General features: G+C 38.0%; 4 protein-coding genes across 4 annotated transcripts; 3 read left to right on the top strand and 1 right to left on the bottom strand.

The window, feature by feature from the left end:
• Positions 1-3326: 3326 nt before the first annotated feature.
• LOC115432583 (olfactory receptor-like protein DTMT) lies at positions 3327-5939 on the top strand. The gene is made up of 4 exons (XM_030153495.1): positions 3327-3549; positions 4926-5103; positions 5187-5490; positions 5637-5939. Exons 1-4 carry the CDS (start codon positions 3327-3329, stop codon positions 5937-5939), a joined length of 1008 nt encoding a protein of 335 aa, XP_030009355.1.
• A 4444-nt stretch (positions 5940-10383) lies between these two features.
• Positions 10384-12952, top strand: LOC115432582 (olfactory receptor-like protein DTMT). Its single transcript, XM_030153493.1, has 4 exons — positions 10384-10606; positions 11972-12149; positions 12233-12536; positions 12665-12952. Exons 1-4 carry the CDS (start codon positions 10384-10386, stop codon positions 12950-12952), a joined length of 993 nt encoding a protein of 330 aa, XP_030009353.1.
• Positions 12953-17309: 4357 nt separating this feature from the next.
• On the top strand, positions 17310-20034 carry or30bu1 (odorant receptor, family 30, subfamily BU, member 1). The gene is made up of 4 exons (XM_030153492.1): positions 17310-17532; positions 19054-19231; positions 19315-19618; positions 19747-20034. Exons 1-4 carry the CDS (start codon positions 17310-17312, stop codon positions 20032-20034), a joined length of 993 nt encoding a protein of 330 aa, XP_030009352.1.
• An 11189-nt stretch (positions 20035-31223) lies between these two features.
• On the bottom strand, positions 31224-71466 carry ubl3a (ubiquitin-like 3a). The gene is made up of 5 exons (XM_030154307.1): positions 70863-71466; positions 38994-39102; positions 36611-36697; positions 34976-35053; positions 31224-33084 (listed from the first exon to the last, which is right to left on the bottom strand). Exons 1-5 carry the CDS (start codon positions 70887-70889, stop codon positions 33032-33034), a joined length of 354 nt encoding a protein of 117 aa, XP_030010167.1. The 5' UTR covers positions 70890-71466; the 3' UTR covers positions 31224-33031.
• Positions 71467-72089: the final 623 nt, after the last annotated feature.

Here is a 72089-nt window from a genome sequence, read left to right as displayed (position 1 = left end):
CACAGCTGAATATGAATGAAAATAATACCTATTCATCTTATTTAAGACATTTTAAAGTACTGACACATATTCTAGTTACCACCTATGTATACTGTAAAGGTAACTAAATACGTCTGTATACATGTACACTACAACTGCACAATATTAGACACAGCACAATAGTACTGGTAGTACCACAAGTACAACCAGTATTACATGCTGTGTCCTACTAGTAGTACTGACAACAGGTGCTATAAATAGTAATAGCAGCAGTGGTTGATACGATAATACAAAACTAAGAATTTACTATTATTTTTGTTATCTTTTCAGTTTTTTTCTTCGTATTTTTTATGGTAGTTTACTCTACCCTACTTGCCATTAATATATTCTATTTTACATTTTATACTGTATTTTCTTATGCTAAAACCGAGACCTGGGTAATTACATTTCATTCTATTATGTACCATTGATCGAATAATAATAAAACTGAATCTGAGTCTGAGACAAGTAGTAATAGCAGCAGTGTTTGATACAATAATAGCAGTAGTAGAGGCAGCAGTAGTCATTGCAGTGACAGGCTTTACACTTTATTGAGATCATGAAAATTCATAAAGTTAGTGAACAGTGAGTTGGAAGAATAGTTTGAGAAGTCAAAACAGCCTGGAAGTCCATCATAGATTATTGCGTCAACATGATCTTACTTTTTCCAACATGACAAACAGGTTTGTCAACCTTCCCTCCAGGCAGACCCAGGGGACCCCAACCATTATCCCACTGTGCCCTTCCACTGGCCCTCAGGGGACACCCACTCTGTTTTTCCACACAGGTCCCACAGGATGCCAGTCTTGCACCGACCTGTTATGACTAAACTGAATAATTGTTCCTGCGAGAGTTCAGCTTCCCTTTGCCCTGAACACATACAAACACACAAATATTTACCACACATGTGGTGCAACTTACTGTAAAAGTACACTTGTGTTATTTTAACTTTAACACATAAAGAAGTTTCACTATTTTCAGTTCACTATGAGCTCAACATTTCTGCATTTAAATGAAATGTACATTAATTATTGATCTTGCTTAATTATATTAGGTTACTATAAAGTGGAAACAGAATAACCACCAGCTGAATTGGTCATACAAGCAATGGATTTTTTTTTTTTTTTTTTTTTTTTTACAGTATTAAGGATAAACATACATTTCAACCTCAATAATTTTTTTATGAGAACATCTTAAAACTTAATTATCTAGGATGGACTAGTATCATAACTCATCTATCATAACATATCTATCTATCTATCTATCTATCTAGCTATCTAGCTAGCTAGCTAGCTATCTAATGCTGCCTGTCTGCTGGCAAAAAATTAATTTTAGCCAAAAAAAACAAAAAGAGGGTAATACGAATCCTTTATTTACTTCAGTTTTATTTCGACAGGGCAGTGTAAATTGACATCAAAATACAACAAGACAGAAAAAAACAGTTAAAATGAGGCTTACACTGTCAGGGGTTGACAGCAAGGGTATATCCCCGAAATCCCCCCAATCCTCTGCTATAAAATAAAGAAAAAAAATGACACAATGTACAAAAGATACCAACTTAATTTTGGACGATTGATATGAACCAAATTTGAGCTTGCTGATGTCAGCATATCAATTGCCTCTATATATGTGCCAAGTTTGAAGTAAATTGAAACAAAATTGATGTTTTTATACACATGCAAAATTTTGTCGATTATCAGTAAATGGGAAAAGATTGTAAAAGTTCATTAAAAATTTGAACTTTGACCTACTTTTCCCAAAATGCAATAACATCTATTCTGGGTTACTGGTAATCTATAAATCAAATTTGGTATTTATTCAGTAGTTTTGCTGCTACACACATTTGAAATTCCTCCCATTATATGTGAATGGGGGGATGTTAAAAATTCATTAAAAAAAAAAAGAGAGAAGTTTGACCTACTTTTCCAAAAATTTAATGAGATCTACTCTGGGTCACTGACAATCTATAAACCCAATTTGGTATGAATTCAATCAAAAGTTTTGCTGCTACACACATTTGAAATTTTGCTCATTGTAAGTAAATAGGGGGAAAAAAAATATTTTCAAAATTCATAAAAATGTGAACTTTGACTGCGCTGTTCCCAAAATGTACTGAAATCTATTCTGGGTCACTGACAATCTAAAAATCCAATTTGGTATGAATTCAGCCAATAGTTTTGCTGCTACAGACATGTGAAATTTTGCCCATTATAGGTAAATGGGGAAAAAAAAGATTTTAAAAATTCACAAAAAATGTGAACTTTGACCTACTTTTCCCCAACATGTAACCACATCTATTCTGGATCACTGGAAATCTATAAACCCAATTTGGTATGAATTCAACCAATAGTTTTGCTGGTAGAACGTTAACAAAGAAACAAATCGAACAAAGAACAGTACCCCTTGCCTCCCCTTCGGGGGGACAGGGTAATACTGTTGGTGACAAATGGATTTAAAAAAAATAAATAAATACAATCAATCATTTCCTTTCCAGGCTAGCTTTACTGTACCATAACATAATTTTGCCTAAACATCTAATGCAGGGGTGTCAAACTCATTTTAGTGCAGGGACCACATTCAGCTAAATTTGATGTGAAGTGGGCCGAACCAGTAAAATAATGACATAATAATATATAAATAATGTCAACTCTGAACTTTTCTCTATGTTTAAGAGTGAAAAAAGTTCATTTACACTATGAAAAGGTTTACATCTAACAACTATCCTTTCAAACAACGTGAATAACATTAACAAACTGAAAAAATAAGTGTCATTTTGCCTCAGTTTATCATTTACGCATTTACATTGTAATATAAAAAATACACAAAACGTTTAGTAAGTAACAGGCAGAATATTGTTAAAATTGCACTTACTTCTCTTAAGACATTTCAGGTTGTTCATGTTTGTTCAGGTTATTTACATATTTTGTGAAATTATACTTTGTTTTAGTGTACATACATGAAAATATTTACATTTACAAAGGGAAAAATTTGGAGTTGTCATTATTTTTATGTTATTAGGATAGTATTTACTGGGCCTGCCCACTGGAGATTGAATTGGTCTGAATGTGGAACCTGAAATAAAAGGATAGTTAATATCTTAGTGTAATTTTTACATTTCTCAACTTCATCCTAAGGGCCGGACTGGACCCTTTGGCGGGCCAGATTTGGTCCCCGGGCCACATGTTTGACACCTGTGATCTAATGCATCTACTGGGGCATTTGCTTGAGCCTTGTTTATAAAACTGACACTCTGCAGGTTGTCTTTCTCACACTGTCCCAGCATTCAACTCAGCATCTCAGCCTTTAGTATGATTCAGGCGGACGACAACTACACTCAAGTGTCAGCATTTGTTATTGTGGGCTTCCCGAGTCTCCAGCCGGAGTATTTTGACATCGTGGGATGGTTCTTCTTCTTCCTGTACGTGACCATAGTGTTGGGAAACCTGCTGCTAGTGGTGGTGTTCGCTCTGGAGCACAGCATCCAGAAACCCATGTACATCATCATGCTCAGCCTGGCCCTCTCAGACATAGGTAAATATGGGGTTGGTCATGAAAATCAAAATGCACACTTCATTTTTAATTTTCACTGAAGGACTCCCTCAGACTAACCAGTACCTGATCACAGACTAGACATGGAAAGTGTGTCTGTTTTCTGTTGTTGTCTGTTTCATACTGTTATCCTTTGAAGTGTCAACACTGCTTTTACAAACTGAATTCCTTCCAGAAATCATCAAATTGCATATCAGTGATTTTTATCCATAAAGCTGAAGTCGCATTAACCCATAAAGACCCAAACAGCCACTGATGACCAAAACCATCTACTGATGTAAAATGTTTAGTACCTGTTTAATCCTATCAATCCGTGTAAATAACTGGTGTAAAATACAGTTTGTTGTCTTTTCATGGTCATCAGATCCATTTGGACGTTCAGAGGCTCTGTAGTGAATGTGCAAAACACTGTCATCTTCTACAACATTGATTCACCAGTAAAACACATAGAATTTGATTATTGCAAGTGGATGGTTATGCTTATTTTATGCTCAGTTATCGATATATTTGTTGAAAATGTCACTTTTTCTTCAGTTTTCTTTGTTTCTGATTTAATAACCTCTGGATTTACTCTGAGCTTTAATGAACATCAACATGATCAGCAGATTAAATGTAAGAAAACACCTCATTTACACTGAAAAAACAATAAATACAGAAAGTAATATTAGAACAAATGGTGATAAATCACTTAAGATAGGTTAAATAGAGAGAAATATGTATTTGGAAATTGCCACCAAAGTAGCGTTGGGTCTTTATGGGTTAAGACTGGAGCGTGACAACAGAAAACAACACATACACACTTATATGCATTATGCTAGGCTTATATAATTGCTATGTATTTAAAAAAGGTACCTGTTAGTTTGCATTTCGACCAGTGAATTTTACAATGACAGGCCTATAGAAATTCATGTAACACTGTGTTTACATTGTAGAAAATTAATTAGCATGGGAACAGTTTTCTGCTGTTTTCTTTTCACCTTCTGATTTTTTTTTTTTTTTTCACTTCAACTTTTATGGGTTTTTCAACTAACAAACAAACAAACAAAAAAAAAAAGAGGCCAATGCTTTGACTTGCATATCAGTTTAGAAACCTGTACAAAGTGCATAGTAGATAAATAAATAAATTGATAAATAAATAAATAAATAGGGGGGGGGGGGGGTCAATAAATAAATAAAGAGAAAAAGAAAAATTACAACGAGAGAGGGATTCATGTTGCTCCGTGAGGTGAGGGTACAAAGGATAAAATCAACAAAATCAAGGCCACTTCCACTATCTATCCAACATGGGCCAAAGGAAACATAGACCATTCATGTTGTTGCAGTTCCAGTTTTCTTTTCACTTTTTGTTATTTTCTTAGGGTTTCCAACTGTGGCTTTACCAAAACTAATTGCTCGATACTGGTGGAATGATGGGAGACTCAGCTTTCAAACATGTCTGTTCCAGAGGCACATGATCCATTATTTTGGCTCCTTAAACTCTCTTATTTTATTAACCATGGCCCTGGACCGTTACTTTGCCATCTGTTTTCCTCTTAGGTGAGTCTTCTATGTCCATTTATTCTTCTCACATTACTCTTCTTCGATTAGAGGCCCTTTGTAACTCCTTCCTCTCCTCTCAGATACCCGACGGTGATGACAAACCAAACCATGACAGGCCTTACCGTCCTCACCTGGGTGGTCGCACACATCTTCCCAAGTGTTAGCTCCTACCACATCCCCACCATGTTGTTTTGTGGGCTCAACAAAATCATGAATGTGTTCTGTGACACCAGATCTGTAGTAGCTCTAGTGTGTGGAGACATCAGCCGCAAACATATGCAGTCCTTCGCTACGGCTCTGTTTATTCTTTATGCTCCTCTGTCGCTCATCGTCATCTCTTACATTGCTCTAATTGTCACAGTGCTGCACGTGGACAGTGGAAAGGTGAGCTCAGAACTTTTAGACACTGGTCCATCTATTAAAACTTAATCTCTTATTTACTAATAAGAGATAATAATTAATCTGATTAGTTAATTTGATGTGATTGTTAATAATTGTATAGTTTTTAACCTTTTACCCATTTTCCTCAGGGCCTAGTGAAGACGTTCTCTACCTTTGCCACCCAGGGTTGCATCATTTCAATCTACTACATCCCACGTTTCTTTGTCTACGCAGCACCTTTCTTTCCCAGCCTAACAATGACCCCTGACAAGCGTATAGCAGCCACTCTCTTCTACAGTCTTTTCCCGCCATTGATCAATCCATTTATTTACTGTTTGAGAACCAAGGAGATCAAGCAGATATTGAGACGCTGGATTCAGAAACGAAAAAGCGTTTTTCCTAAAAGCATAAAAGCATTTCCTAAAAGCATGGTGAAAATAGAAGAAAAGTAGATACAAAATGATTGAATCCACATGGTAATAAACAGTTAAAATAACTGATCATTGATTTTTTTTGTTTTGTTTTGCTTTTTTTCATTAAATCTGATTAAACAACAGCCACAATCTCCTACTGTATGCAGTTTGAATGCCGTTTCAAAACTGTAACCAGTTCGAATCAAAATGTAGTTTGTTCTAGCAGCTAAAAAAGATAAAGAGTTTTTTTTTCTTTTTTGTCAGACAAGTGGAAAAAAAAGTAGATTTTTTTTTTACCTTGACATGTTTTGGCTACAACCTGTAGCCCTTCTGACCCTTCTGAAGGGTCACCTGATGTTACTGTGACGTGTCATTGTCAGCCTTCTGAGGAAGGCTACAGGTCGTAGCCGAAACACGTCAAGGTAAAAAATCTACTTTTTTTCCACCTGTCTGAAAAAAAAGAAAAAGAAATCTTTATAAGTTCAGTAGACAGTATAAACCTAATCGGACAGCTAAAAAAGATCATACGTCAAAGGCCCTGTACAGTTGTAACTCATAAACACAGGTGGATCTGATTATTTTCCGGATTATTAGGTTATAACTGATGACTTCTATTTATGTACTTATTAATTTATTCAAACCATAAATCACATTTATCTGTAATCTATCATTTCTTCTTTCACTGCAGCAAATTTTGTGTACACTCTCAAGTTATTTTGATTTTATAGGGTATTTAGTTGAAACTTAGGCAAGGAAAGGCAGATTTATTTGTATAGCACAATTCATACACAGGGCAATTCACAGTGCTTTACAAAAATGGAAAAGAGACAGGTTAAAAACGCACAATTACAATTAAATCATAATCAATAAAACACAAATAATAATCAATTAAAACAAAGTAAAAGAGAAGAGCGCAGATAGAACCCTTTCAGTTGTCCTATGCACAGTTGAACAGAGCCGTTTTCAGCCTGGACTGAAACACTGTCACAGCAGAGGTCTGTCTCACTCTTTCAGAGTTTAGCTGCATAGAACTGAAACACAGCTTCACCCTGTTTAGTCCTGACTCTGGGCACCAGCAAAAGACCAGTCCATGAGGTTCTCAGGGTCTGAGATGGTTCGTATGGGACCAACATGTCACAGATGTACTTTGGTGCTAGACCATAGAGAGACTTATAAACGAGCAGAACTGCTTTAAAGTCTATTCTCTGAGCCACAGGAAGCCAGTGCACAGATCTGAGCACAGGACTAATATGGTCGTACTTCCATATTAGCTTATCTACATGCTTCCAGACCTCTCCCTTAAAGTTAAGGTTAACATGTGGCAGGATAAGTGAGAGGCGTGTCCTCTAATGTCCATAAGTGTTTCATTGAACACAGGAACACAAAATAATATTCAAACCAAGGCAAGAAGACTAGTTTGATTAGTCAGGATGTGACAATTATCGACTCTAGAGGCGCCGTCACTTGGCCACATTGTTCTGTGTTATATACATTTCACCACAGGTTTCTGGGTTGAGCTGTACTCTGACTGCTGCTTTTCCACTGTGTTGATTCCATTGCCTGGTTCTTCATGTTCAGTTCAACACACCAGTTTAAGAAGGGAAATCAACCTGCTCATCCCACATGTGCAACAACCACCAGCCTCATTCACCACGTAGACAGGAGGAGAGGGTTGGTGATTAGCTGGTAAACAGGAGAAAGGAAGGAGAAACCAACCTGCACACACACACATACACAGTTTCTTATACCCTATACCAGAGCAAGAGAGAGACAGAGCTGTGACACACTTTGATGTCGCCACTATGGTGATCATGTGGTTCATGTAAGCCTCAATAGTTCCAAAACAAATCATGCACTGTCATGTTTTTCTATGGGACAGACAGCAGCAAGTGCATTATTGCATGGTAAATATCAAAATTAACCACACACAAGTATATTTTCAACCATTGTTGGTCTACTGTATGTATGTTTGTGTCAGTTATGCTTTTGAGTAGTGGTGCTGACCACTGAAAGGACTGCATTTATTACTTAGATTTATTACCCTTGACATGCTCTGAACACAAGCTCACTGCTTCTTGACATAGTTAGCCATCTAGCGTCATAACTACAGCAAGTAGGCTTACAAAACGAGCGCAGGACAAATGAAACTACTTACAGGCATCACATGTCCTTATGGAAGAAGAAGAAGAAGAAGAAGAAGAAGAAGAAGAAGAAGAAGAAGAAGAAGAAGAAGAAGATTCACCTGGGCAAGGAAAGATGGCTGCAAACGACGAGACGGGTCAGACGTTTGGGGCTACAAATAATGGCCCCATGGGGCCATTATTCGTAGCCCCAAACGTCTGACCCGTCTCGTCGTTTGCAGCCATCTTTCCTTGCCCAGGTGAATCTTCTTCTTCTTCTTCTTCTTCTTCTTCTTCTGCGATTTTTAGTTGCAGTTGGTGAACCTTGCAAGCACAACTTACGTAAAGTCACGTCAGGTACAAGAACAAGCAAAGCCGAACGCAGCCGGAATGAGGGAGCCTGTGAACCTGAGCCCAGGGCAGCCTGAGCCCAGGCACACAAACCCTGGTTTTACAGACAAATCCTGCTACGCATTTGTGGATCTGTCACGGCAGAAGTGTAGCAAAATTCACGTGTGTAAAGAGAGCCAATTGAGAAGCCGCTTGACTTGTAACCAATGATTTGTCTGTATTTCTGGGTCTTGCAGTGAAAATACTTTGACTTTTCAAATCTGATTACACACACACAAGTTGTTTTACACATTTGCAGATTGTTGTACAGACACACAAATCTCATCACGCATTTACAGATTCATTTACACATTTGCAAATCCGACTGCGCACAGACAGATTGATATACGGACACTCAACTCTCCACACGCATAAACGACACAATGTACAAAAGATACCAACTTAATTTTGGATGATTGATATGAACCAAATTTGAGCTTGCTGATGTCAGCATATCAATTGCCTCTATATATGTGCCAAGTTGGAAGTAAATTGAAACAAAATTGTTGTTTTTATAGACATACAAAATTTTGTCGATTATCAGTAAATGGGAAAAGATTGTAAAAGTTCATTAAAAATTTGAACTTTGACCTACTTTTCCCAAAATGCAATAACATCTATTCTGGGTTACTGGTAATCTATGAATCAAATTTGGTATTTATTCAATAGTTTTGCTGCTACACACATTTGAAATTCCTCCCATTATATGTGAATGGGAGGGGGGATGTTAAAAATTCATTTAAAAAAAAAAAAGAGAGAAGTTTGACCTACTGTTCCAAAAATTTAATGAGATCTACTGTGGGTCACTGACAATCTATAAACCCAATTTGGTATGAATTCAATCAAAAGTTTTGCTGCTACAGACATGTGAAATTTTGCCCATTATAAGTAAAGGGGAAAAAAAAAAAGATTTTAAAAATTCACAAAAAATGTGAACTTTGACCTACTTTTCCCCAACATGTAACCACATCTATTCTGGATCACTGGAAACCCAATTTGGTATGAATTCAACCAATAATTTTGCTGGTAGAACATTAACAAAGAAACAAATCGAACAAAGAACAGTACCCCTTGCCTCCCCTTCGGGGGGCCAGGGTAATACTGTTGGTGACAATCGGATTTAAAAAAAAAAAAAATCAAATCACCCATTTCCTTTCCAGGCTAGCTTTACTGTACCATAACATAATTTTGCCTAAACATCTAATGCAGGGGTGTCAAACTCATTTTAGTGCAGGGACCACATTCAGCTAAATTTGATCTGAAGTGGGCCGAACCAGTAAAATAATGACATAATGATATATAAATAATGTCAACTCTGAACTTTTCTCTATGTTTAAGAGTGAAAACAGTTCATTTACACTATGAAAAGGTTTACATCTAACAACTATCCTTTCAAACAATGTGAATAACATTAACAAACTGAAAAAATAAGTGTCATTTTGCCTCAGTTTATCATTTACGCATTTACATTATAATATAAAAAATACACAAAACGTTTAGTAAGTAACAGGCAGAATATTGTTAAAATTGCACTTACTTCTCTTAAGACATTTCAGGTTGTTCATGTTTGTTCAGGTTATTTACATATTTTGTGAAATTATACTTTGTTTTAGTGTACATACATGAAAATATTTACATTTACAAAGGGAAAAATTTGGAGTTGTCATTATTTTTATGTTATGAGGATAGTATTTACTGGGCCTGCCCACTGGAGATTGAATTGGTCTGAATGTGGAACCTGAAATAAAAGGATAGTTAATATCTTAGTGTAATTTTTGCGTTTCTCAACTTCATCCTAAGGGCCGGACTGGACCCTTTGGCGGGCCAGATTTGGTCCCGGGCCACATGTTTGACACCTGTGATCTAATGCGTCTACTGGGACATTTGCTTGAGCCTTGTTTATAAAACTGACACTCTGCAGGTTGTCTTTCTCACTCTGTCCCAGCATTCAACTCAGCATCTCAGCCTTTAGTATGATTCAGGCGGACGACAACTACACTCAAGTGTCAGCATTTGTTATTGTGGGCTTCCCGAGTCTCCAGCCGGAGTATTTTGACATCGTGGGATGGTTCTTCTTCTTCCTGTACGTGACCATAGTGTTGGGAAACCTGCTGCTAGTGGTGGTGTTCGCTCTGGAGCACAGCGTCCAGAAACCCATGTACATCATCATGCTCAGCCTGGCCCTCTCAGACATAGGTAAATATGGGGTCGGTCATGAAAATCAAAATGCACACTTCATTTTTAATTTTCACTGAAGGACTCCCTCAGACTAACCAGTACCTGATCACAGACTAGACATGGAAAGTGTGTCTGTTTTCTGTTGTTGTCTGTTTCATACTGTTATCCTTTGAAGTGTCAACACTGCTTTTACAAACTGAATTCCTTCCAGAAATCATCAAATTGCATATCAGTGATTTTTATCCATAAAGCTGAAGTCGCATTAACCCATAAAGACCCAAACAGCCACTGATGACCAATGTAAAATGTTTAGTACCTGTTTAATCCTATCAATCCGTGTAAATAACTGGTGTAAAATACAGTTTGTTGTCTTTTCATGGTCATCAGATCCATTTGGACGTTCAGAGGCTCTGTAGTGAATGTGCAAAACACTGTCATCTTCTACAACATTGATTCACCAGTAAAACACATAGAATTTGATCAATGCAAGTGGATGGTTATGCTTATTTTATGCTCAGTTATCGATATATTTGTTGAAAATGTCACTTTTTCTTCAGTTTTCTTTGTTTCTGATTTAATAACCTCTGGATTTACTCTGAGCTTTAATGAACATCAACATGATCAGCAGATTAAATGTAAGAAAACACCTCATTTACACTGAAAAAACAATAAATACAGAAAGTAATATTAGAACAAATGGTGATAAATCACTTAAGATAGGTTAAATAGAGAGAAATATGTATTTGGAAATTGCCACCAAAGTAGCGTTGGGTCTTTATGGGTTAAGACTGGAGCATGACAACAGAAAACAACACATACACACTTATATGCATTATGCTAGGCTTATATAATTGCTATGTATTTAAAAAAGGTACCTGTTAGTTTGCATTTCGACCAGTGAATTTTACAATGACAGGCCTATAGAAATTCATGTAACACTGTGTTTACATTGTAGAAAATTAATTAGCATGGGAACAGTTTTCTGCTGTTTTCTTTTCACCTTCTGATTTTTTTTTTTTTTTCACTTCAACTTTTATGGGTTTTTCAACTAACAAACAAACAAACAAACAAAAAAAGAGGCCAATGCTTTGACTTGCATATCAGTTTAGAAACCTGTACAAAGTGCATAGTAGATAAATAAATAAATTGATAAATAAATAAATAAATGGGGGGGGGGGGGGGGTGTCAATAAATAAATAAAGAGAAAAAGAAAATTTACAACGAGAGAGGGATTCATGTTGCTCCGTGAGGTGAGGGTACAAAGGATAAAATCAACAAAATCAAGGCCACTTCCACTATCTATCCAACATGGGCTGAAGGAAACATAGACCATTCATGTTGTTGCAGTTCCAGTTTTCTTTTCACTTTTTGTTATTTTCTTAGGGTTTCCAACTGTGGCTTTACCAAAACTAATTGCTCGATACTGGTGGAATGATGGGAGACTCAGCTTTCAAACATGTCTGTTCCAGAGGCACATGATCCATTATTTTGGCTCCTTAAACTCTCTTATTTTATTAACCATGGCCCTGGACCGTTACTTTGCCATCTGTTTTCCTCTTAGGTGAGTCTTCTATGTCCATTTATTCTTCTCACATTACTCTTCTTCGATTAGAGGCCCTTTGTAACTCCTTCCTCTCCTCTCAGATACCCGACGGTGATGACAAACCAAACCATGACAGGCCTTACCGTCCTCACCTGGGTGGTCGCACACATCTTCCCAAGTGTTAGCTCCTACCACATCCCCACCATGTTGTTTTGTGGGCTCAACAAAATCATGAATGTGTTCTGTGACACCAGATCTGTAGTAGCTCTAGTGTGTGGAGACATCAGCCGCAAACATATGCAGTCCTTCGCTACGGCTCTGTTTATTCTTTATGCTCCTCTGTCGCTCATCGTCATCTCTTACATTGCTCTAATTGTCACAGTGCTGCACGTGGACAGTGGAAAGGTGAGCTCAGAACTTTTAGACACTGGTCCATCTATTAAAACTTAATCTCTTATTAGTAATCTGATTAGTTAATTTGATGTGATTGTTAATAATTGTATAGTTTTTAACCTTTTACCCGTTTTCCTCAGGGCCTAGTGAAGACGTTCTCTACCTTTGCCACCCAGGGTTGCATCATTTCAATCTACTACATCCCACGTTTCTTTGTCTACGCAGCACCTTTCTTTCCCAGCCTAACAATGACCCCTGACAAGCGTATAGCAGCCACTCTCTTCTACAGTCTTTTCCCGCCATTGATCAATCCATTTATTTACTGTTTGAGAACCAAGGAGATCAAGCAGATATTGAGACGCTGGATTCAGAAACGAAAAAGCATTTTTCCTAAAAGCATGACCTTGGTGAAAATAGAGGAAAAGTAGATACAAAATGATTGAATCCACATGGTAATAAACAGTTAAAATAATTGATCATTGATTTTTTTTGTTTTTTTTTGTTTTTTTTTCATTAAATCTGATTAAACAACAGCCACAATCTCCTACTGTATGCAGTTTGAATGCCGTTTCAAAACTGTAACCAGTTCGAATCAAAATGTAGTTTGTTCTAGCAGCTAAAAAAGATAAAGAGTTTTTTTTTCTTTTTTGTCAGACAAGTGGAAAAAAAGTAGATTTTTTTTTACCTTGACATGTTTCGGCTACAACCTGTAGCCCTTCTGACCCTTCTGAAGGGTCACCTGATGTTACTGTGACGTGTCATTGTCAGCCTTCTGAGGAAGGCTACAGGTCGTAGCCGAAACACGTCAAGGTAAAAAATCTACTTTTTTTCCACCTGTCTGACAAAAAAGAAAAAGAAATCTTTATAAGTTCAGTAGACAGTATAAACCTAATCGGACAGCTAAAAAAGATCATACGTCAAAGGCCCTGTACAGTTGTAACTCATAAACACAGGTGGATCTGATTATTTTCCGGATTATTAGGTTATAACTGATGACTTCTATTTATGTACTTATTAATTTATTCAAACCATAAATCACATTTATCTGTAATCTATCATTTCTTCTTTCACTGCAGCAAATTTTGTGTACACTCTCAAGTTATTTTGATTTTATAGGGTATTTAGTTGAAACTTAGGCAAGGCAAGGCAGATTTATTTGTATAGCACAATTCATACACAGGGCAATTCACAGTGCTTTACAAAAATGGAAAAGAGACAGGTTAAAAACGCACAATTACAATTAAATCATAATCAATAAAACACAAATAATAATCAATTAAAACAAAGTAAAAGAGAAGAGCGCAGATAGAACCCTTTCAGTTGTCCTATGCACAGATGAACAGAGCTGTTTTCAGCCTGGACTGAAACACTGTCACAGCAGAGGTCTGTCTCACTCTTTCAGAGTTTAGCTGCATAGAACTGAAACACAGCTTCACCCTGTTTAGTCCTGACTCTGGGCACCAGCAAAAGACCAGTCCATGAGGTTCTCAGGGTCTGAGATGGTTCGTATGGGACCAACATGTCACAGATGTACTTTGGTGCTAGACCATACAGAGACTTATAAACGAGCAGAGCTGCTTTAAAGTCTATTCTCTGAGCCACAGGAAGCCAGTGCACAGATCTGAGCACAGGACTAATATGGTCGTACTTCCATATTAGCTTATCTACATGCTTCCAGACCTCTCCCTTAAAGTTAAGGTTAACATGTGGCAGGATAAGTGAGAGGCGTGTCCTCTAATGTCCATAAGTGTTTCATTGAACACAGGAACACAAAATAATATTCAAACCAAGGCAAGAAGACTAGTTTGATTAGTCAGGATGTGACAATTATCGACTCTAGAGGCGCCGTCACTTGGCCACATTGTTCTGTGTTATATACATTTCACCACAGGTTTCTGGGTTGAGCTGTACTCTGACTGCTGCTTTTCCACTGTGTTGATTCCATTGCCTGGTTCTTCATGTTCAGTTCAACACACCAGTTTAAGAAGGGAAATCAACCTGCTCATCCCACATGTGCAACAACCACCAGCCTCATTCACCACGTAGACAGGAGGAGTGGGTTGGTGATTAGCTGGTAAACAGGAGAAAGGAAGGAGAAACCAACCTGCACACACACACATACACAGTTTCTTATACCCTATACCAGAGCAAGAGAGAGACAGAGCTGTGACACACTTTGATGTCGCCACTATGGTGATCATGTGGTTCATGTAAGCCTCAATAGTTCCAAAACAAATCATGAACTGTCATGTTTTTCTATGGGACAGACAGCAGCAAGTGCATTATTGCATGGTAAATATCAAAATGAACCACACACAAGTGTATTTTCAACCATTGTTGATCTACTGTATGTATGTTTGTGTCAGTTATGCTTTTGAGTAGTGGTGCTGACCACTGAAAGGACTGCATTTATTACTTAGATTTATTACCCTTGACATGCTCTGATCACAAGCTCACTGCTTCTTGACATAGTTAGCCATCTAGCGTCATAACTACAGCAAGTAGGCTTACGAAACGAGCGCAGGACAAATGAAACTACTTACAGGCATCACATGTCATTATGGAAGAAGAAGAAGAAGAAGAAGAAGAAGAAGAAGAAGAAGAAGAAGAAGAAGAAGAAGAAGAAGAAGAAGAAGAAGAAGATTCACCTGGGCAAGGAAAGATGGCTGCAAATGACGAGACGGGTCAGACGTTTGGGGCTACAAATAATGGCCCCATGGATTATTCGTAGCCCCAAACGTCTGACCCGTCTCGTCGTTTGCAGCCATCTTTCCTTGCCCATGTGAATCTTCTTCTTCTTCTTCTTCTTCTTCTTCTTCTTCTTCTTCTTCTTCTTCTTCTTCTTCTTCTTCTTCTTCTTCTTCTTCTTCTTCTTCTTCTTCTTCTTCTTCTCCGATTTTTAGTTGCAGTTGGTGAACCTTGCAAGCACAACTTACGTAAAGTCACGTCAGGTACAAGAACAAGCAAAGCCGAATGCAGCCGGAATGAGGGAGCCTGTGAACCTTAGCCCAGGGCAGCCTGAGCCCAGGCACACAAACCCTGGTTTTACAGACAAATCCTGCTACGCATTTGTGGATCTGTCACGGCAGAAGTGTAGCAAAATTCACGTGTGTAAAGAGAGCCAATTGAGAAGCCGCTTGACTTGTAACCAATGATTTGTCTGTATTTCTGGGTCTTGCAGTGAAAATACTTTGACTTTTCAAATCTGATTACACACACACAAGTTGTTTTACACATTTGCAGATTGTTGTACAGACACACAAATCTCATCACGCATTTACAGATTCATTTACACATTTGCAAATCCGACTGCGCACAGACAGATTGATATACGGACACTCAACTCTCCACACGCATAAACGACACAATGTACAAAAGATACCAACTTAATTTTGGATGATTGATATGAACCAAATTTGAGCTTGCTGATGTCAGCATATCAATTGCCTCTATATATGTGCCAAGTTGGAAGTAAATTGAAACAAAATTGTTGTTTTTATAGACATACAAAATTTTGTCGATTATCAGTAAATGGGAAAAGATTGTAAAAGTTCATTAAAAATTTGAACTTTGACCTACTTTTCCCAAAATGCAATAACATCTATTCTGGGTTACTGGTAATCTATAAATCAAATTAGGTATTTATTCAATAGTTTTGCTGCTACACACATTTGAAATTCCTCCCATTATATTTGAATGGGAGGGGGGGATGTTAAAAATTCATTTAAAAAAAAAAGAGAGAAGTTTGACCTACTGTTCCAAAAATTTAATGAGATCTACTGTGGGTCACTGACAATCTATAAACCCAATTTGGTATGAATTCAACCAATAGTTTTGCTGGTAGAACATTAACAGAAACAAATCGAACAAAGAACAGTACCCCTTGCCTCCCCTTCGGGGGGCCGGGGTAATACTGTTGGTGACAATCGGATTTAAAAAAAATAAAAAATCAAATCACCCATTTCCTTTCCAGGCTAGCTTTACTGTACCATAACATAATTTTGCCTAAACATCTAATGCAGGGGTGTCAAACTCATTTTAGTGCAGGGACCACATTCAGCTAAATTTGATGTGAAGTGGGCCGAACCAGTAAAATAATAACATAATAATATTTAAATAATGTCAACTCTGAACTTTTCTCTATGTTTAAGAGTGAAAACAGTTCATTTACACTATGAAAAGGTGTACATCTAACAACTATCCTTTCAAACAATGTGAATAACATTAACAAACTGAAAAAATAAGTGTCATTTTGCCTCAGTTTATCATGTACGCATTTACATTATAATATAAAAAATACACAAAACGTTTAGTAAGTAACAGGCAGAATATTGTTAAAATTGCACTTACTTCTCTTAAGACATTTCAGGTTGTTCATGTTTGTTCAGGTTATTTACATATTTTGTGAAATTATACTTTGTTTTAGTGTACATACATGAAAATATTTACATTTACAAAGAGAAAAATTTGGAGTTGTCATTATTTATGTTATTAGGATAGTATTTACTGGGCCTGCCCACTGGAGATTGAATTGGTCTGAATGTGGAACCTGAAATAAAAGGATAGTTAATATCTTAGTGTAATTTTTGCATTTCTCAACTTCATCCTGAGGGCCGGACTGGACCCTTTGGCGGGCCAGATTTGGTCCCCGGGCCACATGTTTGACACCTGTGATCTAATGCATCTACTGGGGCATTTGCTTGAGCCTTGTTTATAAAACTGACACTCTGCAGGTTGTCTTTCTCACACTGTCCCAGCATTCAACTCAGCATCTCAGCCTTTAGTATGATTCAGGCGGACGACAACTACACTCAAGTGTCAGCATTTGTTATTGTGGGCTTCCCGAGTCTCCAGCCGGAGTATTTTGACATCGTGGGATGGTTCTTCTTCTTCCTGTACGTGACCATAGTGTTGGGAAACCTGCTGCTAGTGGTGGTGTTCGCTCTGGAGCACAGCATCCAGAAACCCATGTACATCATCATGCTCAGCCTGGCCCTCTCAGACATAGGTAAATATGGGGTCGGTCATGAAAATCAAAATGCACACTTCATTTTTAATTTTTACTGAAGGACTCCCTCAGACTAACCAGTACCTGATCACAGACTAGACATGGAAAGTGTGTCTGTTTTCTGTTGTTGTCTGTTTCATACTGTTATCCTTTGAAGTGTCAACACTGCTTTTACAAACTGAATTCCTTCCAGAAATCATCAAATTGCATATCAGTGATTTTTATCCATAAAGCTGAAGTCGCATTAACCCATAAAGACCTAAACAGCCACTGATGACCAAAACCATCTACTGATGTAAAATGTTTAGTACCTGTTTAATCCTATCAATACATATAACTAACAGGTGTAAAATACAATTTGTTGTCTTTTCATGGTCATCAGATCCATTTGGACGTTCAGAGGCTCTGTAGTGAATGTGCAAAACACCGTCATCTTCTACAACATTGATTCACCAGTAAAACACATAGAATTTGATCAATGCAAGTTAATGGTTATGCTTATTTTATGCTCAGTTTTTGATATATTTGTTGAAAATTTCACTTTTTCTTCAGTTGTCTCTTTTTCTGATTTAATAACCTCTGGATTTACTCTGAGCTTTAATGAACATCAACATGATCAGCAGATTAAATGTAAGAAAACACCTCATTTACACTGAAAAAACACTAAATACAGAGGATGATATTATAACAAATGGTGATAAATCACTTAAGATAGGTTAAATAGAGAGAAATATATATTTGGGAATTGCCACCAAAGTAGCGTTGGGTCTTTATGGGTTAAGACTGGAGCGTGACAACAGAAAACAACACATACACACTTATATGCATTATGCTATGTTTAAATGACACTCATGTTTCATTTTGCAGTGTGTTCTACATTGTTTTTTTCATTCTTCTTATATCTTTCACATCATTTTATCTTTGTTGAAGGCTAAATTTACAAACTGTTCCTTAAAATACTCTTATTTTAGTTAGGAAAATCAATTCACATTCGGCTTATATAATTGCTATGTACTTAAAAAAGGTACCTGTTAGTTTGCATTTCGACCAGTGAATTTTACAATGACAGGCCTATAGAAATTCATGTAACAGTCTTTATATTGTAGAAAATTAATTAGCATGGGAACAGTTTTCTGCTGTATTCTTTTCACTTTTTGTTTTTGTTTTTTTTCACTTAAACTTTTATGGGTTTCTCAACAAACAAAAAAACAAAAAAAAGAGGCCAATGCTTTGACTTGCATATCGATTTTAGAAACCTTTACAAAGTGCATAGTAAATAAATAAATAAATAAATAAATAAATGAATGAGAGAGGGGGTAAAAAATAGTAAATAAATAAAGAGAAAAAGAAAAATTACAACGACAGAGGGATTCATGTTGCTCCGTGAGGTGAGGGTACAAAAGTTTAAATCAACAAAATCAAGGCCACTTCCACTATCTATCCAACATGGGCTGAAGGAAACATAGACCATTCATGTTGTTGCAGTTCCAGTTTTCTTTTCACTTTTTGTTATTTTCTTAGGGTTTCCCACTGTGGCTTTACCAAAACTAATTGCTCGATACTGGTGGAATGATGGGAGACTCAGCTTTCAAACATGTCTGTTCCAGAGGCACATGATCCATTATTTTGGCTCCTTAAACTCTCTTATTTTATTAACCATGGCCCTGGACCGTTACTTTGCCATCTGTTTTCCTCTTAGGTGAGTCTTCTATGTCCATTTATTCTTCTCACATTACTCTTCTTCAATTAGAGGCCCTTTGTAACTCCTTCCTCTCCTCTCAGATACCCGACGGTGATGACAAACCAAACCATGACAGGCCTTACCGTCCTCACCTGGGTGGTCGCACACATCTTCCCAAGTGTTAGCTCCTACCACATCCCCACCATGTCGTTTTGTGGGCTCAACAAAATCATGAATGTGTTCTGTGACACCAGATCTGTAGTAGCTCTAGTGTGTGGAGACATCAGCCGCAAATATATGCAGTCCTTCGCTACGGCTCTGTTTATTCTTTATGTTCCTCTGTCGCTCATCGTCATCTCTTACATTGCTCTAATTGTCACAGTGCTGCACGTGGACAGTGGAAAGGTGAGCTCAGAACTTTTAGACACTGGTCCATCTATTAAAACTTAATCTCTTATTAGTAATCTGATTAGTTAATTTGATGTGATTGTTAATAATTGTATAGTTTTTAACCTTTTACCCATTTTCCTCAGGGCCTAGTGAAGACGTTCTCTACCTTTGCCACCCAGGGTTGCATCATTTCAATCTACTACATCCCACGTTTCTTTGTCTACGCCGCACCTCTCTTTCCCAGCCTAACAATGACCCATGACAAGCGTATAGCAGCCACTCTCTTCTACAGTCTTTTCCCGCCATTGATCAATCCATTTATTTACTGTTTGAGAACCAAGGAGATCAAGCAGATATTGAGACGCTGGATTCAGAAACGAAAAAGCATTTTTCCTAAAAACATGACCTTGGTGAAAATAGAGGAAAAGTAGATACAAAATGACTGAATCCACATGGTAATAAACAGTTAAAATAATTGATCATTGATTTTTTTTTTTTTTTTTTTTCATTAAATCTGATTAAACAACAGCCACAATCTCCTACTGTATGCAGTTTGAATGCCGTTTCAAAACTGTAACCAGTTCGAATCAAAATGTAGTTTGTTCTAGCAGCTAAAAAAGATAGTTTTTTTTCTTTCTTGTCAGACAAGTGGTAAAATAGTAGATTTTTTTTTACCTTGACATGTTTCGGCTACAACCTGTAGCCCTTCTGACCCTTCTGAAGGGTCACCTGATGTTACTGTGACGTGTCATTGTCAGCCTTCTGAGGAAGGCTACAGGTCGTAGCCGAAACACGTCAAGGTAAAAAATCTACTTTTTTTCCACCTGTCTGAAAAAAAAGAAAAAGAAATCTTTATAAGTTCAGTAGACAGTATAAACCTAATCGGACAGCTAAAAAAGATCATACGTCAAAGGCCCTGTACAGTTGTAACTCATAAACACAGGTGGATCTGATTATTTTCCGGATTATTAGGTTATAACTGATGACTTCTATTTATGTACTTATTAATTTATTCAAACCATAAATCACATTTATCTGTAATCTATCATTTCTTCTTTCACTGCAGCAAATTTTGTGTACACTCTCAAGTTATTTTGATTTTATAGGGTATTTAGTTGAAACTTAGGCAAGGCAAGGCAGATTTATTTGTATAGCACAATTCATACACAGGGCAATTCACAGTGCTTTACAAAAATGGAAAAGAGACAGGTTAAAAACGCACAATTACAATTAAATCATAATCAATAAAACACAAATAATAATCAATTAAAACAAAGTAAAAGAGAAGAGCGCAGATAGAACCCTTTCAGTTGTCCTATGCACAGTTGAACAGAGCCGTTTTCAGCCTGGACTGAAACACTGTCACAGCAGAGGTCTGTCTCACTCTTTCAGAGTTTAGCTGCATAGAACTGAAACACAGCTTCACCCTGTTTAGTCCTGACTCTGGGCACCAGCAAAAGACCAGTCCATGAGGTTCTCAGGGTCTGAGATGGTTCGTATGGGACCAACATGTCACAGATGTACTTTGGTGCTAGACCATACAGAGACTTATAAACGAGCAGAGCTGCTTTAAAGTCTATTCTCTGAGCCACAGGAAGCCAGTGCACAGATCTGAGCACAGGACTAATATGGTCGTACTTCCATATTAGCTTATCTACATGCTTCCAGACCTCTCCCTTAAAGTTAAGGTTAACATGTGGCAGGATAAGTGAGAGGCGTGTCCTCTAATGTCCATAAGTGTTTCATTGAACACAGGAACACAAAATAATATTCAAACCAAGGCAAGAAGACTAGTTTGATTAGTCAGGATGTGACAATTATCGACTCTAGAGGCGCCGTCACTTGGCCACATTGTTCTGTGTTATATACATTTCACCACAGGTTTCTGGGTTGAGCTGTACTCTGACTGCTGCTTTTCCACTGTGTTGATTCCATTGCCTGGTTCTTCATGTTCAGTTCAACACACCAGTTTAAGAAGGGAAATCAACCTGCTCATCCCACATGTGCAACAACCACCAGCCTCATTCACCACGTAGACAGGAGGAGAGGGTTGGTGATTAGCTGGTAAACAGGAGAAAGGAAGGAGAAACCAACCTGCACACACACACATACACAGTTTCTTATACCCTATACCAGAGCAGGAGAGAGACAGAGCTGTGACACACTTTGATGTCGCCACTATGGTGATCATGTGGTTCATGTAAGCCTCAATAGTTCCAAAACAAATCATGCACTGTCATGTTTTTCTATGGGACAGACAGCAGCGAGTGCATTATTGCATGGTAAATATCAAAATGAACCACACACAAGTATATTTTCAACCATTGTTGCAGTACACTGTAAGACCGGATAGTTGAGTTTACTTAAAAAGTTTCAGGTAACTCATTGCCTTAAAAAATGTAAGTAATGAGCAATGAAACCTTGAGTGTATTAAACTTAAATGCTTGATTTGAATGGAATTGCTATTTTAAGTACAACACACTAAATGCCAAGTTAATTTCACTTAAAATGTGTTCCAATGTCAATTGCTTTGTGTAATCATTAGACTTAATATCATAAGGTCATTTTACTCAATCACAAGTTCATTTAAACTGAAACCTTTTGCAATATAAAGTGCTTGTCTAATTTTTCAATTTAATATATTGTAACATGGCTAGAAGTTAACTAAGTGTCATTCACCAGTACAGGACGTGCATTTAAGTCAACAAGTCATAAAGATTTCTGTTGTTCAGAAACAATTTTAGATGAACATTAAAGCCATTGTTTGGCCTATGGCTCTCACTCATGGTGCAGCCCTACAAAAAGACAAAAACAAACACAAAAAGGCCAATAAACATTGCCATACAGACATTAAGTCAAAATTAACACTAACACCACTACCCCACTGAACCCCTGCACAGAAAAGTAACACATTTTCAACAACATGTCCAATATCCACAATGCAACGCAGAGATAAAAAGGTGTGGTCATGACTAAAACTTAAATCCATTCAACTTCAACTGTTTTATACTTTCAACTATGTCTACAAATTAGTAGAATATACTTAACATTTTATGGAAATGTCATAAAACTTAAATTATTTAAGTACATTGTAATTAAAGCATTTTAGTAAATACAACTTCTGAGCAAATAGTGTACTGTATGTATGTTTGTGTCAGTTATGCTTTTGAGTAGCGGTGTTGACGACTGAAAGGACTGCATTTATTACTTTGATTTATTACCCTTGACATGCTCTGAACACCAGCTCACTGCTTCTTGACATAGTTAGCCATCTTGCTTCATAACTACAGCAAGTAGGCTTACGAAACAAGCGCAGGACAAATGAAACTACTTACAGGCATCACATGTCATTATGGAATGTTAATATGTTACAAATAGAATAAAATAACTGGCAAAGTGGGCCCATATTTTTACCCGCAGTAAATGACACTAATTCACAAGAGACCTCAGCTGACAAACTTAACGGAACACCACCAGGTTCAGCAAAACAACTCAAATAAAACCCACTGAGAATGAAATTTGTACTAACGTTATCTTACCTTGTAACTTCATCATTTGTAGTTGTAGTGGTTAAATCTCAACAGCTGACCAAGTCAAGCTAGCTAACTATTGGCTACAACTGAAAATCCAACTTAACGGTTGTATAAGATATAAATTTATACAAACGCTAACACATACTAAAGAAAACAGAATTTACTATATAAATGTCCGCTAGTACAGGAAATGCACTTGATAATCTGAAAGATGATATCTTATTAACGTACCACTGGAGTTGCTAAATCAGCTGCAATAGAAATTAATGTGTTCTGACGCTGTGATCCTCAATGTTTGGAACTATCGGCGCCTCCATAACCCAGAAGTAGGTCCATATTTTGTCCGCCATTTTTCACAATAGGAGTCTATGGAATTGTCGTAACTCTGTTTTCTCTACCGCTCTGCCCTACACTTACAGCTCCTTTAATGTGCACTACCACTGGATAACAGAGGGCTTTAATGTCTGTTCTGTTTGTGTTTCATTAAAAACCTCAAGTGACAGGTCAGTGGAAAAGTCAGACTTTCACAGCTTCAGTTTATTGACACGTTCTGTTTGTTAATGTTTTTCCCATACGGTTTAGGTTAACAAGTTCTGCTAACCAGAGCATTATATATGTTTTTTCTGTAAATACCTGATAAATTTAACTTTATTTTCACACTGAGGGAAAAAAAAACATCAACGTGAGAAATACTTGTTCACAAATTTTTTACATCAAAACCTTTCGAATACAGTTACACATTTTTGTGGGAGGCCGTTCAACACTGGCACAAATATTAAAACACAAATATTACACAATGAGTTGCACCAAAAAAGTTGGTTGGATATTTGTGTCAAAATATTTACATTTACAAAGTATCCAAACAAAAAAGAAGTGAATAACTAGAAAAAAATGGGAATAATTAAGAAAAATAAGTGCTATTTTAACAATATTATGCCTCCACTTTTCATTTATACATGTCGGCTAAAATTAACTTAGGGGGTCAAATGAGTTGGCATTTTTGTCAAAAAAAAAAGTTGTCATAAATGCATAGAAGTGTGTTGAAATAATGCTAATACATTTGTGCACAGACTACTGATATTATTTGACAGTGGAAGCTCTAGTTTCAGAAATATTGGATTTTGAATAGCACGTGTATGTGAAAACTTTTGCTGGTGGACGGACGTGACATTACCCATGATGCTCTGGTCAGTACCAGTACTTTATTAGTAATAAATTTATATACTTACTATTGCTAATTCTCCTCTTATTCATAAATGTTAGTATTGTGGATCTGAAACAATAACAGCTGACACAAAAACACAAAATGTGGCAGTGGGCGGATGTGACATGGTTGTTACAGATCCCATCATACTGATGCTCAGCAGCCATGTCACCATTTACATTAATGATCCCTGTGCAAAAACTAGTATCAGAATTATTTATTGTATAGTTTCTCATCATACTAAAGAGTAAATAACAATATAGAATTGTTATTTCTTTATAAAAATGCTTATTATTAGAAAACTGTTGATTTAAAAAGTGACATGTGACATTCTTAATGTATGTATTGGCGTAACATAAGCAGGATGGATCAGCATCATACTCCATATTGAACCTGTAAAAATAAAACATGTGATATGTAGTACATAATCTTGTTAGAAAAATTGGGGAAACTGTAAGAATAGAATATTTGTTTTTCAGGTAAATTCAGTTAAAATATAACTTGGCCATTTATGACATGAAAATATAGCATTAATTGTGATGAAATGTGACATTTTTGAGCTGAAAACATAGTTCATATGACCATCAACATGTTGAACAGAACTGAAATCATGTAAATTTGCAGAACTTGCATTTACCAACACTAAGTTCCTTTGGGGATTCACTTAGATTGATTTCTTATGCACAAAGACAGAAATAAGACCTCTAAGCAAACTTTAGTTGATGTACATTACGGATCAGCTCTACAAAGGCACAAAACATTTAGTAACAGGCATTAAATTGTTAAAATTACACGTAATTTTCTTTAGACTTTTCAGGTTGTTCATGTTTGTTCAGGTTGTTCTCATAGTTAACTAGAAGCACTCGGAGAGCGCAGACCTCCACCAAGGCTGATCAGTGGCCCCCCCCGTGGGCCCCCCCACCCCCGATAACCACCAAAATTTAATCATTTCTTCCTTATCCCATTTCCAACAAACCCTGAAAATTTCATCCAAATCTGTCCAGAACTTTTTGAGTTATGTTGCACACCAACCATCAGTGCCCCCACCCCACCCCCGATCACCACCAAAATTTAATCATTTCTTCCTTATCCCATTTCCAACAAACCCTGAAAATTTCATCCAAATCTGTCCTTAACTTTTTGAGTTATGTTGCACACTAACGGACAGACAAACAAACAGACAGACAAACAAACAAACAAACAAACAAACCCTGGCAAAAACATAACCTCCTTGGCGGAGGTAATTAATGTAGATATTTTCATAACTCAGCATCATTTTTTGTACTAAAACAAAGAAAAATTTGGAGTTGTCATTATTTTTAGGCATAATGTTATATGATTTTTTTCACATTAAACCAAATAGAAAATTTGGAGTCATTATCTACAGGTTATTGTGTTATTATTTCACTAGAAATCTTTGTTTGTTTGTATGTGGCTCTTGAACTAAAATGAGTTCAACATCCTGGACTGTTAATATCTTCAGTGTCATTTTTGCATTTCACAGATTCCTCCCACAGGCCAGATTTGAACCTTTGGTGGGCTGCTTTTGACCCACAGGCCACATGTTTGACACCCCTGTTAGACTGTAACTCAGTGGTTGTACATTTGTTTCTAATGGATACTGGAACTTCCTTCATTGTATCTATTAGTCTCCAGAGCTCAGCCTCTGGAAAGGTCTTCTTGGATTTTTCAGAGTTTTGAATCCACTTCAACAAACATAAGGACATTTTGGATAGGTGAAGAAGAGCCGTAGATTCAGTCAGATGAGACTAAAATCCTAGATCACATTAAACTGTTTGTAGAGTTCTGTCAGTTATGCGGAAGCCACAAACAGCGACAGACTTAAATTTAGTTCAGCAGCCCTCATCATTTGTGCATCTTGACCAGTAGAGACAGTGATACTACACCTGCTGAAGATGAGAGCTGTAGTTTAGTTGCTTTGTCTCCATCTAGTGGTCATTTATTCTTATTAGTTCAGACTCACTGTGGGTTTAATTGCCATATCTTTCATGGTAAATCCTGCAGTCTGCAAATAACCCCACCAGAGGGCAAACTCATCACATTATCGAAATAAAGTCATGTTCATTCTCCCTTCTAAATACAATATTGTTGATCATCTTCATATGTTCAAAATCAGTGCACTGTAACGGCCTCCTGCCTCCAGTCCATGTCCTGCTTTGCATGTTACTGAGATCTGGAGGTGTGGTCCTATCAGGGAGATTGGTATGGGGCCACACCTGCGTTATGTATAAAGGGGTCAGTGCAGGTAGTCACTCTCTCTTGTTTGGTTGGTGGTTTGAATAACTGTTTATTTGGCTTTTCACTTTCATACAGGTTCGACATCCACACAATACACTCACTACTGATGAACTAAGAAACTAACAAGCTAATTTAGTATTCTTAAATCAACGTGGTTATACGTTAAATTTGGTTATACATGATAACATATAAAAGGGGGAAATAACACATAATTCAGTAATGTTTTACACACAACTTTACAAACCACTTTTTTGATTGAATTTTCTTTCTTTCTTTCTTTCTTTCTTTCTTTCTTTCTTTCTTTTTCTTTTCTTTCTGGACATTCTTTGTTTTTAATCAAAGAAAATCCAAAGTACATCAAAGAACAGAGAAATCAGCATGTCAGTTTTTTTGACCTAGTGTATAAAAATGATAACTCACTATAAGCTGACACTTACAAAGACACTGTGTGAAGCATCAGTTAGATACGTACACACACATTACAATGAAATGAGCACTTTCAGTGAAAGACACAGCAGGATGCAAGATAAGTACATGAAAGATTATATGTCATTGCATTCAGTGAGAGACTATCCTTTAAAAAAAAAAAAAAAAAAAATCATGCTTCCTTTACAAACAGCAGACTCAAGAAAAAAACTGAAAAAAAAAAAAAAACAGTAAGAAATATATTGTGCATTTGAAGTCTTGTGTTTTTTGGGCATAATGATAATAATGTATGATGATTGAAGGAGTTTATGACATAACATTTTTAAGTCACTTTTTGATTGTGTTAATGTGAGGTCATTACTTAATTGACCACAATGGTCAAAAAAATGTGCATGACATGTTGAAACTGACAAGAATTTAGTTTTCTTATCTTTTGTTAAAAATAAACAGAAACAGAAAATATTTGCATTCGTTTGTGTCCGTCTAGTGCACCCACACCTTTTGAAACACATACAGATTTTTCCACAAATATTTTGTGACAATAATTGACATTGTGTAAAATTTCAAGGGATTTTTAAAGTTTTTTTTTTGTTTTGTTTTGTTTTGTTTTTTTACACTATTTTTATCCACTACTGTATACTATTCATCTCTTTTGGCTTTTAACCTGAGAAGAGAAACAGTATAATCTTTGCCAACACTTGTACCTTTAAAACACACCACACTTATGAAACAGGAAAAATAGCAAACTGATCCTCAAGTAAAGGCAGAAAACCATGAAAAGACTACAAAGAAACATGAAATATGGATGAAGAAAACCTTGTATATTAACTCAGTCATCATGTTCATGTTGGTATAGACAGTAATCTACATGATTTTACTCACAGAATACTAAAAGTTTCATTCTTTTTCACCTTCTGTTACTGGTGGTGCTAATGTTGCTATACAGGTATATTTCCAGAAGATGGCAGCATTTACAAAGCTTATGTGCAGCCTGTAATGGGTCACACTTGAACAGACTCTGCTCTTCTGTGCTGTTTGGCTACCTGCTAATGTCTGGTAGATGTTACCCCATAATTAGTTCTGCTTATATAATCCATCCAAACACGAGTAATAAGGGTGTAGATGTGTCTGGATGCCAGGGGTTCCCCCAACACGTTAAAATATACAAACACACTCTGCCAGTCCTGCTCATTTTGAGGCCCACTGTCGTAGTCTGCAGCCAGACACATAAAATCATTTTATTAATGTTTACAGATGTAGTCTAGCCATACGTGGTACTTAAACATCACATGCATATTCACTCATGTAAACAGTAATGGATCCAAAGACTGAGCTGTTCAGGATCAGGCTGCAGAAACACTGAGAGGTTTAATGTCCCACAAACAACTAAATGTCATCCTGAGTGGTTCTACTGTAACTATAATCCACCAGTGTGTGTGTGTGTGTGTGTGTGTGTGTGTGTGTGTGTGTGTGTGTGTGTGTGTGTGTGTGTGTTTGTGTAAATAACAGAAGAATAGCTGTATTCATGCTGAACATCCAGCCCACATTACAGTCACAGCATGATGGGAGGGAGGAGGAAAGGAAAAACTAATGAGGACTTCTCTGTAGGACACTGAACTACACTCATTATCGTTCAATAAAATGGGTTATTATATTCCGACAGCAGCATCACATGTTTGGATATGTTGTTCATATAAAACTGTCATCGCAGTATTATTGACATGTCCTGTTAGTTCCACATTTATCTGCGGTCATGTCCGTCCCACATTGTTCTTCCTGCTGTACTTTGGTGGACAGTCTGCACAACAAACTGGACCGCTGACTCAGGAGCATCAGATGGCCATCACACACCGATGATGCAACACTACTGTTATTCTGTTATGGGTTAAAACTCAGAGTTACTTAGAGCTTCAAAGACAAGCACATGACAGCGAGCAATCTCTCCTCCAGACATGTTTTGCAAACTCCTACTTACTAACTCCTACTTACTTACTGTCCAAATGTTGGCTTCTTTACATATGAATGGACTGTCAGTAAGATTAATCTGAGCTGACAAGTGTCATGTTTAACCACGAGCTGATTTTAAGGAGGATGACAAGGGCTAATCAGCAGACTTCATACAGACTGTACACAACGTACAGTGGTGTGAAGTAGCTGCAGGTACAGACATTTAAATGTCCTGCTACTTTGTACTGTCACTTCACTGCATTTGTATGTGGACAACTGAACATCAGTCAAAACATGCGCACAACTAAACAAAAATGCTCCTTTTTTTTTAATCCATCAAATCTTTGCTTTTGTGTTTTAAAAGTACCATCAATCCCCTCATAGAGACTAAAAAATAGCTAAAGAAGGAGATGGTGTAGAATTATTAGATATGATAAAAAATAAAGTAATATTTCACAATATTACAAGAATAAGATTATATTTGGAGTAAAAAATAAAAATTTTTATTATGACAAAAAAAAATACATCTGACCCTCAAACATTTGAATCTGCCAGTATCATTCCAACTTGCCCCACTGTTTTGTTATTTGTGAAACCAGTACTTCAGTGTTATTTTAAGAGACGCCATATAGTTCTGTTCTCATAAAATGACATCTTTTTGGGAAATATTGTCTTTCCTGTTGTAATACTCACATTTTATCTTATAACATCACAGCTTTGTTCAGGTAATATTTTGACTTTTTTTTTTTTGACAAAAACATACAATTTTATTCTTGGGAAAGGACTTTTCTCTTCTTATTTAGTATTTTTGTCCAAAAATCCTGACTTTACTCCTGTAATACTTGATTTTTTTTCTCTCATGAATTTATCTTGAAGTATTAGGAATTGATTCTTGAAATGGTATATTTACTCCTCAACTCTTTCTACTGTATTGAATAAAAGTATCTAGAGAAAAAAAAAAATCAACAAATTTTCAAGGCCTGACCGTTCAAAACACATTTAAATACATGACCAGAGGTGGATGCAGGTAACTGTATAAACAATAAACAGCAAACTTCTTCATTCTCAAGTTGACAGTTGTTTTTATATTAACCAATAGAGACCCAAACATCCACTGGTGACCAAAACCATTTACTGATCTAAAATGTTTAATAACTGTTAATGAATTAATCCGATCACTACATGTAAATAATTGGTGTAAAATACAGTTTATCATGTTTTCATTATCATCAGATATGACCCATTTGGACGTTCAGAGGCTCTTTAGTGAACATGGAAACACTGTCATCTTTTACAACAATGATTCACCAGTAAAACTCAGGGAGTTTTACTGTCAATGACAGTGGATAGAGACAGTGGATTTTATGTTCAGTTATTGACATATTTTCTTCAGTTTTCTCTGTTTCTGATATAACCCTCAACTTTAATCTGAGCTGTTATGAGGATCTACATGATCAGTGAATGAAACACAGGAAAATACCTGATTTCCACTGAAAAATGCAAAATTACAGAAGATAATATGATAATAATAATAATAAATGGTGATAAATCACTTAATAAAGGTCAAATAGAGAAAAAAAGTCATTTAGGGGCTGCCACAGAAGTACCACTGGGTCTTTATGGGTTAAATGTGCCAAATCTTACGTACTTTACTAAGATTACTTGGAAAGATAAATGACAGAAAAGCTGATGTTTTCAATGTATATGATAAAGATAGTAAAGTGTTATTACACATATACGTTGGTTTATGTACATTTATTCAGCAATTTATCAATCTTCTGCTGGAAAGAACCTGAAAAGTGACTGTATTTTAATGTGCAGTAGATCTTGTAGCTCTGAGACATATAATCCTTTTGAGTAAAAACCCATTAACTCTCATTAATTCTCATAAATTTACAATTTGACCCAAGACTGTATCTTGGAAACTACAGCCAACCAGCATATCGGATTTAAAATTTCTTTATTAGTGGCTCAATCTTGGTAAAAATTGTACTTGCAGACCAGTGTGATATCTTCTGACGTTAAACTTTACCAAAAAGTGCAGAGTTTGCATCACCTCTGCACCTTTTCAGGTCCACAAGGAGCGTGTAACGGCGCAATAACGTCCACACTCAGGCAGTAATCCACAGTTAAACATTAGCTGTAATAGCCTTCAGATTTAACAGTCTACTGGAAGTCCTGCTGACTGTCAGGTGTCAACAGGAGAACAGGTTCAGGCGACTGTCAAAGGAAAGTCAGAGGAAACACCAGCGCACTTCAATAACCTTTATTTAGTTTACAGATGTATTCCATTTTGAAGTTTGGAAGGGGAAGGGGAGCATTAGTGCTATTTACAATCGGTTTGAAAATGTTTATCTCTGTACAGATTTGAACCCTGATCAATATAAACAATATTCTTTTAAGACCTAGTGCTGTTACAAAGCGATTCTCTTAAAGCAAAAAAAAAAAAAAAAACACAAAGAAGGATTACATTAATTTATAAACAAATGAAAACAATATTAAAAGAGCACAAAAGAAAGAAAACAAAAATACAGTTTGTCGATGATTAGGGAGGTTTTTGCTGCTCTTAAGCACAAGACATTGTCAGCGAGTGACTGTGAACTGGCTAGAAGCTAACCGTAAACACAATCATAGACTAAACACCAATATACTGTATATCAACAAGATCTAGAGTCATCATTTTCTATATAAGATTCATATTAAATATATTCTACACATGTTACCTTAGTTTGGAACATTACTTCCATTGGAAAAATATAAAATAAAACGTTTTATACATTTTTAATAATCTGATGGAGCACATGCTTCTGTTGTGCAAAATGGACTTATTAATGCAGAGAGAGAATTAAGGAGAGAGTAAGAAGCGAATTAAGACAAATCAGGAATATCATCATTCCAAGTTAATTTCCCTGCTTGGACAGTATCTGAGATCCTTCACAACACTGTTAAAAAAACCAGTCTTTCCTCCTGTTTGAGAGGAGAGAGGATACAGGAAACTGAGAAGTGGAGCATCAGGGAGGGAGGGAAACTAACGTCGTTTTATTAAATCACAACACTGGTTGGTCAGTAATATGCGTGGACTGTCAAAACACAGTCACAAATATCATGGACAAACAAATGAGCCAAACGACACCACCGTCCACGGCTGTTTGTCTATTTGTTTGTTTGTTAGGCTTTGTTTGGCTGAAGTATGATGACTGAAAAGAGTAGGTGGCGTCTGTCTCAGCAGCACACCTTCCGACAAAGAGGAGTAATTTCTCTATTGTGCACTTTAAGGGCACATGCAGAGGAGGGCAGTAAAAAGGACACAGGTGTGTAGGTGTGTGTTTGTGTTTGTGTGTCCATGTACAGTATGTGTCCTGGTTTGAGTTCTCTGATCAGGCACGTCTAAGCTTCGTCTGCTGCACCGAGGGAGATCACACAAGCACATATGGTTGGATGTGCAGACGGGGTGTCATATAGTGTGTCTGTGTGTATGTGTATATATATATATGTGTGTGTGTGTGTATGTGTGTGTGTGTGAGTTGTTAGTGGTTAAAATTCTCAGCGGTCTGCATGAAAAAAAACAAGGCCACACACAAACTTGGGCACTGCATTACTATGACAACCAGCTAAAAACTGACTGTTAACAGACCGACTGAGGATGGCTAGACAAGGTGTGTGTCGACTGCATGAGTGTGTATGTGTGTGGCAGAAGGCTTAACAAGGTGTGCATTAAGTAATAAAAATAAAACATGCAAATCCAGTTCCTTCCTCTAATTTTCAGTTATGACACAGAATCAAGTACAACAAAGGAATCAACTCTATTGTTAATCAATATTCAGCTCCCAAATATGGGTCCTGGATCAGCATGAGCCTGCAGTCTTCCTATGTATGTTTGAGTGTGTCAGAGAGGGGGAAAACACAGGAAGAAAAGGGTGTGTGTGTGTATGTAAGTGTGTGTTTTTGTGTATCCGCATCGTGGACAGGCTCCAGGACAGAGGACAAGCTCATCAGGTCCAGGACGTTGAGGGTGAGAAAGGATGAAAAGGATGGAGGGCCGACAGCGGAGGTGTGTATTTACAGAATGACACAGCAGTTACTCTCCCCGGTCTTCTCTCTGTTCCTCTGACCTGCAACACACACACACACACACGCACACGCACACGCACACACACACACACACACACATTATCAGCATCACAAAAGCAAATGTTAATCTGAGGCTGATCTTACACTTCGAGTGTCTTTATTCTGGTCCACATTAGTTTGTCTTCTCAAAGTAAAAAAAAAAAAAAAAAAAATGAGGAGCATCACTATATGCTGCTCCTGTTTAAATGCGGTCACATCCTGGATAAAACACACCTTTCTACAGGAGACGTTCAGCTCAGACCTACAGATTACACCTGATGCATGTCTTTGATCCAGGCTGGATCACATTCACACCTCAAACAAACTACCCCAGAGTTAGTTTAAGACTGTACCAAGACCATAAGCAGAATATAATTAGTGGACAGAGGAACTGAAACGTCACCCAATGGTTTATAATCTGCTGGTTGGAAGCCAGAAACGTGCAATTTGGTTGTCGTCATGATGGGTTTTCGGTGCCGGATGTGACCATATTTGGACAAAAAGAGCGGCACTACAAGATGAGCTAATGCTAAACGCTAGCTTGCTGACTGAACAACTATAAACTTAATCAATAACTGTGTGGCATACATGGTTTTACAGTAGTTTTGGCGAAACCTAGCAGTCTGTCAGGAAAATGTGTTTTATTAAATAAACAGACTTCAAAAATCGGACTCAGCAGGCGAGTGAGCTGTAACACAGACCTGTCAATCAAAGCCTAGCACAGCAGATGTGAAAGTCTTCTATAGGAGCTGAGAACTTATCAGTTTTAGAAATAATTTAAAGATGGACCAGATCATGGAGGCGCCAATTAAAAAAAAAAAAAGTGACTTTTTGAGAGAAGTTTAAGGGAGCAGGTTTCTGGAGCCAAACCCAGTGGCCGTTGGCGGTATTACAACTTTAACAGACTTCCATGATGGTTCATATTGGAGCTGAGGTCCCTGCTCTTTGACCAACACGTACCATTTCCATACAGCCTCAGTGTTTGTTTTTTTTCCCCATCAGCAATAACAAATCACACCAAAGGAGAAAATAACAATACAAGTGAATTCAGTTTTAGGTACGTAAGCACGCACCATTCAACTGACCAAGCCGAACCAGTGCAGAGCCAACTGGTCTTTACTGTTTAAGTTGCAATATTCAGTATTTGTTTTATCATTTAAAAAAAAATGGAAAGACCAAAACCCTGATGGAGCCTGTGTAGTATGCCTTATTCTATGTGTTTTTACAGGATTTACAATAAATACATACAGTATTTTCATGTACCACAGTGTGTGTTTTGAGTCAGGCCAGTACTCCAGAGTAAATCCAAGAATTCCATTCAACATTTCTACTGTTCCACCCTTTTTGATACATAAAAGGGAAAAAAAAAAAACACTAACGGCAATTAGAGCTTAAACACAAGTGATAGAGGAAGAAAACATGGCTCTGTTTGTTTGGAAAGGTGTTATTGTCACAATGCTAGTTGGAGTAAAGAGAGGTTAACAGCTTGAAGCTGTAGCTCAGTCTGTCTCTGATTAGCGTGAAACAAGTCGACTTCTACCCAAAATGAAAAGCAGATTAAATTGGTTTTTGGAACTGATAAATCTGAGAAAGTCAAAGAAATAAAATGTATCTGGGTGAAATCATCACATGCTTAGATGCACTCTCCTTCTGCCACATATTCACGTAAAGGAGAACGGTCACAGAATATGATTTATATGAGCTGCGTTTTCTTCCAAAACTGCTCTGTGTCCAGGGGTTTCACTTAAGGGAGCCAAGTATTTGCACCAGTGACTGTTTCTAAAACAGAAGCCATGTGTAAAGATAAATAATGGCTGTGAGCAGAACATTTTAAGTTGTTTAGTGTGTGAAAGGCTGCCTGAAAGGAAAGAAGGGAGACAGAGAGCTGGTTACCTTGGGAATTTGGCTCAGGCAAAGTCTCTCTGGCAACTAAATGCATCACTGTGGTCTTCCCCAAGGGCAGTTTGAGAGCTGGCGGGGGAGAAATTGAGAGAAGATGTAAGGGTGAGTCAGTGCGCTACAGTATTTCTGACTTTACAAAGTCATACACTGGTACTTTATGACTCTCGGTAGCTTTCAGAAAATTAACCAAGCTACTGCACCAAAGAAATACACTGTACAGGAAACCATTACATCAACTAAAGGCAGAGAAGCCGCGGAGTTGATTCAAATCAATATAATAACTCCAGCTTCAAGGATGTCTTCACCGATAACACATTTTAATCACATTTACTTTAAATAAAAAAAAAAAAAACATAAATAAAAACTTGAATACATATACATATATATGTGTGTATGTGTATATGAATATATACACACACATTTATACATATATCCATTCTCCATGGTTATATGGATATTATGTGCAACTCACACCTTTGCCAGTTAATGTTTGATACAGTGAACATACCTGAACTGGTAATTAGGGGACTGGCATGCAAAAGCCTCAAACTGGTTGTAACTGGTTTAGTTCATATACTGTTCGAAAGACTTCATTCAATTTACTGCAGTTTTTTACATGTTGTATTAATTCACATGCTCTGTGATTATTAGATAAATCTGCTTCCACTGTACTTATTTGTATTTACCTGTTATTAATACGCTGACTTTTGCAGCTCTGGCAAACATTCAGTTCTCATTACACAAATTGAAAATGGGACTTAAAACAGGTGAATGGAAACACGCTCAGTTTATGGTTTTCTCAAAGTGCCTGGACATGGAAATAAACACCACCCACTGTGATGAGATTTCTGTCAGTCGAGCTTCAAACACTTAAAATGTCCTTTCTAATGTTAAAATAACTTGCACTTATCAGCAGATGCATTCAGTTGTGACACATTAAATCTTTTAGTTGCCATACTTCTACTGTTACATGCATTGGTTTATCAATCTTGTGGTTCCTAAATGCGGTTTGTGTTTGCATTTATAACCAATTTGAGTTTGGGCTGGACTTTAAGAGGATTCTTAACCAAAGATAAGGGAATTATCAGACAGTGCAGTAATGTAATGAACAACCATAACCCCATTTACTACACAAACACCAGTCAAATCAGAATTGGGTTAAGTAGACCAAAGAGCCTAAAAGCCAGGGAGAAGTGAAGCAAGCCGCCTCAAAAGAAGCCCCCCCCCACCACCACCCTCCCACACACACACCTTTTTTTTTTTCTTCTCCACTCATGGCATTCATTTTCACACCCCTCCCGCCCTCCTCCCTTTCTTTCTCTCTCTTCCTTGTGCTGCCTGAGGTCTACTCAAACGCCAGTCTTGCCCCTTTCCTGACAGTCTCTTTCCTCTCTTTTTCTCTATTTCCTCTCTCCTCCCTCGCTTCGTCAAAGCAGGCTTGTCCAGGGCACTGAGGTACCTCTGTTCTGCGGCTCAGGAAAAAGATGAGAACAGCAAAGAACTTTCCAGCAACACACTGCTGTGATTTTAGTGTGCATGTGCATGAGAGCATGAAGGGTGTTTTTTTTTTTTTTTTTTGGGTGTACTTTCTAGTGCAAGTGGGTGTGTGTTAGTATGCTTTCTCACCTCCTAGTGTTACGTTGCCGTGTAGAAAGCGGCCCTGGTAGATCAGCCTCAGGATGTTAGGACTGCTGACCTGCTCTTCCTCCCAGTCTGAAACAAAAAAAGGGTGGAGACGGATGGAAAGCAGAGTTAAAGAGAAAAAACAAAGTGGAGAAAGACCTTTATATACCAACTTTTCAACATACGTCTGTGTTGTTTTCTCCTATTTTTTCATTCACAGTTTTGTCTTAATTTCCAATGCTTTTACAGAAAGCCTGGACTGAAGTGTTTTATGAATGTTTTGAGAGAGTTTAGGGAAATTAGACATAAAAATGTATTTGTTAAGTCTGTTAAGTTGATTGAAAAAAAAACAAGACTGCCTGAATATTGAAGAGTCAATCTGTAATAAATTTAAAATAAATCAGTTCTTTCATGGTTAAAGGTCTCCAGCAGTGTAGCAAATTAAAAATAAATCACTTCTTGCATGGTTAAGATCACTAACAACTACAGAGAAGATGTTTAAAGCTGTTTTATGGATTTTATTTGATATCCTTTCATGCAGAATGTATAATATGTGGGTTTTGCGGGATGCATTATAGAATGTAAGAAAGAGTAAAAGCCAGAGAAGAACACTAGGTGTGGCTTGGGAAGAGTCGAAGACAGAAACTAAGGCAATAAATGAGAGGGAAAACAGCGGGGGGAGTTGCACAGCAGCAGAGTCTGGCCACCAGATGTTTGTGATCTGGCTACAGTTAACGGAGGGTGTTGGTGTTGAATGCCTGGTTTGGGTCTCACAGGGTTCAGATCCGTTGTCTGTGAGGAACACGGGGTGCCTCCAAAAATGACCCCGAGTATAAAAAGGTGATTTATACTCTTGCAAGTGCTTCAGGCTTCCTTACATCCGCTACAATGGGATGTTCAGTTGTAACACGTCAGAACAGGCTGTAGTCGGTTCAGATTTTAAGGTGGTGCTGGGTTAGGTCAGCAGTACAGCAGTATCAAGATGGTGGAGCGGTACTTTGGGAGTGGGTGTATTACAGAAGAGAGGTGGCTGTACATGATCCCACATTCCTATACGCAATGATAACCAGGCTGGAAGGAGACGGCACTCTAATTACCTACACCAAAGACTCACACATTCCCACAGTGTTATACAGACCTACATGTAAGTAATTAGCAGTGGGTTTGAACATGAAACTCCACCTTGTAGAAACTACAGCGCAGATAAATCAGATTATTTGGTTTCCATGTAAACATTAGCCGCTAAATTTTCAGCAAATACTGTAAAGCAGAGACAGTACAGCTGTGCTTGTATAATAGTGTGATTTATAACTAGATACCACAACATGTGTCCGTATTATCTATGTGCAGACTGTGGGAAAACAGTAAACACTCCAATATATATTAATAAACCCACATACCAAAAGATGGTCAATGTTTATATTTTACCGTTAACATGAAGCAGACACGTAAGTAACATGACTCAGGCGTACAGTTTCCTATCTTTACTCAAAAGGGTGGAGTGTGTTATGTTAGCTTGTATTATCAGTCTACACATGCAAAATCAGGGAAGGCTTTGCGTTCGAGCCAGCGACAAACCATAACATTGCTGGTTTGATTCCCAGCCTGAGTGACCTTTGCTTTTGCATTTTTTATGTCAGTCCCTTCTCTTCTTTCTGTACAACTTTCAGACGAAGGCACAAAAGGCCCCAAAACACAGATCTGTAGATCTGAAAACAAAAATAAAGATGAACTACAAGCAAGCCCTTTTAAGTGTCAATTATCTCATATAAAAATGCAGCTTTAACTTCTGTAAAGGCAACATAGGTGAAGAAATGCACGTGTATTAATAGCTCTTTTTTTTTGTTTTTTTCTTTTCTGGTGTGTGAACAGATTGTATTGTACCTTAACATGAGCATCTTCCCTGACTTTTTCAAACATTTACATCCATAATAACTGTCTGTATACATATTATATGTAGAAAAAGAGAGTTGGATTTTCCTAAAAAATCCAAACAGTGACATTTATTCTCACTCTTGAGTACTTTAAATTCCTTTTTGTGCTCCCCTGTACAACTAACCATTCCAAAGTAGAGTTAACCAACATCAACAAACAAAAGGCTCTGAGCACAAAACAGACTTCAACACAAACTTCACAAATGCCACTTATTGAACCTTCACAGAAAGAGTCAGGCTTTGAATTTCTTGACGTGTGAATCAAAAGTACAAAAATGCTCATGAACACAAAGAAATAGAAAAAGCAGAAAATTCTGTCATTTTAAGTCAAGTTTTCCTGAATTTATACTTTGAAGCAAAAGCATAAACATTGAAAAATACGACAATAATTTACCTCTGACTACCGTGGCTGCTGTTATTCGTTCTTTTTGTGTCTAAGTGCAGTTACTCACCCATCGGCCAGTTGTCGTACACGTGTTTGGCGATGTCCGCTGCAGAGTCATTGGGAGAGAACAGGAATTCTTTCGTCTTCCCGCTGACTAAAATGAGCCGCAGGTTTATCTGTAACACACACACACAAAAAAGGCGAGGATGAGTTTGTGTGAAACATCAAAAAGACCATCATCTAAACAACGGCTGCGCATTTCACATTAAACACAGTGGAATCAGGAAGCACACAAGTTGAAGTTGGGTAATTTAATCGGAAACAGGAGAAGGATGTGAGGACCCTGAGGAGCGTCCTTCCGCAGGATCAACTCCCATCTGTCTCTCCAATTTCCTCTTTGCTTTTCTCTCATCCCTTTTAACTCTGCTTTTCCCGTTTCCCACTTCGGTCATATCTCATCTTCCCACGTTTATTGTAACGCTTCGGAAACAGACACTGTTATACTGTATTCTTTTGTCACAAGTAACTGCACATTAGAGAGCATATCCCTGTTTCGTCAACTCGCTGTTTTCCCTCACTTATCCTCTTACGGCTGACCGCTTTTGCCAACTGCATTTTTACTGCCATTTGTATTTTGGATTGCACTTTTACTGCTAATTTCCTGGATATGAGCACACTCTTTAAACCCTCTGGCGAACACTTTATTTATGAGCATGAACAGTGGAGTTGGTTTGGAATAATAAAAGCTGTTAGGAGTTGCCACCTGCCCCAAATAGTTTACTCTTGAAATGTTGCCACCAGTAGTCAGTGATCACAGCCAAACATAACAAAAAAAATGACTTATATACTGTGAGACTTTTTTGCTTCTAGCAGGAAACTACTCTTTTCCACACTGCATCTACAAGGAGGTCCTGTCCACCCCTATTTAAGGTGATCGGAGTAAACGAAATATTCAGAAATCTGTCTTTACGTCATATTTTGGTCTTTGCCTCTCTTCTATTTTTTTTTAATATTATTTTATGATACTTTTTCTGATGTGGAAAAAGTAAAGGAGACTCTCAAAATTGGTGCTACCTTCGGAAACCACCTATTGCCACCTAGCTGTCGTAATATATAAAATATAAAGTAAATGAACATGGAATATTAGAAACAGGTCTTCAGTCTTTGTTTACCTGTGGTGTTTAATTCCATTTAAAAATCAACATAATTGAACTTCATAAACAGTCAACTACTGCAAGTGTTTTTTGCTACTTCTGTTGTATACAGTGTATATGTATAATATAATAAAATAATTGCTTGTTATGAAATAGCTCGGTTCTTGAGTTCACATTTACAGGAAAAAAAAAACTGATTAAAATTATGAATTGTCCATAACACACAAAACTGTGTAGAAAGCAGGAAGTAATGTCATTTAAAAAATTTTTAAAAAAAAGAATACAAAAGCAAAGTTATAATTAGCAATCAATAAAATATAAACTCTAATCAAACTGATTTACACCAAAGAAATCCAATAGTTTTCTCCCCAGTGTTAATCGTTTTAGAAAAAAATAGATTTGAACCATATGGGACTATTAATAAACACAAATATTCTTTCCTGTTGGGCTGAGCGACCTGACCAATAGATTATATGATTATATTTTCAGGTAGAATCCTGATCCATAATCTGAATCACAATTTTCTCGGCTGAATTACAACCGATCTACAGTACAAGACATTTTTCCGGAGACTTTCGTGAGTGTAATGCTGTTTGTTATTGTATGACTTGAAATTCTGCATTGTTGAATTAATTACCACATATGGGCACTTCATTTGTTCTATTGGAGTTGATTCAAAAACAGTTTTACACTCCACTGTAGTTCTAAAGCATCTGCGTGGATCAGACTCACTGCACATTAGAGTACAGAAACCAGACCAGACAATCACAGACTCACAGTAACTCTATCATTATTTATTCCACAGAAGCAAAACAACACATTAAACAAATTCTGAAAGTTAATGTGGCCTAAATTTGAACAGTTTAGCGTGGATAGACGCTAAAGTATCACAATAAATGGACTGAAATAAAGTCACTGGCCTAGTGACCTGTGTTTGTACTGTCTGTAAAATCCAGTAATTACACTGATAAACAGGTCATTTAGAACAAATGTTAGCTGCGTAGGAAATCGTTGACTACGCTGTTATTTATTTTTTATGACACCATGTGTATGATTGCATCAGAGTAGATCACATTGCAAAATAAGAACAATCACAATCCAAAATGGTGAGATCACCCAGCCCTTTATGCCTTTTCAGCTCCTGTAAATGAAGATTTCCCTGGTAATACATGAAAAACTAACATGAAAATTAATTAAAGCTGAAATCTGTAAATTCCTACTTATATATTTGTGAAAATAACTAATTCTAAACTTAAATCAAAACCAAACTCAGGACTAATAAAATTAAATAAGACATATTGCAATTCTACTCCTATGTAAATATGTGTGTAGCCTAGTTTCATTACTTACTACTATTATTTTTATATTGTTGTATTTTGCTCTCTTTATGCATGCACATTTTTTTCTTGCACTTTATTCTGTTGCTGCCTTGACCAGTAACTTTCCCTGTTGTGGAATCAATAAACTCTTGTCTAATCTATAGGATGTGAGGTTCCGGGTGATTGGCTCTTCTATACATTTACTGCATCAGTATATGTATATTTGATCTGTCCTGGTTGTACTTTTAAAACAAGCCAAATGGAGATGAATCATTGTACTGCTGGACAGACACTGGCACTGTGTGTGTTTAACACTGGTACATTGTGCCTTTAAGACTGAGAGCAAAGGTCCGTCTGTGTGTGCTTTCCTTTGCTTACTGTATGTATGTGTGAGTGTGTGTGTGCACTGAGCGTGTGGCACAAGCACGTGTGCGTCATTGTATCTAGTGCACTCCCATGTGCCGAGCGTCTGTTAGCCCTTAGCCCTCCACATCTTCACGGCACCCACCCCCAACTTTGCAGAGCGACACACATTTATACGTAAACACACACTCACTCACTCCGAGCCGGCTGCGGTGATGTAACACAGCTAACACCGGCGGATTGAAACAGAGATCTCTGTAAGCACGTTATCGAATCAGCTTATAGGTTTAAAGATTGGAAAGCCATACAGAGACATATACACACCAGCCTCTATATATAAAACAGTCCATACACAGAGCGATAATCGGAAAAAAGCATGATTTAACCCCAGCTTTGACCTGACAAACATACACAGATCCACAGAGATCACATGTATATGATACTTGTGAGATCCAGATCGGAGGAGTTGGTTTAAATCAACTGTCACTGTTTGTATGTAGGAGTTTCTAAAAAACCAAAAAACTAACTTACAGGGAATATGAATGACACCCTGAATGTGCTGAACATATAATGAGGGGGAAAAAAGCACAGAGAGACCCTTAAGGATAAGAAAAGTCTTGCTCCTTCTTGACTGAACACCTGGCAGTTACCATGGTGTCTCCATGACGACAGCCAGTGGTGGGTGGCTTAACCTGATAACACCTACATGATAGCATGCACCCCCTTCTCCCTCTTTTCGACCGTGTCACATCATATTGTCTTATGCTCCTCTGCATATCCCCTCCTCCCCCAGTCTGTCCATCTCCCAGTGTACAGTGGAGGAATGTACAAGGCCAGAATAACAAGAGATGCTGTGTTAGCTTCAGTTAAACACAGCAAACTCAGGCCTGCTGGCTTTATCATCACAATACACATCGTTCAGTCTTCTTCTGTTTGCACCTCCACCTTTCCTTCCTTCTTTTATCTCTCTATCCTCGCAGGTCACTTGAACTCTGTCTTCGTTGCAATGGAAATGAAAATCCTGAACACGTGAAGCAGAGGAGCATAACTTACAATGAAGCCCTGCTATGATGAGGCTTTTTTTCCCCATTTGCTGTTGTGATATGGTGATAGAAAAATGTGTCACTTCATAAATTATGCTGTATTGTATGTGTAAACACCTCAAAACTCAATTCAAAGGAACATCGCAGCTGTTCTATTCAATCCAATTTTTATTTATACAGCTCAATATAACACACCTCAATGGGCTTTACATTCTGCACAATATATAGCACAGTCTGTCCTTCAACCCCTAAAAACTGGAGGAGGAGGTGTGTGTGTGCAGAAATGTACACATTTGCAAAAATAACATATAGAGAAAAACATTTACACGTGTACAGTAAATCAATATTGTTGACTTGAAAAGGAACATTGTTGGTTTTTCCTTGCTTGTTTTGCTCTTAATACTGATTTTTCTTGCTTTCATCGAGTTCATCCTCTGCTCTCATTTAAACTCAATCAAGGTCTTGGTCCCCCCCCCAAATCTTACTCCCAGAGGGTTACTGTGCTATCGCCTCCACACAGGAGCTGGTAATAAACTTTCATATCCAGCTCAGGGAAGCATATTCAATTACAATCTATCCTATGTTACAAATACAACAGCTCCAGGTATGTGAGAGCAGCGCTTCATGCATTCATGCATCAACATCCTTATACACACATGTACCCGTGGGCGAATAGTCACTTATGCAGAACACACAGCCTACGACTAGTCCCACTCTGAGCTCAGGATGTCAGAGATCATTTCTACAAAAGCTCCACCAGTTTTGCTGGGCTTGAGGAGGGACCGGGAGAAGCGGCGCACTGAGCATGTTTTGTTTGCCGACGCCTGGATGTAAAAGTACTTTGGTCTCAGGGAAACATCTGAATGCAGCATCTTTTATTCCTAACAGTGGTGACGAGAGCCTCCGCTGCGGACCAGACACACTTAGACACACTCGAAACTACAGTAATGCAACCCTTCTGCCAAGTAGTGCTATGGTGTAAACATGTGAAGTAAGCAGGCCCTCTTGGCTAAACACTGTTTGCAGACAGTGGAGAGCAGGATATTCAATGCCATCTATAATTATTCCTCCCCGAGTACCATTCTCAAATCTTCCTCAAGGCTGTGTTGCGTAGTGCGCATCTATGTGTTTATGTGTACCTTGTGTTTATAAGTGCATTAAAGCGTATTGCTGCTCTTTAGCCCTTCTGCAGCAGTCAACAAATTACAGAGTGGGAAGCCTTCCTGTGGGAATATATTAGAGTAGTTTCATACACAGTCTGAGCAGTAAGGTTAGCCGCTGCTGTCAATGTGGATTCCTGACTGAATGAATGAATTTAAGAGACGAAAGAAGGTGGGTGATTACAAAAACTGCGGTCTGCTGAAAACAAGCCAGATGGATCCGTCCGTCTGCATGCTTTAACTTAGCCCATTAAATCTGGAGGCAATTCCGCCAGAATTCAACTGTAAACTCAAAGAATGCAGCGGCGCAGTTTTAAAAGAATATAATTTATCGATAATTACTCCGTGCTTTCCTTTTGGGTCTGTGCCTTCAGGCTGTCGATACATTAAAATGAACGTAAACAACTACAAAGTACCAGGGTGAGTTGTGGCTTGTTGGACAAATGGTGAACAAACTGCAAAAGAAAGAAAAGAAAATATCTCCCAGAAAGACAGACTTTTTTTTAATTAGTCAAATCTGAGTAAATAAAAGAGCTTTTTATAAGATCTCAGCAAAGCCTGCGAAATGTGATTTACATAAAGACTTGCTGCAATTATCAGCCCATATTTGCACCCTAATTCTGTCAAGGAACCATTGTTTTCTTTAATTAAAAACACACTGAAAGAGGCTTTTATTATGTGATGGAACTACAGGCTGAATGCCTGTATCAGCATTAAAAGCTGCAGCTTGACTTCCACAAAATTTACAACTACATGCAAGCTCAGAGGAAAATCTACTCCAAATAGCCTCATTTTGAGTTCACGCTATTAATACAATATTATAAATTGAGAGTTTCTTGGTTTGTGTGAGTTCATTTCTTTGTGTGCACACACAAACACAGACAGAGTGGTTACATAACAGCAGCTGACTGATGATAGTGTGATACAAGAAACAAAGCCGAAGGCGAGGATTTGTAATCTCAGTGTCTGTGAGTGTGTGTGTCTAACAGAGTTGGGGGTAGTGCATAAGGCTCTAATGTTCAATGGAATCTAATGAGGACATTTTGCATCTATAATTCAGTGACGCAGTTTGTTGTCACTTTTATTGTTCCTTCTTCAACTGGTGGCCACCTTCTAAATGTTTATTTTAACACCCAACAGCTCATTTGTTGGACAAAAAAATGTAACAGCTGAGGATACCAGCTGGCTATTTTCTCCTGGAAAAGAGCAGGAGTACATCACAAGAAAAGCAGAGGGCAAAATAGAAGCCCTTGGAAAAGGTGAAAATTCTGCTGCGTCATTTAAGACCACAAAGGGAGTGAGATGGTCCTAAAAAACACCCTGATTCTGCAGCTCCCTGAAACCATCAGCTTCACTCCAGAAATGTGTTTCTTTTCACAAGCAGGACCTAAAACTGAAATAAAGTCTGATATCTCTGGTGTGTTTCGATTAACTGACATATTTTAACACCATCCATACTCCAAGTAAATGAGCAAATATGGAATAAATTATTCCACATTGTACTGAATCAGAGGTGAAAAGTAAAATAAAAACCTACTCTCAATGTCTGACACAATGTGATTTTTTTAGGACCAAAACAAACTATTATTTTCTTACTGAACTGATTAGTTGTTTGGTCCATAAAATGTCAGAAAATGGTGACAGATATCGAATAATAGGCTATTTCCCAAAGCCCTCTATGATGTCCAAGGCCAAAGATATTCAGTTTACTGTCAGAGAGGAGGAAAAGAAACAGAAAATAAACAAACATAAGAAGCTGGATTCACAAAACTCTTGACAAAAAATTACACAAACAGATCAAAATTGTGATGTGACTAATTTCCAAGTCAACAGCTCATAAAGGAATTCATTCCATCAGAGTAGCTTTCACCATCTTATTTTTTACTCACTATTTATTCACCATTTCAGTTTGTGTAGGTTTGTTTTTATAGCTTTAAGGATGTGTTTTCTCTGTGTTTATTTTCATCTTCAGGGCTTATGATTTCTTCACTGTTTTCTCTGTTTTGGTTATGTAAAAACGTGCTACAAAAACTAAGTTACTAAATAAAGCTTGGAAGTACAGTAGCTCTAATGTGAAGACACATAACCATATGCGTGGAGAGTATAAACATTTGCATCACTCTGGTCTGCTGAGGGATGTAACAGAGCTTTCCAATGCAGCACACATCTAGAAATAAACAGCAGGACCTTGACCTACCTGCAGTTTGCTTATTATTAACCTAACCACCTTTATACAGTATTATCTTTAAAGGCCTCTGCGTCATAGATTGTTTTTGACCTACTTTATCAGAGCCTTGTGATGCACGATGCATACAGTATTCAAACATCAGATGAGTATACGGCACAGTACTGAAAACTGTACAATAGGTCAAAGACAGAATCGGGAAGGACAGGATAAAGAGAAAAATAAAGGTTTGTGTACAGCCTGAGTCAGACATGCTGACAGAAAAGGTCAGTCTGAGATGGAACAATGGGTGCCTGAATCTGATCTTGTCTTTTTTGCTGTTACACAACAAAGCTCCAGCCAAACAATCTGACTTGTCAAAATTCATTCCAACGCCGCTGATTATGCCTACAGTCATGCTCTGCTGGTTGCCATGCCAACACTTGTGAAAAGCAAGGAGCTAGTTAGTCGACTATTCTCCTGCTTTTTCTGTTCTAGGCACATGTACCCACTGCACAAAGTGATTCTCACTGTATAAAAGCTTTTCCACTGTTATGCCATTTGCTGTACGGATGCTAAGTTGCAATAGATTCGTTCTTATCTTTAGTATTTTCAGCTCTGCGTAAACTAACAGCATTCTGCACTTTAACAGGCTCTTAAGCTTAGATCAAAGCTGACTTTTCAATCCCTATTACAAACCTTATCAGTGTGCACAGGCTAAAAGAAATTCTAGACTTTACGGCACCATTAAGGATCCTTTAAATGCCCATATACATGCAAATATAATCTGTTTATCACAAGCTGTCAGCCATAGAAGAGGACACAATGCAGTACCTAGTTGATCAAACAAGAATACCTCAAACCTCATTAATCTGCGGATCTCCAGCATTCCAAAAGATAGCCGAGCGAGTCAAGCAAGTCATCAAATGGAAGAAAGATCATGTTTAAACTAGATGTACTTTCCACTAACGACAAGCAGAAAACAATACAACCACAAGTACACAGGAAAACACGATTTAAAACCACCAGGATGTCTCAACCTACATCCTTTATGTATGTGATAGTCCATGGAAAGATTCAATACAAAAAAAAACCAACAAAAAAAAAAAAGTGTGCGCATTCTTTGGTGAATGAATAGGAGTAAACATTGGGAACAGTGTTTACTCCCACTAAATGCTTTTGCGAATTAAAAAATGACAACATTTTCACAGACGTCCTTCCCAGATAACAGCTGCACTGCTCCTTTGGAACAGAAATGATCACTCAGCATAGATATATGAACAACAGGCACTTTTTTTTAATGATTCAAGGATTTGTTTCAGCATTACAGTTAGAAATTTTGCATTAAATTAGGTGAAATGCAAAAAGCGATATTTAATTAAGCACCCAAGTAATGAAGTTGCTCAAAAGATAAACACCAAACTGGGTGGTTTTTTTTTTATGTGTCTGATCGAAGCTACACCATTTAAGCCGAGCTCAATTATCATTAAAAAAGAAAGACAGCAACAGTTAATCTAGAATGCATAATTGTTCTGTGATTGAAGGAGATGAGGGGATACAATGCCATAATGCTGTAATAATATAAGACAAGATGGCCTGTGCTGGGATTGAATGTTCTTCAATTTGTTGGTTGGTGACTGTAATTTAGACTGAACAGCCAAACAGTGACACATACACTTGAAATATGTGTGACCTGTGAATCCACACCTGCACCCAACGGGTCTGGGTTCAAGTCCAGGTAAAGTTATCCACTCTGGTTCCTCACACAGCAAGTGACTGGTCAATGTCTTAACATAAATATCCCTCAGGTCACAGCCCACCTTCCTGTCAGACTCCAATTTAGATCATTAATCTTTAAAGAGAGCATATAAGAGCCGACACCACAGACTTTTATCAGATACAGAAGCACTTTCTGAGATATGCTGTAACTTCCTGTGGCAGTAGTCAGCTAATGGCTGCATTACAGTTTTAATAGCACCCACAGATGAAAGTTTCTCTCCCTGACCATCACAACATGACTTTCTTTTTAAACCGCAGAAAGAAAATAGATCCTTCAGCTGTAACTGAGCCTTAAATATGCATAGTATTAAACATTTCTTTACCCTATAGAGTGCTTCAGACCTATAGTTCGTTTGCTCTCGTCTAAATCAGCGGACCAGTTCTTCAGCTTTCCATATATGAAAACCAAACTGCATCGCTAAAACCACACGAACATGTTCCCTTAAGTCAGGGGGTAGACGGTTTTGTGGTGGGAGTGAGAACATAAACATAGGTTCCTGGGGAAGGTCCTATCTGCCCACATTGGCTAAAATATCAAGAAGTTACTATTCTGAGATCAGCAACTGTTTTCTAAAAATGTCTGACTACAGGAGCCATAATCGCTCAGAATATGTAATATGTAAAACTAATAAACTGAGTAAATCTCACCACAATTGTATTACATAATACAAAAATAATCAGAATTCTCCTTGTGCTTTGGAGAATATGACTTAATCTAAAACTCAACAGCACCACAATGTCTCAGTTGATCTTTATCATATATACCTTTCATTGTGATTTCCACAATGTTTGGATTAATTGTTCAGCTCAGATCCACCACAAGCGAATCAGTCCAGTTCACGCTAATAAAGCTCTGGACTGAATTTTCCAAGTCATACACCTGACTATGACTGACTAGTATGTTCTCATCTACACCCAAACATATCAAACAGGAATCTGACTCAACTGGACTGGAAAATGCATTCAGTTTCCTCAACTTTTGTTCCTCGGAATTAGTTTTTTCACTTCTGGATGCAGAACAAGACCAATAACATACCTAAGTCCTTGTCCTCCCCTGCTCTCCATCATATGTCTCATTACTTTATTGCACCATCAAACCTCATATCGCTCTCCCAGCCTTTGCCTCTTTTGTAGCGTCATTCAAAAAAACCCTATCCTTTGATACTCTGACGTCCTCATCACAGCCAGAACCCACTCGGCTCCTCTTTCAGCTCCCTCTCCTTTCTGTGGCGAGTACGATCAGCTGTTCACTGCGCTTCCAGTCGCTGCTGTAGCTGACAGCTCCCTGCTCTCCTTCCACCCTCTTCATCATTCCCTCTCTCCCCCGTTTACGTGCAGATAACCCTTTAATCCATCAGCTGCTCCTCTCGTCTCTGCAGAAACAGGTAGAGTTCTTTCATGCTGTCACTTTACTCACACACACACACACATGCCTGTATTCCACTCTTATGACAGATGCCAACTAGGTGCTTTGATCACATGCTATCTCTTCCTCTCCACGATCAGAGCTGTCATAAGAAGCAGGTTTACTCCTCATATGGCTGCCTCTCCCTCCTATCTGTCTCTCTTCATACTTCAAAATGGCTGTTCAGCACCCCAGGGCCAAACGAATTAACATGCCAAATGCGAATCATGCCAAACCTGAAGTAACCTACTGTACTGGCAACCCCACGCCCTGATGGGACAGTGTGTGGAGGCAGCCAGATCAAAGCCATCTTTATTTGACATTACTGCGTGACAGCACAGAGTGTGGAACGTGTGATGGAGCTGGCAGACGTGATGCAGGAGCTGACGAACTGCACCGCTAGCCAGGCCCAGGAAAAGTTGGTAAGGTTACAACTCAGCTAAATGTTAAAAGAAGAGGATGTTTATCAACCGCCACCAGTGCAGCTGCCCCCATTCTGATGCTACTTCCTTCTCACATACCAAGCAAAGTCATCATGAGCAAGGTGAGAAGAGAAAAGCAAGCAGGCAACACATCAGCAAATTTGTACACTTTTGCTAGCAGGATTCGGATGGGAGTGCTCTGCCCGAATAAGGATGAATATTTCCACCCTGATAGCATGCAGCGGCAGGGTTCTCCTCCTTCACACTATCTGTGTTGAAAGTCCTTCTTAACACATGAATGAACAACCTCAGAGCTGCATGCATACCCTAAAAATGGCAAGTTACACAAGAAGTTTAATTAATAACCCTTCACCCTTATTCTAGAACAATAGTGGGGTGTGCCAGATCAATCTCCAACACAGACAAAGCACTAATGCTAAAATGACATGATAGGAGGGGACATAACCCCTCTAATGACATTTCTTTTAAGGTGCTAGATGCATTATTTAGTATTTCAAATTTCTAATATTTAAAAAAATATATATCCCCAGAGTGTTTAGAATGAAGAGATCTGAAGTTATCCTAAAGATAGCAATGTCTTGGCTTGAATTATTTCATATGCACAGTCTAGCAGATTTATGCGACCACAAGAGGGAGTAGTGAGTCACTCTGCCGGTCTCCAACGGTGAGGAAATCTAACACTAATAAGCCTGAGAAAATAATAAAAGATAGAAACATTGTTGTATTCACCACTAGACAGCACTCTAAATGAAAAGAATTGAGTTTTATGCTGAAACCATAGAGTTTGATTATCAAGGTCATAAAGGTAAAAAGTAATTATGTGATGTTATTATCTTTGCTAAGGTCACCGTTTCTTGATCCATGGTTCAGACTAAACTGTGACAGTTCTGACATTGTTTGAACGAATCCGAACAGATTTTTAGCACAGCTCTTGATCACACAAGCTGTACTATGTAGCGAAGCTAACAGAGCAATAATGCAAACTATCAGCTGATGCAGAATGTGAAAATTATAAGCCAGTGTTATTTTCACCAGATGTCAAAATAAGCATGTATGAGTTTTACTTTGAAAAAGAAAATTTGATGATACCATACTACAGATGAAAACAATGAGCTTTAGGCTATACTTTATTCAGTGAGTGATACAGTCTGTGGATACATAGCATTTATTCATTGGTGGTTTTGGTTGTGTAAGTGTGTTCTAGGTTGCAACTTCTCATTGCTTTTGAGAGGTTGGAATATCAATACTACAACCCCTTTAGTTTCATTATACGTAACTGAGCAAGTCTCAGCAGGCTGAACATCAGAGACCAACTGCAGGTGATGTAATCTGGAAACAAATACTGGAACATTCATATAAAAAGTGGATTTAATATCTCAATTGGTATCAGTGGACCAGCTGGACTTGTTAACAGTTCATTTTCCTTTGATTTACTCTCAGATAAGTTCATTTTAAACCTGGAGTCAGTGTTGGCTCAGAGCGTCAGAGAACATTTCGATCTTTGAATGAACAGAAAATGAACATGTGATTTATTATAGCTCTGACATTTGAGGTCACACACTACAGATTCCTCATTTCACTGCTGAACACAAACATAGCAGTTGCTGTAGGTGTACAGTTGCTTTTCTGTTTGCATTTGCTGATTTCACAGATAGTTTATTAAATAAACACTACACTGCACTGCAAATGAAGAAAGTCATTCTTCTAATTTATCATTAACTTATTATTTTCTGAAAATGAGATTAATATGACCCTATTTAAGTGAAGGTTTGTAATCCGAAACATGCAATTTAGCACTCAATATCCACCTGTGGTTATAAGGTAGTCACAGGTACGAGGCCGCATGCCACAACCCTGCTATCATTGACACAAAAAGGTGTCCCAGAGTTCCATTTTTCAACAAAACAGCTGCCATTCTTAGCCATCGAAGAGGTGAGCTGTTAGCGTATCTGAACAATGAAGATCAACATCAAGACAAACCTGTCATTTAAGGTGTGGCTTAAACATGAGCAACAAAAACTGATGAAGAGTATCGAGTAGAGGAATGTCAACTCCGCCCTGGCCATTGTAAAGGATAAAGGTCTTAGATTTTCCACAATTTGAGGAGTATAGTATTAAGTATGTATTAAGTGGAAAGCATCTGGAATTGTTTAACAGAAAACCACCTAAATATCAAACTTTACAGAGGATGCACGAAAGAAGACAAAAAAAAAATAAAGTAAATTTTTTTAAAAATGGGACATTCAGTGGAAGAGGAGAAAAAGTCTTGGCGCTAACGCATCCCACCATCCAAATGCTGATGCTGTACAGACGCCATGATAGTGATGACGAGGTCTGATGCTATAAGAGGCCGGAGGGAAATGCTGACACTTCTGGAGGTGAGCCTGAGGGAGCCAGGGAGGAAATGAGACAGTACGATGGGGAACAGAGAGGACTCAAAGAGGGAACAATCAAGGTCAGTGCGGGATGGCCCGGAGAGGAAGCCTGAAGGTGAACAATGTGAAAACCCACCTGATGATTTTGGCTGTCGACTAATCGCTTTGGTACCTAAACACAAGCACAAGAACATTTGGGCTGGAAACACCTACTCTGGTGTGTGTGTGTGTGTCGGGGGTGGGGTTGCTGCATTTGAAGCCGTGGACTGAGACGTGAAATTGCTCTTGTATGCTTTCAATCGATTCTCTTCCCGTCCCTCAGTCAGCGTCTAGACTATGTCCCTCTCTCCCAGTGAAGCCCAGGGCATGAGATGACATACGCAGCACGATAACAAGGTGTTTTACAGTGAAAACAACACAGATATGGCTGCAAAATTAATTTGATATGTCACTTCTGCCAGAAATATAAACTTACAATGAGCAAACCAAGTCGAAACATTTCAGCAGTGCATTTTTTTTTTTTTTTCCATAAGTGGGAAAAAAAAGCCTAAAGCTCCTAAAAGTAGCAACTCCTGGCAGACAGTAGGATTAGTCCAAAAAAATATATTGAGATTACTGTCAAGAACATTGCCATAGTGACACAAACCTAGCAGTGTTATCAAGGAAAACTTGGAGAGAGAAATGTAATGTTATGATTTTCACATATTTTTGTAGTTAGTGAATTCTTAAATAATCAAATGGTTTATGTCAGCGATATCAATTGATTGAATTTTACGTCTCATCAACCAAAACTTACAAAAATACCTCATGAATTGCTTTAGATTATGTTTGTACTCACTCTTCCAATGTCAAAATTCTGTCTGAATGTCCATTTCTATGTCATTTTCTGTCTTTTTGTATCTTTTACAGCCTTTTAGTTTTGTTGCAGCTCTTACGTAATTTTTTACCTTATGTCTTTTTTAGTCTTGTATCATTTTGAACATTTTACATTTTCCTTTATTTGATTTTTGTCTTTTTTTCACAAGGCTTCATTACATTTTTACAGCATGTCCATTTGTTAAGTAATTTTCATTTTTTGGGTCTTATACATAATTTTGGTCTCTTACAACTGAGGCCTCTAATCTGCATTTCACACACTTTGGCCAGGTTTACATTTCTAAACTCTTCCAGAGAAAATCTGTCGTCAGTTTTAATTATGAAAATTAATTCACACATCATCTTGTTGCTTTACTTCTTCATCTGCCAATTGCCAACCCAATGAAAAAAGCACCATGACCCCTTTAGGGCCTCGATACTAAGTTTAAAGAACGCACACTTAGCATAGAGAAACATTAGATATCAGCTCTATCAGTGCCTCTCATTCAAAAAGTGTGATGTTACAACCAATTGAGTGAAATCAGGTTAACATTCTGGAAGAAAAGTAGTCAAAGTGGTGTCTCAGAGTTACTTTCAGGACTACCCACTGCCAAATAACACCTCCAAACATAAAAGGCAACAATATTTACTGTTATTCTGCTCCATACAGACCATTCAGTCCCATTACACCCTGTTTAGTTTCCTCTTTCACTCTGTGATCACATACAGCCAAATTCATTATAAAGCTGTTCTCATTTACATATTTTCTATTTCTGTTGTCAGATAACAGAACAAGTATGAAATTGTAATTTAACTGCAGCACACAAAGACTGCATGTTAACCAGTAGCCTTTTTTGAAGTCATTTCCAAGCTTCTGAACTGTAGATAAAAATCTGACCATGACACGCACACACACGCTGATAACCTCCAAATGCTTAAAGAATAATCAAATAGTTAACAACTGACTATCGAATACTCCATCTCTACATGTTATGATTTGAATTTTCAATCTGTAAAGGCTATTTTTTCTGATTTCATTTAATTGTCTTTGGAGTTTTTTTTCTAAGACTGTGACATTTAAGTATGTCCTGAATCTGTATTGCCTCTCTTCAAGCCACAGGCAACCGTCCAACCTCAGAGCCCACATGTCAGGAGAATGCCGGTGTGAACGGACCACACAGAGGGCTGATGATCCCCGTCGAAGGCTTTGATGATGAGACCTCTTGTCCTTTAGCTCTTTCGTCCTTCCATTTGTTCTGCAGCCGCCGCCTCGCTTCCATCACAGGCTGTCGAACCAATGTGACTTCCTCCCCTGTGTTTTCCTGACCCCCGCTATGAGAAAACCCTGGAGTCAAGTAAAGCTCCCCCCTCCGACCCCAGACAGGAGGACAACACACTGTCTGCCCCACCCCCACCCCCGCCCCCACCCTACTCCCTGGTGGTCTCTCCGGTGGTGGGGACCTAATGCCCTGCAGCCAGGATTAGCTTGATTTGTAACCTTTCAGCTTGTCTCATCTTCACACAGCTTTTCCCTATTGCCCATATGTACAAAATAAAATATGTTATTTGTCCTGCTGGGCAGATTTTAAGCACAATTAAAACAAGCCTAGATTAGATTGAGTATTGCTGGAGTAATAAGTCAGATAATTAATTAATCACAGTTAAAATATAAATATAAATAGCAGATTCTTTTTTCTATTTCCTGTTTACTCTCAAATATTTCTACCTGTCTTTCTACATTTTGTATTTTGTATTTTTGCAGATGTAAACACTGCGATTTCCCCACAGTGGGATCAATAAAGTATCTTATCTTATCTTATCTTATCTTATCTTAAAAGGATTGTCGGCAGTCATAAAAAGTTATCCAGTTCCACATAATACAAAATTTTGGTCACCTGTTAATCTCATTTATGTCTGATGTTTACTGCAATAGTGGCTTTAGACTAATACTTTTCATTGAGAAACCAAACAAAACACTATTTTAACAGTACACAGTAGCCAGTTGAGTCCAATTCTGTTTTACAATTCTTTAAAAGTTTGCTGTAGATTATTTTTATGCAAATGGCGAAGCAGAGGACACTGCTGCTGTAAACACCACAGAACTCATTCCCTCTGCCTGTCTTCTTTGTATACTCGAAATGTAGAGAAATCCACAGGAGAAAGTGGTGTAAGGAACGAGTGGGGAAAAAAACACATCTGAGTGCAGAAGAGGAACGGCTGTGAGACAGCAGTCACATCCACAACGCTGCATTTTCTGTTCTCCTTCAGAAAGAGTACTGCCCTGCAGTCACAACTCACGTGACGCTGTGTGCGTAGAGAACTGAATATTTGCCTTTGTGTGTGTGTGTGTGTCACAGAGAGAGAGACAGGCACAGAGATAGAGACTGCTGGCAAGCTAAAATGCCCTCTGTGCTGGAATTTACCAGATGGCACTGGACAGAAACAACCAGGGGTATTACTACCACACACACACTTTCTCTGCCTATTCTGGAAAGAGGCAGCAGAGACAGGAATAGATGTGGGTTTGCATGCAATTAAAGCAATGTAAAATGTGAAGTGTACAATTTAGTGTTCTATTTTCATTACAAGACAACATATAAACATATGTAACATAAGCCACTGCATCAGATATGTAATATTTTGATTGGTCACAGGCACAGAGCATGTAGTGCCCAGATAAGACATTACAGGTGGATGAATATGGCGACCTAAAAATAGGCCTGAACAATTAAGTCAAATATAATCAACCTCACAGTACTGCCAAGGGAATATCCAAAACACAGCAAATGTAGGTTTTTGATAGAGATAAAATTAGGAGTTATAAAAGACACGTTATGGTGTTACAAAGATGTCATGGCCTACAATCACAGACGGTATAAGGGAACATGTTAATTTGGTGCAAACATCCAGCCAAAATCACATATTCATTTTAGTCACTTAAACTTGAACACAAATATTACCATGTCACCAAAACTGTGAGATGCAATATCTGTGAAAATAATTTTAATATGATTTTAAAAATGTTTTTCATCTCTACAAACACTTCTGTAATTTAATAAGATAAAATGCAACAAATCTGCACTGAATAAGACATTTGCAAAGGTCAGAAAGAGTACGTTTGCAATCACACAAATATTCCACTGTTCTTCGTAGTATTATGAATTATAATATTCTGAATTTGAGAGGTGTTACATTCACAGCAGACTCTGTTTGGAGATTCTGAGTTTCAGTATTTTCTGTTTAAGACATGTCTTAAACAGAAAATACAACATATCTCACACGTATGTGAGATACGTTGATGCTATTGTGGTTTTATAAGGATTCTTTGCCTATGCAGCACATTCAGAATATCCATCACATTTGCACACATCTTTTAGGCTATATTTAATCAAGGTATGGACAGCGCCATGTAAACAGCTTATTAGAAATGCTGCCTTTTTCAGAACAAGGGCAAAAAACACATAATTTAATACACGTAAACATAGACAATGTTCATTTAAGTGTGTGAACTGGGACAGTGTGAGTATTGATGCTGCAAGGCTGTTACTGCATAACTAAATTATAAACCTTTAAACTAATAATCAAAGCAGAAACAATGATATAAATGTGTGTGTCTGCATGCAAGATATTCATCATCAGTGCTTTTCGCTTTGTTGTTTTCATTGTTGTCTGGATACAGATCTGAGCCACTGGTTTTGTTTGTGTTGTGCACAACAGGAAGAAAGCAGCCTCAGTGGGGAGACAGTGGAGGTTACACCGGCAACAACAGGAAGGAACAGGGCAGCGACATGGAGGCAGTGGGGGGAGGGGTATTGGTGGCAGGGGACTCAATCAAGACCTTTGTGCAAACATTGTTACATGTGGAAAAAGCTTGTTCTTCTCACATAGAGTGCATCTGCATCGTGGAGTTCAGAGGAAGTTGCCAGTTTAAGGCTGTTTTGGCAGCGATGCGCACAGTCACTTCAGAGGCAACTCCTTCAATTCAATACTCTAACCTTTAAATGAAAAATTAAACAGGATCACCTGCCATCTCAGAGCCTTAATGGTTTCCTGAGCACTAAACTACACTGTACTCTGAACTGTAAGTGCACCGCCGTCAGCTGACTGAGCTCATCTAAACTTAGCTAAAAACGTGCCAGCCTCACTCACCCACAAACATGCGGAGCTTGAAAACCCACTAGCTTACAATGCTCATTTAGGAGTCGGTGAATGCTCATGTTCTGCTCGTAACTTTATATTTAACTAAAGGATCTCTGTCTGAAAGAAGCCACTTCAGAAAATTGTGCAATTAAGACTAACTGTAGGTCGATATCTGCTGACGTTCTTTGACTAAGATGAGGTTGCGCCGCTTCCCCTCGAGATAAACCGACGCTTCCTCATTACGAGAAACTGAGAAAGAACAAAAAAAAAAAAAAAAACACATGAAAGGCCCTCAATCACTGCAGTCCAAGGTCCATTGCTTCATTACAGCTAACTCGCTCAGATAAGCATGCACATACACACACTTGTGCAAAACACACGCATAAGCCCTACTGCGATCATTAGAGATATTCATAGTCAGAGTGCTCCAGAGCATCCAACACGCAATGACAAATTTGTGCAAGACAGCATGAAGGCCAAATATACCCTCTCTCCATGCTGCCCGTTTGTCTGTACCATTCACACAGTCTATCTTTAACTCCCTTGTGACCTCTGCCACTCTATTGCTCATTCACAATTTTGCACTTTCTTATCTCTGACTGTGTTTAAATCGCATCTTGGCCGATCAGATCACAAATGAGCAGAGCCTAATGCGAGGGTAAACGTCCACCGCAGAGGAGTTCAGATCGGATTATTCAAACCCTCTGCCCAAGTGACGTGGGACACATTTGACCACATATCTTTTATAAATGCTAATGAGTCCTGAAGCATTTCCCCAGCAAGGACACAATAGGGAAATACATCAGCAGTGCATGACATGGCAGTGGTTGTTTTGATGACAGTGTGCCCGTACATATACATCTTCTTCTGAAACATTTCTGTTTTCCTGTCCAGCCCATGTGAGACAAATGTAGTAACAGACTGATGTAATAACTGTAATAACAGTCGCGCCTTTTGATTACCATATCTCAAAACCAAATGTAAATAGGATCTGAGGAGGAAGTAAAATAGAAAAAGCTGCTATTTCGCTCTTTTACTATACAACCATATCACCAAAATTGGTCCCTATTATGTCAAAACAGGCATATATTGTTTTAAAATCTCACATAGTCAGATATTTGAGGAATAATAAATACAACGAATCATTATTGAATTCATCATCATTTAAGTATGTCACATTTTATATGTTACTGACAACACATAAGATTAAAATCGACCTTTTTATGCATGAATTATTACAAAACTGAATTGAGTATTTCTCCCAAAACGACACTTAAATGTGCCCAATTGGATTAATGAGTGTGATACATTATATTAAAATTGACTGTTTGTAGCTTACACTCAACTTCAGTATAAATATGATTTTTTTTATATATATATATATAATGTCCAAAAGCTTCTCACCATAACAATAACAATTGATTTAAAGAAACTTAATGTAAAATGTAACTGTAGTGGATGTACAATATTAATGTAAAATGTAACTGTAGTGGATATACAATATTAATCAGGCAATCCAGGTAGTAATTTTGTTTTTTTAGTACTCTATCTAGACCAGAAATGGCTCATTTGAAGTAATTATTGCAAATATTACAGTTTTAAGTAAAGTTTGGGTGACAACGGGCATGAAAGGGTTCATAAATTAGTAAGTATATCAACATATTTAATAAATATATAAGACTTGATTTTTAGCCAAGACTGTATTTCATCAAGAAAACACAGAAAGAGGAAGACACAGACAAAGTTTCATGGTACAAAGTCCAAAAAGTTTTAAGAAGTCTACAGTGTATCATATGAGCAGCACCAATAACTAGAGTTTCACCACAATTGCCTCCAAAAAGGGAACAGACAGGTAAAAATTCATCTCAACAACAAGAGGTGACAACAAATTGTAATTTTTCATATGTTTTTTTGGTAGATTTGTGGTAATCAAACACATTAACAGCACAACAGGCTGAGTAGAGTAAGGAGATAAAAGTTTATAAGCTGTTATCGATAGCCTCAGCTCAGTCTAATACGAAGTTAATTTGAAGTTTGATTTCTTTGGGCTCCAGGTTGTGGTAATACTTGTGTTCAAGCTCTGCGCACACTTTAGCTGGTGCTATCTGCACTGAGATAATAAAAATGGGTTTGTCTTTTAACAGTGTGTCAAATCAATGACTCAGTGGGTTATTTTAAAAATGACAGCACTGAAATATCAGCTGATAAAGTCCATCAATTTACAGAGAATAGAATAACAGACTAGAATAAGATAGGGTAGAATGAGATATATAGAATATAATAAGATAGATAGAATAGAATCAGATAGATAGGGTAGAATAAGATAAATAGGACAGATTAAGATATAGAACAAGATAGACAAAATAGAATATGATAGAATAGAATAAGATAGATAGGATACAATAAGATAAATAGAATATTTAGTGGGGGGGGGTTGATGGTGTCCTCCCCTCCTCAGGCTCTGCATGCTGGGCTCCAACCCCCCCATAGCCATATTAATTTAAACTGATTCATATAAACTCAAAACAGATAGTAACTGATACAAATACATTGTTACAAATATTAAATTATTTAACTCGTATTGTGACTGCCTCCGCCGCTACCGCCGCCACAATAATACTAGCAAATTAGGCTACTGGTATTATTATTAAATATTTTTGTATTATTACAGCAATTATTATTTTCCCCCTCACTCCCCCCTCTCTCTTTCTCACTTTCATTCACACCCCCCACTTCCCCTTTTCCCTATCACCCCTAACCAAGCTACATGGTTTAGTTGCTATTTACATTTATGATCTTTTTCATTGTAATATGACATTGTTGTTGTTTGTCAATACTCTGTCACTGTTGTTGTTTTTGGTTTGTTTGTTTATTTGTTTGAGTTTCCCTTTGTTTATGTGTTGTTTTTCTGTCCACATTGTCTTGTTAACTATCACTAATAAAAAAAAGATAAACAGAATAGAATAAGATAGATAGAATTGAATTGTATAAGACAGACAGACAGACAGACAGACAGACAGATAGACAGATAGATACATAGACAGATAGACAGATAGATAGATAGATAGATAGATAGATAGATAGATAGATAGATAGATAGATAGATAGATAGATAGATAGATAGATAGATAGATAGATAGATAGATAGATAGATCATGATTATGAGTATGACCCTAAATAAAAAATATTAAAACCCCAAAATAAGAAATCAGACAAGATACTGACCCATGATCGTGATTAATTGGTGGACAAATACAAATACCAAACAGTCGTTGGTACACTACTTGGCAACCGCACTGGGGTAAAAGTAAGTGTGACTTAAAGTTGCGGTGTGAGGTCTGGAGGCCAGCTGAACATCTAGTCGATGAGGCTTGGCCTTTGGATGACTGTTTTGCGGTTCACGTCTGCCCTGTCTGGGACCCGAAGAGTCTCACACTGACCTCTTAATTCCCACAGTACGTATTGTCTGCCCGACTGAACCGGCACAGCACGTTCATCAGGAATATCAGGACAGATTTAAGCAGCGATTTAGAAATAGCAGCCTGTCCCCAAAATGTATCAGGAAGGAAGAGGGGACAGTTGATTCTTGCGAGCCGGCTGCAGTGACGTACGCACAGACACACACATGTACACACACACGTACACATTGTGCTGGCAAAGCTTTAATATAAATGTCCCCTCAGCTGAAAATTGTTTCCAGTGCAGCTGAAAGGCTCCTTTTATTGAGCTACTCAAACAGAACCACCACCTCTTATTCCTGATACACACTCTCTCTCTCGTTCACATTCAACATTCACACTTTCAAGCCAAATCTAGTTTATTTCTTCACTTGAGTGCTTTTCTTTTACATCTGTTTAAATGATACGTGGGAAAAACTGCAGCTGCACAGCCATATGGGAAGTTTCCCTCCTGTAACATCACTTGAATGCGAACAGGGACTGAATTCAGCTTCGTGGTTTTGTCAATGCAGTTAATGTCTGGTGTGAACCTCAAAACAATACAACTATTTAAAAATAACATCAGTAAAGGATCGCTAGCAGATATATGATCTAAACACACACACTAGGGCACAATAATGAATGGTCATCTAATGTCACTTTGTACAAATGTCTTGTTAAGAATTTAGACAAATGACTGGGAGTTATTTGCCTGTTTCAGTGTGCAGACTCTTGACTTCCTGCTGCACAACAAGGTTAGGTCTGTCTACTCGTCTTCCTCTGCATTGTCACCCTGTGATCCGCTCTCGACTCAAGTTTCTCTTCCTCATTCAGGGTTTTCACTGCAGCCAACAAGCTTTGAACGTATACGTGTTCTGTATCAGAGGATGCTGTCATTTGTATACTACTTTTTTATTCAAGACCCCCCCCCAATCAGTGGCATCAGCTGCTTCCTAGAACACTGAAGTCATGCATTTAGGTTTTGTTTTTGCAGAAGTTAACCCTTTATAGGGCACTCATAGAAATACTCTACAAGTCAAAATGTCAACCTTAGTGTGTTATAGTGGGTGACTTTATTACTTTTGTGAAATTTTTCAAAATTTTTTATTGTTATGTAGAAAATCAAGGTTGATGAAGTTACCATATTTGGTTCCTTGCCCATAAGCGGCAAAAAAAAATCCAATAAGTATTAAAAATACAAGAAAAACACATGCAAGGTGAAAGGAACATGCATTTTACAACATCACTTTTAGAACATTAGACCAACATAAGTGCTGATCCAGACCCCTGTCCACATCCACATGATCCCTTTGAACATCATTCCTTACATTAGTACCATTACTTCATGGTACCAAACAAAGCAGGTACACTCACTGTTCATGCAGAGGTGGACCTTACAGACCACAGTGGACCTGAGATTGTCTCACTGATCTCACTGTAACTGTTGCTATCACTGTCTTGTAATGTGTGCAGAAATTACCAAAAATAGTCACTTGCCCAATAAAGGGTTAAAGGCACTGACAATGGCTGTCTACAACTGCATTATGTTATTTGGTATTTAGTGACGTTATGGACCTCATCTGGCATGAAATGAACATGAAATAGTGCACGTTTTCCAAACCCAACCTACAGTCTCGCTTCCTTTTAAAAACGAGATACAAGAAGCCAAATGGCTCCGTGCAAACAGTAGTGGCACAGCACCATTACGCACAAACAACGGCCTTTACACACAGCTCCAGTCTGTGCTGTTTTCTAGAGCAAGTGTCAAATGGAGTGGGTGTTACTCCACTGGCAGAGCCAACAGCAAAGACGTCACACATAACAGGAAGAACAGGTTGTGCTTCAGCTGGTTTCTTTATGCAAATTTGCGCATGCATAAATCCAAGGACAGAATATTTCGAAAAGCAGCTATAGACACACGCACAGTCTGGTTTGCATTATTTGTCGTGTCAGCGCCATCCGAGCTTACATATTACTCACACTCACACCCACTCATGTATGTCAAGCTCTGACTCTTTGTAATGTTCACACTTGACATTGAAGCTAAAGACTGTCCTTGGTTTTCAGTGACCAGCATGTGCTGTACTGACTCCAGTTGGTTGGAGCAGCCTCGGCGGTCCGACATCAGTAATTAGGGGTGAGTACACGTCTGTTGCGTCACCGTCGCTACTCCCACAATGCTAATATTCACATAGACGTGCAGCATACAAGTCCCTTCTCACTGTCAAAGACGATCAGGAGAAGAATCAATAGTTTTCTACGCAGCTGGGACTCAGGAAGCTGCCGAAACAGCGAAGTTAAACACATTCCTCGGCCTGAGTGAAGCCATACCTGCCAGCACTGACTGCTGAAGAGCGAAGAGGGGGATTTTCCAGCAGAATAAGCCCTTAGCCAAACAAACACAGACTTTTTTTTCACACTAGTCCTTTGGGTTACACACAGAACCTTTCAGTCTTTAGCTCAGATGATCAGAAAAGCAAACCAGCAACAAAAGCCAGAGCGTGTGTTGGGTTAAAATGTCATCTTTTTTTCGCTCCACCACCATGATTTAAATGGTTAAACTCAGACATAGCCAAAATAAAGCGCCAGCCTGATGACCCAAAATGACAACACAAAATAAATTATACATACAAATAGCAACCCAGTTCAACTAATGAGTTTTTGCAAAAATGTACTAACCTAATTTTGGAGATTAATGCTGGATTTATTAGTTCAAGAAAAGTTTATTTGAGTTGGTGATTTTCATGATTTGGGACATTAAAACTTCACAGTCCTTAGATCATCTGCTCAAATAACCCAAACTCAAATCTATCCACTTTAAGACAACATAAAATGGAGTAAAGCAACAAATCCTGACTTTTTCAGAAACCAGCTCCAGTCTAAACCAATAACAAAACACTATCGAACTGCCTTTTTCAGTTACGCTAGGTTATGTCACGGCATGATACAGTATGCAGTAATAATATTGATCTACATTTTCAAAACACACAGACCCAGCTCTTAACGACAGTCAACTCCTGGTGTGAATCAGTATTCATAAAGCAACACAAAGGATCCACATGTCACACTGAAAAACACATGAACGCAAAGACAAGCATAAGCAAATAAACCGTTACATAAGCAATCAATGGTTGAGAGGTTCTCAATAGGACTTCCTGTTGGTGTGGCAGACATGCATCAATACAATTGAATTAACGCTACACAATAACCGAGGACATCGACAAAAGCTGAGCTGGTACCAGCAGCTGTCAATCCTTTACACAGAATCGGTGCGTTCCCACAGATGAACTGTAAATACTGATGCATATAAAGTAAGCGCTCAAACGTTCACAGCAGCTGCCAACAATACCAGAATCTCAAATTTATTATCACAGTCCAACTGAAAATGCCATATGCTTCTCTGGGGTTTCTGAGGACTTAGGTGATGTAAATATAACATTCAACTACTGTTATTCTAATGTTTATGCAGATTTCCATATTACACTCAGATACTAACAAGAACATTTATACAATCAAGCTCAATGATGTCCTGGAGTAAACCTTTTACACTTTTGTGTGCCATAAAAATGAATAATCATAAAATAAAATAATAGTAAAGTAGAGCTGGAAGATTTGGCCAAAAACAAAAATTGCATTTCAATATTTTTTCTATGTCATGGATGGAGGGAAAACTTAATTCAAAAACACTCTGCCTTGCCCTTTACTAAAACTATATGGCATATTTATTTTTATATTTATTTGTATACAGATAAATTATTACCACAGACATTTATAGCCTAGTCTAATTTGCATTACCATTTCCTAGCTGAGCCTTTAAAGTACATAAAACACAACATAAAACTGAACATAACACATACACAATCACAATAATGTACAGTACAAGCTCAATTACAATAAAATACAACAGAGCAAGAACTACAGAGTTATTTATGACATGACTTTTCCATCTATAAAAACTGGTTCATATTCTATTCTGTATATAATTCAAGTTCTGAATTCAAAAACACCAACATACTGAATCCATAAACGGAGAATACTGTTTGTCCAAATAAGGATTTACATAAAGGCACCTTATAGTACCTATTAGAGATGCAAAAAGGAACCACAAGGTCACCAAGCACCTGAGGAGGATTAGATTGGCATTTTATAGATGAGTTTTAGATCATCGAACTTGACATACTTAAATTCTGATGAAAATAGCAATTGTCTTGAGATCAATCTAACTGCTTGATCGTATGTCATCATAAGAGGCTTGATAGTAGTGGATACTGCTTGTGTCAAGATGTTAACACAGCAACTCAAATGTAAGATTATCATAGCATGCACAAAATTGTAGACAATCTTTAATAAGCTTAAATATGTGTACATTTGCTATGCCCGTAGAATCACGTTCGCAATTAAGATATTACAAGAAGCAAACAGGTTGCATTTTATTTTTTTGTTGAGAAAGAAACGTGACTAAAGGAATAATCTTTTTATTTTTTTCATGATTTTGTATATTACTCATTCCTGCAGTGAAGGGATCTGAACTGTGATTTAGTCCAAACATAAATAAACCAACACTAAAGTTTCTCATAGCCTTTTCATTTTGCTGTGAAAACACATCCAGGCGTTCATAGTGTAGGGAAATCCCTGACGTCTGGATTATTAATATACCGTGATGTCTACTATTAACTTTTCATCTTGTGTAGAGCAGATGTAAACCAGTGTCTGCAGTGAGGCGCACTTTGTCAGTGTTTTAGTTCCAGTTACGTTCACTTCCTGAAACCCCTGAGATAATAATATGAATTGAGCAGACTAGTGCACCCTCAGACTCCCTGTCAGAAGTCTGCATGGCGCTCAAAGGCCTACATGTGACAATGTCAGACCCGATACATCAGCTCATACACGCGTGTAGGATGATGTAATGCTGCGCCGTGACTCAGACTCGCGACACATGGCGCTGGTAACACGCACATATACACATATACAGCGGCGTGCTTCACCCCAACTGCTGCTGTCACAGTTCAACAGCGTCTCTCCAGTCTCTACCTCCGCCCGTGAACATGTCAATCAGAGCCGCTGAGAGGCGCCCCGGTCGCCCGAGGCTGAAGAACGCCTGCAGACATTCGCCATAAGAACTGCTGAGCTAAGCCCGAGTGGGAAGAGGGACAGACCGCACACTTTTCAGCAGCAAAGACAACCCCCCAAACCCTCCATTGTTCTTTCATCCCTGACCACCACACTGCTGACCTCTGACCCTCACCTCTGACTCCTTTGTGTGCATTTGTGGGTGTGTGTGTCTCCACATCCCGAGAGGAGACGGACTCAACTATAACTTTTAAAGCTCCAGAAATTTTAATTAGCTGCACACAGTTCAGGAGCTTAGCCGCACACTGATAAGGTAAAACAAAGCTCCGCTGTGGTGAAATGAAGTTTAGAGCTGAAACAATTCATATCCAACACACAGAGCAAAAATACATAATTCACTTCATGAGCTGGAGCCATATTTGTTGTGTTAGTTTAGTAAATTATGTTTGGGTTTTGCCCTGTTGGGTTAAACAGACCAAATAGTTCAAACATGGCACAGAGATATTTTAATTGTTCACAAATGTCTGACAACTTATTGCCAAACATTGAAAAAAAAACAAAGGAACAACATTAATGAAGACGTCAAATGTCAATTTTCAGTTGTAGCTCTTTAGACGGTCACAGTGTCTGTGGATACACCCACTGAGAGGCAGAAAGACTAACAGCTTGACCCTAATGAAAACAAAAAACATCTAAACTGGGAATGGAAACATGCCTGCTCGGTCTGTCATACAGCTGAAATTATCTCCATATATTCATTCATCATGACACGTACAGTACAAATACCGTTTTTTGAACCAGCAACCTAACACCCTAAAACCTACACATGAAATAGCAGCTGCATGTACATAACACATCACTGTTGGATTCAATTAAAAACTGCATCAAATCGTAGGTTATGTGTTTCGTCTATTATTCACACTTCCTGTTTGACGTAGAAACACATACGACCAAGTGTGGAGGCTTTTCTATGTCAATGCAATTCAAGAGCGTCACAATCAGGTACAAGACCTATAAATGTGAGGAAACCTGATTCCCGTTCACATGTCAGTGTGGCCATGTTACCCGGATTCTTTGGTAAACTGTAATGATCGCTGAGGAGTTTTATTTTCAGCAGGTAATGGTTAGTTTTACACCAGCTTAGTAAATTAGGCCATGTTGCTGAATGTTTTCCCCCTCAGTGTGTACATTATATGGTACTTTATGTAATTACTGCAATTCTTATGAGATAAATGGGAGTATTAAGCAGAACTTGTATCCAATAAACCCATTATTTTCCTTTTTTCACTCCTCCTGTTGCAGATCCAAACATGTAAATACACTTGTTTTTGCTGTCCTATGTATGTGTCACCTTACAAAGCCTCCCTCTGTATGTCTGTGAATCTGTGTTTTGGTGTGTGTGTGTGTACCTCACCTCCTGTATCGCGTCTGCTGCGCTGCGATACATGCTATCAGAAGCAACAATGTTTGATATTCATGTTCTCCTAGAGTCGTTTCTCGTGTGTATTCATTCACCGTGGCTTATCTGAGGAGTAGAAGTGCTTTATTCTTCCCTTGCGTCTGTATTTCTGTCTGTCCCGTCCTCATCCTCATATACTCGTACTCAGTCTATACCGCAAATTCAAGCGTCCCGCTGTTGCCATGGGGACCATTTTGGCTCTGTCAGCACATCTTAGTTTTGCCTGAAGGGAGGTAATTTGCCCTCTCAGTGTACCCCACACACATGCACACACCTCTTCATCCTTCACTCTTCCTCCCCTCCCCTCCTCCCTCTTGCTTCAAAGAAAGAAAAATCCCATCCTCCATTCTCAAGAGGCATGACTATTCCTTCTCCTTTTCTTTCTCTCAGATTCATTCACCCACAATGTTTGGCACCAACAGCCTCCTCTCCTCCTACTCTCACTCCCACTCTATACGGCCTTTATAAGTGTGTGTGCATACACTCTAGCTTGCTTCTTCAACAAACTCTGAGAAAGAAGAAGCAAGGGGGGACGAGATGGAAAAAAAAAATACTGGAGAATGTGCATCTGCTGCTGATTTCCACCACACAGGATGAGTTTATTGCAGATATAAGAGTAACTGATACTTCCTTGGGGCACATAAGGAGCTTGTTTAATGTATAGATTGAGGTAAACCACAATAAGCTTCTGACTATTTTCACTGGAAGAAATGTGGAAACATCTTCATCATGTGCAGAACGTGACCTTTAAGTTCCTGTTGCAGGCATGTAAATTACACAAACCTGCAGACAGACGCTCTGGCATTAATAAAGTAAAAAAAAAACCAACAACCTTTTAACAAACAATGTTTGTGAGTTGGCGTGTTTTCCCCCACTTTTTGACAAAATGTTATTACCTTACTCTCTGAGACCTGACCTTTATGCACGAACCTGAGATAATGATGCCATAATAATGTGATACTTCCCCCACAGGGAAATTCTTTGAGCACAAATCAGGCTGGGCTGTAAAGCAGCTGGCAGGGGTTCGGTGCATTGCTTAAGGACACTTCAGCAGGAGGTTTGAATGATTGCACTACAAGGCTACCACTCTGTTACACGAGGAAAACGTTATTATTATTATTATGGGACCTTACAACAGCCCCGATAGTGCAGACACTGACGTAACCCAAATCTTTCTATGAATCTCCTTTAGGATTCATAGCACTAAGGATTTATCTACAAGTCATAACAGGTCAACAGATGACAGATTTGGCTTATGATTACAACTATAATCCACGGAGATTCCTCGCAATTTGCTATATATATATATATATATAAATACAGTGTATATACATATACATATACATATATATATATATATATATATATATATATATATATATATATATAGAGTTTTAGCTTCGACTGGGGAACATGTACCGTACACGGATGCTGGTCAACTTCCTCACGGCATTATCTCAACATCCTGACAACATAATGGACCTGCTGTTCAGGGGGATCAGTTGAACTCGGACATTCAGGAGCTGTGATAGCTGATCTCTGTTCGGAGGGGGAAAATTATGTGGTTTATCCTTTCTATACATAGACCTGGAAGTATTCTTAGAACCATCTCGCAACAGAAGAAAAAGATGACAGACATGCATTAAAAAAAAAAAAAAGCAGCTTGAAAGACAGGAAACATGTCTACGACTGGATAAACCCATTTCATATGCCTTTTCATTTGTGGAGCAGCTAACCCACAGGAGGCTGACATAAATCTTTATGATGAGAGATCAGAGCACACATCACTGTTAGTGAAACAAGTAAATAAGTCATATGACGAGGCAATAAAGCAAGTCGTCTGTTTTGAGGAAGACGAAGCTTCACCTTATGACAGGAGCAGACTGGAGATCATGGCTTAGCAACCCTTTAATGCACTACTACATCAGTAGCTATGACATAATGGGGTTGTAACAGCAATGCAATTAGCAGATACTGTGCCATTAAAACCCAGCAAAGGAACACCAAACCTTCTACACTCCAGTCTCTTTCCAGCCGAGCTCCCTGCAATGCCAAGGGTTCACAAAATGTCAAAGATAAAATATACAGTAAGAAGCAGCAAGCTGGCAGAGCCTCGGTTTGATAAGAGCACGGCTGGTCGGACACAAATATTGGTTTTTGAGCCTGTATGTTCAACTGGGATTCAGCATAAACAAAGCAATGGAAATTATAATCTGTGGTCATATTTAAAGAACTATTCCTGCACGTTAACACACATGCACTACAGTGTTTTAGAAACTGGAGATATACTGTGTAGACTGTTGGCCTCCATTCAATACTGAAGTCTACACATACAGCACTCTTTTGTGTGCATTCTCATAGACAACGCACATTTATTCCTGGCATTTCTTTACATTTGGGGGACTTTAAGCCAGTTTTAAAGTGATTGCTTCTGGAACTGCTTTTGAGCTTGTACCTAATCAATTCTGCATCTTTCAAGTATGTATCTGGATATTCCATGCATTCATCTGTAGTCTCAAAAAGTTGTTTGTCCTGTCCTTATTTATAGTTGTAACGATGTCTTATCTGCCCTCCTGTTCAAGAGATTTTAATCTGAGTGAATCATTCACCTGGTTCTCAAGGTCCTATACAGCCAGTGGCAACCAAAAGTATCTACTGATATAAAATGTGTAAAAACTGTTGAACCACTAATCCAATCAATAAATAATTCAAACAAAATACAGTTTCTGAGCTTTTCATGGTCATCAGATATGATCTAGGCTATTTGGACAAACCAACTCTGGGACCATCTGGGACAGTCACAGTGAAATTGGACCCACATGTCCACAACACTGGAGAAATCACATGTATACTACTCAAGTGGGAAGCCTTTAACCCAGGGGTGCCAAACATATGGCCTGCGGGCCAAAACCAACCCACCAAAGGGTCCAATCTGGCCCAGTGGATGAATCTGTGAAATGCAAAAGTGGCACTGAAGATATTAACAATCAAGGGAGTCAAAATTATTTTAGTTCAAGGGCCACATACAGCTCAGTTAGGTCTCAAGTGGGTCGGACAAGTAAAGTACTATCATAATAACCTACAAATGATGATACATCCAAATGATTCTCTTTGTTTCAGTGTAAAAAAAAAAAGGACAATTACATGACAATGTATAAAGCTATGGTTTCACAAAAAAAAAGTGAATATCCTGAAGAAATATGAACCTGAAATGTCAAATTTTAAAAACAGGCACAATACTGTACATTTAGAAACTGGCATAATATTGGTAGAATTGCACTGACTTCTCTTAAGACATTCCAGGTTGTTCATATTTCTTAAGGATATTCAAATTTTTTTGTAAAATGATAGCATGTAAATGTAACATTTTCATGTAATTTTGCTTTTTCTAAAATGTTTTGTACATTTATAGATCCACTGCAAAATGCACATGTGTAAACAATAAGCTGAGGCACATTATTCTGAAAATTGCACTTAGTTTTCTTACAAAATTTCAGGTTGTTCATGTCGTTCACATTTTTTTACAAGACAGTTTGTAGACGTCAACATTTTCATCCTGTAATTTTACTTTCTTCACTCTAAAACAGGATGAAAAGTTTGAAGTTGACATGATTTCTATTTAATTCTGCTCTCATTTTACTGGTCTGCCGTACTTGGGATCATACTGGTCTGTCTGTGGCCCCTGAACTAACCCTGCTTTAACCCTGCTGGAGCTGATTGTGGCCGGTAAAGGTTCAGTGTGATGAAGCGGGTCCGTGAAGGGGTCTCACCATGTCGGCTGGGGTGCTGCCCGTCATCGTGGAGGTTTTTCCCGGTCCTCACACACACACCAGATGAAGACCCAAATATTCCCTCTGTTTGGTCTTGTGGTTGTTGGACTTTAAAGCTGGAAACAAACAGTGGTTGTTGTGACTTTGTCCTCCTGAGGTAGCCGGGACGCGTTACAGAGCTTCCTCCTTCTACTGCACTATCATTTCGCTGACCATTTTACGCACTAATTGCGGATTTATAAGTAAGTACAGTTAATGTTTGCGCAGTTAGCTGTCGACCCCGAGGGCCTCCGCCGACCCTCCAAACATGAAGAATATCCTGCTTTAGAAAAGGTGCCTACGCCATGCGAAAAAGCCAACACTGCTGGCACATCCGGACAAGGATCTTTTTCTCTCTTGGTGAAAAAGGAAAAAAAAAAATATCCGCAAGGTTACCGTCCGGTGGCAAAAAGCGGAAGTCCCACCGACAGGTACGAGAAGAGTCCCACTCCGAAACGCGTCTGTCCTCCTCTGGAAAGCAGGAGTTTGTGTTAAATGTTGTTAATGTTAGAGACTGAGCTGCTCCACCTTCTCGACCCGTTCAGCTGTCATCCTGCTCCGGCCAACGGCGGCAAGTGTGCGCCAAAACACACACACGCACTTCCGCACCGGCCTTTCACAATAAAAGCACAAGAACGTTTAGCACAGGGGTGTCCAACTCATTTTGGTTCAGGGGCCATATTTAGCCCAATTTGATCTCAAGCGGGCCAGACCAGTAAAATAATGACTTAATAACCTATAAATAATGACAAATCGGAGTTTTTCTTTTTGTTTTAGTACAAAAAACAAAAAACAAAAACAAAAAAACAATTAAATTATGAAAATATTTACATTTTACAAAAAAGACGTGAATAACCTGAAAAAAACTGAAATTTCATTAGAAAAATTTGTGCAATTTTAACAATATTATGCCTAGACTTATTATTTATACATGTACATTACACACAATATTACATAAACATTTGGTAACAGGCAGAATATTGTTAAAATTTTGGAGTTTGGAACTAAAATTTGAACAGTTTATAAAATATTATATCTGTTATTATTAACACAACTACAGATCACAGTGAATCTATAACAGGTAGAATATTATTCAAATTGCACATTTTGGGTTGTTCATCTTTGTTTTTATTTATGTATTTATTTGCATTTTATTGTGAAAGAATAATTTTGTAAATGTAAATATTT

Source organism: Sphaeramia orbicularis, chromosome 14 (assembly GCF_902148855.1).
Source record: "Sphaeramia orbicularis chromosome 14, fSphaOr1.1, whole genome shotgun sequence".
NCBI lineage: Eukaryota > Metazoa > Chordata > Actinopteri > Kurtiformes > Apogonidae > Sphaeramia > Sphaeramia orbicularis.
The sequence above is the reverse complement of the archived record's forward strand: the minus strand, read 5'-3'. Positions and strand labels throughout refer to the sequence as shown.

Bases quoted from the DNA above. Each gene is read 5' to 3' on its own strand.
- LOC115432583 (XM_030153495.1), top strand. From the start codon at position 3,327: ATGATTCAGGCGGACGACAACTACACTCAAGTGTCAGCATTTGTTATT. The intron at 3,550-4,925 runs GTAAATATGGGG...TTATTTTCTTAG, and splicing joins CCTGGCCCTCTCAGACATAG to GGTTTCCAACTGTGGCTTTA. The intron at 5,491-5,636 runs GTGAGCTCAGAA...CATTTTCCTCAG, and splicing joins TGCACGTGGACAGTGGAAAG to GGCCTAGTGAAGACGTTCTC.
- LOC115432582 (XM_030153493.1), top strand. From the start codon at position 10,384: ATGATTCAGGCGGACGACAACTACACTCAAGTGTCAGCATTTGTTATT. The intron at 10,607-11,971 runs GTAAATATGGGG...TTATTTTCTTAG, and splicing joins CCTGGCCCTCTCAGACATAG to GGTTTCCAACTGTGGCTTTA. The intron at 12,150-12,232 runs GTGAGTCTTCTA...CTCTCCTCTCAG, and splicing joins GCCATCTGTTTTCCTCTTAG to ATACCCGACGGTGATGACAA.
- or30bu1 (XM_030153492.1), top strand. From the start codon at position 17,310: ATGATTCAGGCGGACGACAACTACACTCAAGTGTCAGCATTTGTTATT. The intron at 17,533-19,053 runs GTAAATATGGGG...TTATTTTCTTAG, and splicing joins CCTGGCCCTCTCAGACATAG to GGTTTCCCACTGTGGCTTTA. The intron at 19,619-19,746 runs GTGAGCTCAGAA...CATTTTCCTCAG, and splicing joins TGCACGTGGACAGTGGAAAG to GGCCTAGTGAAGACGTTCTC.
- ubl3a (XM_030154307.1), bottom strand. From the start codon at position 70,889: ATGACGGGCAGCACCCCAGCCGACATG. The intron at 36,698-38,993 runs GTGAGTAACTGC...TTTTTGTTTCAG, and splicing joins GTACGACAACTGGCCGATGG to ACTGGGAGGAAGAGCAGGTC. The intron at 35,054-36,610 runs GTGAGAAAGCAT...CTCCCCCGCCAG, and splicing joins CGGCAACGTAACACTAGGAG to CTCTCAAACTGCCCTTGGGG.